The 56,195-nt window shown below is 58.3% G+C and overlaps 2 protein-coding genes across 8 annotated transcripts; one reads left to right on the top strand and one right to left on the bottom strand.

Moving 5' to 3' along the window:
• The first annotated feature begins 12,555 nt into the window (after positions 1 to 12,555).
• On the top strand, positions 12,556 to 20,635 carry RGS19 (regulator of G protein signaling 19). Of its 2 annotated transcripts, none has more exons than XM_075166761.1 (6): positions 12,556 to 12,635; positions 15,724 to 15,866; positions 16,042 to 16,178; positions 18,443 to 18,517; positions 19,469 to 19,703; positions 20,334 to 20,635. In XM_075166761.1, exons 3-6 carry the CDS (start codon positions 16,078 to 16,080, stop codon positions 20,520 to 20,522), a joined length of 600 nt encoding a protein of 199 aa, XP_075022862.1. In that variant the 5' UTR covers positions 12,556 to 12,635; positions 15,724 to 15,866; positions 16,042 to 16,077; the 3' UTR covers positions 20,523 to 20,635. The 2 variants fall into 2 exon arrangements, with proteins under 2 accessions (XP_075022862.1, XP_075022861.1); XM_075166760.1 differs by lacking the exon at positions 12,556 to 12,635 and adding an exon at positions 12,706 to 12,850.
• Positions 20,636 to 24,224: 3,589 nt separating this feature from the next.
• Positions 24,225 to 41,629, bottom strand: TCEA2 (transcription elongation factor A2). Of its 6 annotated transcripts, none has more exons than XM_075166758.1 (12): positions 41,398 to 41,628; positions 40,148 to 40,215; positions 39,846 to 40,054; positions 38,623 to 38,685; positions 37,850 to 37,955; positions 36,303 to 36,393; positions 30,178 to 30,311; positions 28,642 to 28,698; positions 27,693 to 27,847; positions 27,221 to 27,367; positions 25,160 to 25,231; positions 24,225 to 24,539 (listed from the first exon to the last, which is right to left on the bottom strand). In XM_075166758.1, the coding sequence occupies exons 4-12, from the start codon at positions 38,674 to 38,676 to the stop codon at positions 24,531 to 24,533; spliced, it is 825 nt and encodes a 274-aa protein (XP_075022859.1). In that variant the 5' UTR covers positions 38,677 to 38,685; positions 39,846 to 40,054; positions 40,148 to 40,215; positions 41,398 to 41,628; the 3' UTR covers positions 24,225 to 24,530. The 6 variants fall into 6 exon arrangements, with proteins under 6 accessions (XP_075022859.1, XP_075022858.1, XP_075022856.1 ...); XM_075166757.1 differs by having other exon boundaries at positions 40,148 to 40,240; positions 41,398 to 41,585; XM_075166755.1 differs by lacking the exons at positions 39,846 to 40,054; positions 40,148 to 40,215 and having other exon boundaries at positions 41,398 to 41,629.
• Positions 41,630 to 56,195: the final 14,566 nt, after the last annotated feature.

Consider the following 56,195-nt stretch of genomic DNA (forward strand, 5'->3'; position numbering starts at 1 on the left):
AGATACGCAGGTTTGTAGCACACCTGAGAGCTAAGGTAGAGATCAGTACGGGAAATGTGGCTCTGACATTCCCTGGGAAGCTCTGGGGCCTTAAAAGAGCAAAAAGGCTATAAAGGGTGCCCAGGTTATTTCTCAAAAGGGAATAAATTAGCTGTGATGGGACTGCACAGCCCAAACCAGGCATTCTGCAAGGACAGCTCTGTGTCTGAGACACACAGGGTGGATTTCTGCCGCAGAGCAGGGCTGGTCTCTGCCTCCTGCACCCACACGTGCCAGCTCTTTGCACGCACGGCCTGCGAGGTGAGCCTCGCCTCGCCGTGTCCTCGGGCTGCCCTCGGCAGACAGCAGATGCATATTCGGAGAGAGGATGAACACGACCTTTACAATCTCTTTGCTTTACAAGCGCTTCCTGCGGGGTGACAGCTGCTTCTCCTGTAACTCCCACTTGGGCTGTAGTAGCTCAAGTACCGTTGCCTCCTCAGAGCTCCAGGCCCAGGTGCATCTTTTTTGGTCAATCCAGTCAAACTACACTCTGCTGCTTGGAAAGCCTTAGAAGGCCCAGGTAGCTGGTGGGAGAGAGAGGCTTTTCTAAAGCAAAACGTCTCAACAGCCTCATACATCTGTTTCGTTACCTGCCAGCCTCTCAAGGAGCGCACAAACTGGAAACACCCTGGGAGGGCTCAGCTCACTCTGCCGCTCCAGCGAGGCTGATACTGCAGAGTGCCTTGAAGATGGGTGTTGAGCAACCGTTGACAGGATTTCTCCATCAAATGGTGCTTTGCAGACCCATCGGGAGCCTTGCTCTATCTCAGTCCTGACACAGGCTGACTCCTCTCAGATATTCATCAAAAGAGCCCTCCTGCTCCCTAGCATCCTGCCTGGAGTTACTGGAGTTCTTCTTGAGGAGGAAAACAAGCTTTGCAGGTGCTTGCTTTGTGCTGTACTCGCAGTTCCCCGCTGCCCAAGCTTTCCAGGCAGAGGTCACCTCCGCTCACCCAGCACCGTCCTAAGGCAACACCGTCAGAAAATTAGAGAAAACGCCCATCGAAAGCCCCGCTCTGTGCTTTCAGGGCACGCGCTCTCCCTTCGGCAATGCCTATCGGGTACCAAACGGACGCGGCATCAGCACCTAACAGGATGGTGCCCCGGCTGCCCAAGAGCTCCTGGGCTGTAGCTGCCCCGCCACACGCGGTGAAGTCCCCGCTCCCTGCCCGGCTCTGCAGAACGCCCTTCTCCCCGCCGGGCGAGCGGCGGGGGCCGAGCCGGGGCGGCGCGGGGGGGGCCCCGCCGAGCCGCTGCCGGCGGAGTCGGGCGGCACCTGCGGGCGGGCCCCGCTACTGCAGGGCCGGGCGCGGGGGCTGGAAACCCGCTGGAGACGGCACAGGCGGGGAAGGGTTTGGGTGGGAGAGCCTGGGGACGCGTTAACAGCCTGGGGCGCAGCCAGGGGGGCTGCTGCGGGGCCGGCAGAGCGCGGGGGCGTGCGGGGAGTCTCCAGGCAGCGCCTCTGCCACCGACTGTCACCATTTAGCACAGAAACGGCTCAAGCGAGGCTGCCGCTTCCTTCTCGGTGCCTCCGAGCGCGGGCAGGACGCTGCCTGCCCTTCCCAGGAGCTCCTGCTCCCGTCCCTGCTTCACAGCCCGGGCTGGCACTGGGGGAAAGCAGCTGTCCAAGCCCAAAGCCGAATCGGAGCAGGGTTCCTGGCTATTTATCGGAGCATTTGGAACTGCTAGAAAAGATGCGTTTCCCTCCCCGCTGTGTGTGTATTTAAAGAGGAGGTGTCTAGGCCGAGCTGTGGCACTGTGAGCACAGACTACTGTGAGTTTGGCTATTCATTGACAGCACTACTTCGCAGGTGATTCGGGAGCTCCAAACATTTTCTCCCAATCCACACTTTATTTTTTAAAAGGCAACTTCTTTTAAACCAAACGTGGTCTTTTCACCATCCGAAGGGACAGACTGGCTCAAGAATCACAAGGAATCACAAGCCCAAATGTTCATGGGGATTTCTAAAAATCCCAAACACACGCTACAAAGCAGTTCCCGAACATGTGGGAGCCTTTCCGGGCATTTGTGAGCTTCCAGCTAAATGAACCGCTAAAGCACATCGGAGGGCTGGCGGCCCAGTCACACGGCAGGAGGGAGCAGCCTGGCAGCCCGTGGCTCCGCACTGGAGCTGCTCCGAAGATTTGGAAAAGTTGCAGTCAGAGGAAGGGCCCTGCTTTGTCCGCAGAGGTCCTTGGGCAGATCCTGCCTGGGCGAGCGCTTTGTAGCTCCCACTGGAGTCAGCTGGATGGGTAAAAAGAGGAAAATCCGGAGTGTTGGACAGAGCAGGTTGAAATGGCGGGAGGCGCAGCGGGTGCCGTGCGCTCCCCCCGCGTCAGGGCAGGGGGTCTCAGCGCGGAGATGCTGCTCGCATGGGGGGGGTCGGGGTTGGTGTTTCCAGCTGAGCAGTCACATGTAGGGGCCTATTTTAAACGCGTTCCCCACATAGCAGAGTGCACGTCTCGAGGATTGAAATAGACGGTGGTTTGATCATTGTCTCTCCCAGGGAAATGGTTTTTAATGAGGTTTTAAATAATAAAGTGGGATAATTTCCCTGGCTGGCAAGATCATGAAATTTTTATGTCTCCTTTTTCTCCCAAAGTTTTATCACCCTTTATTTTTAGCGACGTATAATCCCCCCTTTTGAAAAAAAAAAAAACACAAACAGAGAAACCACCGATTTAGGGAAAGCCACTCCTCGGCAGGGACTCTTAGCAGGGAAGCAGTCCCGGCTCCACGGGCAGCCCTGCCCCACGCTCCAGGGACGGGCGAGGACCCCGCAGGGACAGAGGGGACCTCCAGTGCTGGTGCAGGGTGCCAGTATGGGGTACTGGGTGCTGATGGAGGGTGCCAGTATTGGGTGCAGGGTGCTGATACAATGTGCTGATGCATGGTGCCAGTATTGGGTACGTGGTGCTGGTGCAGGGTGCCAGTACTGGGTGCAAAGTCCTGGTACTGGGTGCTGGTGCAGGGTGCCAGATTGAGTGCATGGTACTGGTACTGGGTGCATGTAATAGGTGCTGCTGCAGGGTGCCGGTGCTGGGACCCCATACTGGGCACTGGTGCAGGGTGCCAGTATTGGGTGCATGGTGCTGGTGCTGGTGCAGGGTGCCAGTACCGGGTGCATGTTGCTGGTGGTGGGTGTATGTAGCAGGTGCTGCTGCAGGGCGCCGGTGCTGGGTGCCCGTATTAGGTACACGGTGCTGGTGCCTGGTGCTGGTGCAGGGTGCCAGTACTGGGTGCTCGGTGCTGGTGCAGGGTGCCAGTACCGGGTGCATGTTGCTGGTGCCGGGTGCATGTAGTAGGTGCCGGTGCAGGGTGCCGGTGCTGGGCGCCGGGTGTGTGCGTGTCTGTGTGTGTGTTTTGACGTGAGGAAGTGCCAAAGCTGCAATTGCTTTAGGAAGTCAATCGCAGGGGCCGGGGGACGCGTGCGCAGTGCAGCCGCGCCGCTCCGCTCCGCTCCCGCTGCCTCTCCCTCTCCCTCCGGTGCCGAGCCCGGAGGCAGCGCAGAGGCGGCGGTCGGGGGGCAGCGGGGCAGCGGCGGCCGCGGACGGCGCTGCGCGGCGGCGGCGCGGATGCCCGGCCCGTGAGTACCCCGCGCCCCGGCCCGGGGCCGCCGCCGCCCGTGGGATGCCGCGGGGCGTGGGGGGGGGATACGGGGAGGGACACGGGCCCATCGCCCCCTCCCTCGCCCGGTGCCCAGCCCAGCCTCCCTCCCCGCGGGCTGCGGGCTGAGCCCGCTGGCCCGGCCGCCCGGGCGGACCCCGCTTTGCACGCACCCCCCCCCCCCCCGGCTCCCCTCTGCATGCGCCCCCCGCCCCGTGCATCCTCCCTTTCGCACGCTTCCCCCCCCGCCCCCACGCCCCCGGACACGCACCGAGCACCGCGGAGCACCGGGGTTGGTGGAGAGGTCGGGCTGTGTGTCTGTCTGTCTGTGCGTCCGTGTGTCCGGCTGCTGCCTGTCACCAGCCCCATGTGCGAGGGCTGGGGGCGGGGGGGGCAACGGGGGTGCTCCGTGGGGACCGGCCGGCGGGGCGGGGGGACCCCGAGCACCGAGCAGGGCGGGGGCCCTCCCCGCCGCATCACCCCGGGGGAGGGCAGGGCTCCTGCGAGGAGAAGGAGGAGGAGGATGGAGGGGGAAGGAGGGGGGCACCCTCCAGCCGCAGGGCCGGCTGCGCCGGGGCTTGCCCACCCCCGGGGGGGAGGATCTCCCCGGCCCGGGGCTGCCCCGGCCCTCCCTGCGCCCACAGGTGGGTGCCAGGGTGGTGCTGGAGCATCCACGGCTCGGCCAGGCAGGCTCCCCGTGCGGCTCCCCGTGCCCCTGATGCAAAGGGGTGCCATGCCTCGTCGCAGAGAGCGGCAGCGATTGGGGAGCCCTGACCTGGCTGGCCGGGGCAGCGGGGAGCGCCGGGGCTCGGGGAGGTTGGCTGAGGTCAGGGCACCCATGGGCTCCGGTCCCCGCCGGGTCCTCCAGCAGCGGCACGGCCAAAGGGTTGAGCGGGGGGACCTGGCTTGGTGGTGTCCAGGACGCGGCTCTCCCCCGTAGGGACGTGACATCCGACCGTCGCCCAACACGAGCCCATCACGTGGGCAGCGTCGCGGGATGCCGCGACTTGGCGCCGCGTCCCCACGGCCGAGGGATGGAGAGGGCCAGGCGTGGCCGCCGGAGCTGCTCCGCGTGTGGATTGCGGTGCGTCTCTGGGCACGGAGAGGTTCCCCCGGGAAGCTCCCTCTCCCCGCCGCTTCCATGAGGCTGCTCTGGCGCGGATCCATGGCCTTATTTAAGAAACTAAACAAAAAGTGTTAAGTGAGTGGGAGGGATTTCCCTGCTGCGAGGGGAGTTCATTCCCCTCTGGATGCGTCTCCACCATCCCCGTCGATAGAGACGCTCATCCTGTGTCACGCTGGATGAGCGGAGCCGGTGGCGTTTGCTGGCCTGGTGGATATCGTTTTCTTTGGGAAAACGGGTCGCCCCAGTGGGCACATATTTCAGAATAACTCCCAAGGGAGAGCGCCACATCAGATTTCCCTACAAGGATTTTAGCTCCTCCGCGTCAGCCCTTCCCCACAAATGACTCAAGCCACTAATCAAAATACAGTCGTGTTCTTCGGCAATGAAACAAACTCCACCTCATAAGATTATAGTGGAGAAGCAGGAATTTAGTGACATGAATATATCTCAATCGGGGTGTGGGTGCCCATTTTGATATTGTTATTAAAAAAAAGAAGGAACTGAAGGCAGATAATCAGATAATGCAACTCAAACCCAGAGAGGGTAAGGGAGAAAAATACCTTGGTAAAGTAATTAATGCTGAGTCTGCCCAAGGTGCGGGAGCAGCACATCTCTGCCACCTCCCGAAGTGCCTCCTCTCCTGGCTTTGCTTATCTTTGGTCATAATCTCACTTTTAGGCTGGACTTGGGCTACAGCACCTTGAGTTTCCACTGGGCTCATGCAAAGGTGAGCTCAGTGCTCAGGGCTCTTCCCTGTGAGCAACAGGTCCGGAGCGGCAAAGCAGCCGCTGTGTCGCTCCTTGACCTCTGCAGAGCCTGGGCTGAAGCTGCTGTGGCTTTTCCCCTTTTTTTCCAAATTTTTATCCTCTGCATAAAGTTATTTTGGAAAGTCAGCTCAAGAGGAGGCAAGAGCCACGCTCGGTGCTGCCGCCGCTCCTGAGCCATCCCGTGGGGTGCCTTGCCTTTCCTTTCCAGCTCCTCCTGCTCCTCGGGCCGGTCTCTTGCACCAACCCCCCGGCCACGCCTGAGCACCCCAAAAGCGGAGCGGCCGCGGCAGAGCGAGGCCGGCAGGCATCGCCGCCTTCGTGCCGCCGTGCCACGCGCTCTCGGGGTTTGGCGCTTCGGGCTGTTGCCTGGAATAACAGCGGCTTCTGGGTGAGCCGGTGCCCACGGCCTTCGCCGAGACTTCCTATTACTCAGTTCCTTATTTGTTTCTGCACATCTCTCGATGCATTTCCATTACAAAAGCTCTTCAGAGGGGGGTGGATCTAAAGCCAGTTGTTTATATACGTTATTTCATAGCTACCTCTTAATTTGGGGGGGAAGAAAAGATACTGGACATTATCACTGGTTATTTTCGTCCCCCAACGTGTTACAACATGTTTTTCGCCCGTGGGGAGGACAGGATAGGGGAAGAGTGTCCGACATCTTCTGTGGTATAAGAGGGGAAGAAACCGAACTCGCCAGCTTGCGGGGACTCCAGCAGCCCCGTCGCAGACTGGGAAGCTGCTCTGCCGTGGCCATCACCGCCCTCTGCTCCAGCCGGCTCAGGGAATGGGTACCCAGCATCTCCCTTTTCACACCAGCGCCACACAAGTCTCCTCCAGCTCATTTCCATCAGTACTGGGCTTGGCCAGCCCATTTCTTTCCCCAGCTGCTCCGCCACGGGCTGCCCCATGCAGCAGAGGCAGGGTGACCTGCAGAAGGTCCCGAATCCTTACTGCCGTGGCAATGCAACGGTAGCGTTGAGCCGTGGTGCTGTTTGCGGCAAGTAACTCCACTGGCCGGCTCTCCCCACCGCGCCCACGAGTTTCAGGACACCCGTAACTTTTCGCAGGGATTGAACATCTGAAATCCAGCTGTGCATGCTCTGCAGGAGCTGCTGGCTGGCTGCCTCGCTGGGGCCGTGCCGGTCCACGAGCCGTGGGGTGAGTCCCCTGCGCAGCCCCCCGCCTGCCTGGGTGCTGCGTGGGACCTGGGGACACAGGAACTGGTGGCTTTGGGGTAAAACTATAGTGAAGTCAAAATCCTGGCTCTTGCTGGATGCAGAGCACTGTGTAAAACAAGGCAGCAAGTTTTGATTCACCCTTCGCCCTTCTGCGAAAGCGCTCTCTGGGAGCACGGAGAATTTTTCTTTCTGTTATTTTTGGCTGGAAATCCACTGGGTTCCTTCTTCAGGGGGGACCGGTGACAGACACCTCCCGCCTGTGACTTCCCCCCTCCCTGGCCACTGGGGTGGGCACGGAGGGTGATGCTTCTCCGGCTCCGTGGGACCTCAGCCGTCCCGGATGAGTTTACCGGGAGAGGCGGGGAGCGCTCTGCCGCTCACCCGTCCTGCAAAACCTCCTGCCCTTGGCCATTCCGTGGAAGCAGAGATTTAACCGGGGGGAGGGTGGAGCAGCAACAGCAATGAAAATAACAACAAAGTCCTGTGGGGTTCAGCTTTAACATTCATCTTAGACATGGAAAAAAGGGGGTTTCCTGACAGCAGGAAAATGTATGGTAGAGTTTTATAACAAGCTGCCCTTCCAGTTCTCTAACAACTTGGAAACAGCCTCGGTTGACCTTTTGAGGGCTCTTTGCTCAGGCTCTGAAGATCCGCTGGGTTTGGGGGCCCAGCTTTGCCACTCTCCAGACTTGCTCGTCAGCACTTGCCCACTCGGGAGGCAGAAACGCTGCGGAGGCTCCGGGGCAGCAACAGGACGGGCCCAGGGGGAGCGGAGCCCCCGACGTCCCCGCGTGTGGCCGTGGCTCTGGGTGCGTGGGGACGGGCTGTGGGTGCGCTGGCAGCCCACTCCCGGAGATGGATTTACTGCTGGCTTGGTATAGAGCGGGTCAGGGAGCCAGCAAAGGGGTTTGGGGTTAAGGGTTCGGGTTTTCCCATTGCTCCCAGTCCTGCGGGCATGAACCCAACCGGGGCTTAAGTTCTTTCCTCCGACAGAAGGCAAATGCCCAAGCAGCGTTTCAGTGCAAAGGGCAGGAGATGAGCAAACAGGTACATATTGGCATTAGCGTGCAGGAACCCCGGAAAAGGAAGGGAATGCTTCAAGCTAGCCTTCAAAAACAGAAAAAAAAACAAGGAAAGATGCCGCCTGCGAGTCCGGTGCGGGTTTCACCAGGAGGAGAGAGCTTGCAAAGGGGATTTGCGGCTGGGGAGATGTATTGCCATGACAGCGGTGGCAGGCGAGCTCCTGTGTCCTCCGATGGTACAGCCGAGCCCTGCAGCATCCCGGGGGCTCGGCGAAGGGCATCGCTGTGGCCTGCCACATCGGGGTTCTCACTGAGATCCCCAGCCAGGGCCACTACCGCCATCTGAGCCCAGAATGCCTGTGGTGGGCATCCACCCGTGGCCGGGTTCCTGCTGCCCCGGCCGTCTCCCGCAGCCCTGTCTGGCAGCGGCGTGCCCGGCCGGGGTGGGGTGCAGTGGCTGCGGCTGCCTGGCACTGCCCCGGGGCCGGGGGCCGCTCTGTGGGACAGGGGCCACGCAGGGTGACAGCGCTTCCTTCCTCCCCGCGCTGCCAGCTCCTCCCCGGGGATGGCTGAGCTGAACCCCGCCGTCTTTCTTCCCCTTTGGTCAGGTTTTAAATAACTGGCGCGGCCGGTCTCGGAGGACACGAGTTGCTCGCAGAGCTCCCCGTTGCTTGTCGCGGGTGGGGTAGGGCAGAGCATCACTGCTGCCCCGGCGCCGGTGAGGCTGCGGTGACCGCAGCACAGGGGTCACCTATGTCCCTTGGGATGCTCCAGAGCTGGGACAGGGCGTCAGGTCACCAAATCTCTCTCGCTCTGGGTATTTGCCTGTAGGTCGGTCCTGGGGGATTCCTTCCTCAGTCCCTCACTGTTTTAACGTAGGACCACAGTCTGACATGGGAGGAAGTTTTTTTTACTGGTGCAAGTGAAAGCTCGGCTCTGCAAGCTCTGGTCCCGGGACCCGCGGTGGCATTGGATCTGGGGCCAGGGGGACATCCCAGCCCTGGGTGCTCACCGGTGAGGCGTCACATCTGCCTGATGCCAGACCCCGAAAGGCATCCGTCAGGGCTGGCAGCGTGCAGGCAGCGGGGCCCGCAGCTGCCCAGGCGAATAAACTGTGGTGGGCAAACGTCCCCGGGGTGCAGCATTCGGGGGTGGTCCTCCTTGTTCCCAGCCGTCGTGGCGTGGCCCCGGCCCGGCCGGTCGCACCGCTGGTTGAGCCGGCTGCCGGGCTCAGCCCTGCCCTGACCACATCAATGCCGCGCGGGGCCGCGCTTTGGGCAGGGAGCGTGGCTGGAGAGCAGGGCCAGACCTGTCCTCGGCGCGGCCGGACCCACCTCCCGCCCGTGCCGGCACAGGCTCCCAAACCTCCTCCCTGTGCCCGGCCGGCGGCTCCCATGCTGGCTCGGGTCTCCGGATGCAGCCGGCGGGGTTTGGTCTCCTGCTGGGGCTGGGGAGAAAATCGCCCCTGGGCTGCGTGGGGGAGCGCTCGGAGCCGCGGTAAGCGACCCCTTCGATCCAGCGTTTCCCTGTGATGCGGGGCCCCTCCTTTTCATCCCGATCCGGAGTCGATTCTCTGTCTGATTCCTCATTTCCTCGGAAAGGGCAATTCCTCATCTTCTTATCCTTGGTCCTCCTAGCATCCCTATCCCCCAAATCACCACTAATGTCCCCTCCTCTGCCCCGTGGTCCCCAGGGGGACACGGTGCTGCCTGTGCTGGCATGCGCTGGTACGGGGATGAGCGGGCCCTGGGCTGGCAGCACCCCGTGGACAAGGAGCACCCTGCCACCCACCCGGCTCAGCTCTCACCCCCGCCACACCGATGCCTCCCCTTTCCTCTTCCCTCCCATCAGCTGCCGGGCTCCGTCTGTGCGGTTTAGCCCCTGCTGAGTATTGATTACCATGATCTTTCTTCTCCTTTCGCATGGATCATTACCAAATGCTTAATAGGAGTCTGCCTTAACAACGCCACGATACCTCTACTAATAGAAACATAATTGTCAGGGCTTGCCTTATTAAATCCCCCAGCTGATTGTCGCGGGTGCTATTTTTACACTATGAAATAATTAACTCTGTTTCTGTGCAAGAGCCGGGGCCGGAGGGGAGGGGCCGGAGGGGCAGCGCTGCGCCCGTCGTGCCGCCCGGCAGCCCGCGGTGGCCGTCTCGGCCGTGGCGGCTGCGCCGGGGTAGAGCTGTGGGTCGGCTCGCCTCTTTCCAGCGGGTGCTGGAGAGGTTCACGCGGTCCTTTCGGGAGGGCTGGCGGTGGGGTTTGGCTCGGAGGATGCTCAGTGCAGAAACACACCCTGGCTGCAGGCGAGGCGAGGGGCAGGGAGCAGAGGAGATGGCCGGTCCGGAGAAGGACACCAGCATCGTCCTCTTCCCGGCAGGAGAGGTGCCCACGGGGCCGTCGGCCCTCGCGGTGTGAAGGACCAGGGAGGTGTTGGGACACGCTGCAGCATCTCCCAGTTCCCATCACCAGGACCTGCCTTTCCACTCCCAGGGGATGGCAGAAAAATCACTGCCGGGCAGAGGAGCTCCCCCAAAGGCATCCGCTTGCCGCCGCCACCTCCTCTGCCACGTGCACGGGCACATCTGCCGGCGTTATCAGCAACACGCGCTTGGCAGGGACGTGGCCAGGGCACAGCCACGTGAGCCTCGCCACCCCCTCATCCCGGCGGGACCAGGGGAGTCCGACCCAGTGGTGCCCGGGACCCCTGGCACCTCCGTGCCAGTAGCATCGGGGTCAGCCCAGCCCCGTGCCCGCAGAGTGGGGGGGCTTGAGCCTCACCTCTGTAGTCTTTTTCTAATAGATTGCTAAAGGCGGGGGGAAAGCCGGGTCTAAAAATAGCTCCTAAAACTTCCTGTGCCGCTGGCAGGTGGCTGGGGCAGGCTGCGGGGGCGGCGGCAGCTGTGGGGCTCGGCAGCGGCGCCTGCCCGTGGGGTAACCCCGGCAGAGGGGGGCCCGGGGGGTGCCAGCCCCCCACCGCCCGCTGGGGCTGCCTGCGGGGCTGGCCTGTGGCTGGTTGCACTCGGTGGCCCGTTTCAGCCAAATTTGGCAGAGGTCGGAGGTGCTGGGTCCCTCCGGGAGAAAGGCAGGGAGGAGGCGGGGAAGCTGCAGGCGGGGCTGAGCCTTTATTAGACACTGGAGAATCCAGCGGCAGCGTGCAGGCGGCCCGGGCTGCCGGGCTCTGCTTGCACTGAGCCAGCGTGCCCGGTCCCGCAGGTGACGGGCGTTTCGCAGCTCCTCCGAGGCACGGAGAGGGGCCGGATCCGGCGCTGCTCCCCGCCGAGGCATCGCTGGCGTGCGGCCGGGCTCCGCCGTGCCAGCAGCGTGGCCGGGGATGGTCTCCCCGCCAGTACCGGGGGGGTTTGTGCATCGCCCCCGGCCGAGCGATCCCCGGGGGGGTCTGTGATGAGCAGCAAAGCTGCCCTCGTGGTTTTGACCCATAAAATATGAAGGGAAGGTCCCCGCTGGGGCAGAGAGCTCACATTGTGGCTGGAGGCAGCCGGAGAATAAAAATACCCTCGGTGCCCGTGGGTGCCCCAAGGCCAGCGAGCTGGGGGAGCTCGGGGCTCCCCTGTGGGAGCGCGGCCGCATCCCGGCATCCCCTGGCTCTCGGAGCTGGCCCTGCCCGGCAGCGGCAGAGAGAATCCTGGAAATCCGTCTGGAAAATAAATGAGGTTCAGGTGACCCGAGAAACAGAGCGGTGCTGGGCGCTGCGAGGACGGCAGCGTGGCGGGGTGGGCGCCGGCAGAAAAAGGAGCTGCCGAAGCTGAGAGTGACTTTTGGGTGCCGGAGGGGTTTCCATCGGACGGGGTGGGGTTGGGGACAGCGGTGGTGTGACCGTGTTGCCTTCTGGGTGCCGGGGTATGCGGTGTGGGGAAGAGAGGAGGAAACAGCTCGGCCTCCCCGGGGAAGCCGAGAGAAGCGGCTGCGCCAAGCGGGGCGCTGGGCCGGGCTGATAACGGGCACGTGCCGCAGCCGGGTGCCTGGCCCAGCCCCGCGGCCCCGGGGGAGCGTGCAGGGGATGCCAACATCCCCCTCTCCCTCTTTCTCCCCTTTTCTCCCTTTTCCACCTGCGGCGAGTCCCCGCGAGCGAGGGGGCAGCTGCCAGCAGAGACCACAAACCAGTTTCGGTCACTGGTGCGGTGCCAGGGCCGGAGCCCTCTCCGCCCGCAGCGGTGCCGAGGGCAAATTTAATCAAGGAAACGGAGGTTGGGCGTCTGATTTCTCTCTCTCTCCTCTTTCTTTTTTTTTCCTGAAGAGGAAAAAAAACAAACAACTTTGTTTGTGAGTCACTCTTGGCCGAGGGAGCCGGGCTTCGCTCTGCGTGGCAGGCAGGCTGGCACATCCCCGCGTCGCAGGGACGATGCTGCCGGGAGGCACGGCGGCAGGCTCTGACTCAGCCCACCCTCGGGGACCGGCCACCTTCCCTCGCCCTCCTCCTGCCGGTGTCCTCGCCCTGCGGGCAGCGCCGGAGCCCCGGGGACACCTGGGGTGGCAGAAAGCACCGTCCCTTGGAAGCGGCCCTGGCCGGGTGCCGGGCACCACTTCGGAACGTATCCTGCCCATCGCTCCTCAGGGGAGCTGCGCTGGCCGATTCCTTGGCCACGGGGCTGTTCCAGCGCCGGTGTGCCCAGGCTATCTCCGAGATGCCCAGCTGTAGCCGGCACTGCAGCGGGTGCCCGTCCCGGCCGGGGAGCCCTGGCTCGGCTGCTCTCGCGCCTGCGGCGGCTGCCGGATCCATCCGAGGGGTGGGAAGCAGGAGCACGACCCAGCTCGGCCGCCGGCGGGGCTCGCTCTGCCCCGCTCCCACCTCGCCGGGGCGGCCGGCCCCGCGGCGGAACGGCGAGGAGAGCAGCCGGGCCCCGCCGGGGCTTTCCCAAAAAAGGTCTGAACTCTTCGGTTGAGTTTGCCACTTCCCTTACCACTCCCTTTCCTGTGAGAGGATGTGTTCGGCCGCTTTTCTTTTCTCTTTCTCTCTTCTTTTCTCTCCCGCCTCCCTGCCCTCAGACCCGGCGGTCCTGGCGATGCCGCGCACCCCCTGAGCCAGCCGGGGTCACCCTGGCTGGCGCCCGCCGCCACCGCGCGATGGCCAGGCTGCAGGTACGGACGCGCCGCCGGCGGCTCCCCCCGTGTCCCCCCAGGTCCTCCCACCAGCCACGGCACGGGGTCGGGTGGGCACGCCGGGGGCTCGGCGCCGGGGGTGCCCCTGCACCGGGTTGGGCGCTGGTTTGTGCCCCACTTTGCAGAGGCGGGGGTGGCCGGAGGGGGATGCCACGCTGCTCAGGGCATCGTCCCCCGCCAGGGCACTCAGGGAGCGTGCAGTGCACGGAGGGGTGTCATCCCCGTGGCTAGTGTCTGCCATCGCCTTGGCTTTGCCCATGCGGGCACCGCGATGCCACGCTCCTGCTGGAGCTGGCACAGGGTGATTTTGGCAACTGCTTCGCCCGGGGTGAGCAGGGCACAGGGCGCTTCGCGTGCGGCTGCGCGGGACGGGGCTGACCTGGCGTCCCGGCAAGGAGCAGCCCAGTGGAAGGGGAGGTTTCCCTTCGAAAGTGATTTTGGGGAGCGCTCGTCTCGTCTGGTTGCGTGGGGGGTCCCCTCTCTGTTCGGGGAGAGGACGGGGCGGTGCCAGGCTTGGCGGGGACGTCACAGGCGCGTGAGCTGGCACGGCCCGGGGACGCCCAGCACACGGGGACTCCCAGGCCGGGTGCTGCAGCCACCGGGCACTGGGCAGCGACAGCGAGGACTCACGGGGGGTTCGGGGAGCTCACGGGGTTCAGGCGAGGGTGGCTTTTGGGGCGTCTCTTCTCTCTGCTGGGGAAACGTCCCCTTTTTGTCAGCCTTCCTCTTTTCGCAGCCTCGCACGCGCGCCCTCGCCTTCCCTCCGGCGCTCGTAGGCTCTGCCGCCCGCCGGGACTTCCTTACCCGCCAGCCCCGCAGCGGTGCCCGGCCCCGGGGCAGCCGGAAACGGCCCCACGGCACGCGGCCCCCGCCGGCGTGGTGGGGTGGGGAGCTACGGGGGCGTTAAGGGGTGCACAGGGCAGGGAAACCGGCCCTGCAAATCCAGAGCACACCGGCAGTGTCTTCTGGTGCAAAGCCAGAGCACAGCAGCATTGCTTTTCGGTGCCGTGGGCCAGGGGGGTGTTTGCAGCCCCACGCCTCCCTTCTCCTCCGCGTCCCCCTCGGCGCAGCCCACGCAGCTGGGATGGCCCCGCATGGGTGCCTGGGATGGGCAGTGAGCTGATCCTGCCTCCTGGCCGGGTGCTGGGTGCACCCTGCAGGCATGGGGATGGGATGCTCCTTGCTGGGGGATGCCGCTCCGTCCCGCTGCCTCTCCGGGGCGTTTCGGCTCAGCCCCTTGCGGGTCTGCTCTGGCCGAGGTGGAGCACCAGCTGCAGCAGTGAAGTGCTTGGGAGCACCATGGCACACGCTGTCCCCAGGTCCCTGTCCCTTGGCCACCCTCCCTCCGCCTTCTCCGCACACCGGGGCCGCGGCAGAGCCGGGGCGGGCTGGGAGGAGGCAGGGTTTTCCCAGCCTTCAGGTTTTCCTCCTGCTCGCCCCATTCCCACAGCCTCGTCACCGCTTGCTGTAATTAGTGCCGCAGCCCCGCCGGGAGCCGTGCCCGGAGCCCGGCTCCCCCCGCCCCGCCATGGGGCTGCAGCCCCCCAGCAGCGCCGGGCACGGCAGCGTGGCCGTGGCACCGCGGGGCGAGTGGGCTCGGCAGCGGGATGTCACCGTGGGTGGGCAGGGGGAAGAGCGGCCGCCGGGAGTGGAAGACGGTCGGTCTGGGGGAAGCAAAGGAAGGGGAAAGAAGAAGGGGGGTTAAATGGACCTGAGGGCAGCGCGGTGCAAGAGGCAGCGGAGCCTGCTGCTGAGCCGGGTGACAAGGTCACAGCCATCCTGCCAGCACTCGGGGCTATAAATAGGGATAATTGGGAGCGAAACGCAGACTTTCTCCTTTTTCGTTCCTGCGGGAGCGATGGGAGCCAGCGGGAGGGTTTGCAAGGGCCCAGGCGAGGAGCTCACGGAAAGCGCTGCTGGGCGATGGCCATGCTGGGGACGGGGGGGCTGCACCCACGGGGGCAGCCATGGGCTCGGGGGGGGCTCTGGGGACAGCCCAGTCCCCAGCTGGGACCCGCACCCCGGCTCCGTCCTCCTCCTGAGTCCGCGGCAGGACTCAGACCCGAGGTGATGAGACCTGGGGCAGCTCGAGACAGGGATGCTGGGGCTGAGGCGGCCGGGGGCTCTCCCTGCCCGCAGCCCCCCACTCCCGTTCCTTCCTTCTGGCAGAGGAAGGACCGTGATTGCTGCCCGCCGCCCTCGGCGGGGCACAGGGGGGCAGAGCCGGCCGTGACCACATCCTCGCTGTGCGGAGCCCCGGCACCGCTCCTGCCCAGGAGCATCCCTGCTCCAGGCGGGGCCGGTGGGGCAGGCAGGCAGGCAGGGACAGGCAGGCCTGCCCGCGCGGGGGGACCGTCCTGCAGCAGTGGTGCAGAGCGCTGGGCTCGGCCAACACTTGGCACGGGGCAAGTTTTGGTTTAGTGCCGGGAGCTGTGAAAAAGCTCCCCCCCCACACCCCATTTCCTTCCACTCACATGATGCCGTGGAGCGGCTCCGACTTCCCCATCCCAGGCCCAAACACGCCGGGGGGGTCCGGCCGCGCTTCCCCACGGCACGGGGCACGGCCAGGGGCACGCGAGGCCGGTGCTGAGCCCCACGCCCTGCCCGGCCCCGACAAAGCGTGGGAGGGGGTCCCAGGCGAAGCGTGGGGCTGGCAGAGCATCTGCCCGTGTTTCCCCTCCTCCTTTCCTTCTCACTTCCTTTTCTTGCACCCTTTCTGTTTGCCCGCCGTGCCCCAGCCCGCTGCCTGAGAAGGGCTTTCCCCGGCGTGGAGCAGCCCCCCTCGGAGCTGCTCGAAGGCGGGGGGTCCCTCTGCGAAGGTAACGCGGTGCCGCTCCTCTCCCTCCCCGCAGGCTCCGTCCAGGAGGCGGCAGGGACGTTAGCCGGGGGGTGTCGGCGGCACGGCTCACCCGCGCGCTGGGAGGAGCGGAGAGCAGCAGAAGAGCCCCCGAAGCACGACCCAACCCCGTCCACCGTGTATGAGGCTGGGACGCAGGTGAGGTGGTGACCATCTCGGGGCTGGCTGGTGGCCGGGACGGCAAGTGGGAGCCAAAACTAAATCCCAGCAAGTCACTGCGTGGGGGTCCCTCCTTTACCTCCGGGTGCTTGCACATGGTGGGAGGTAATCACCGGCAGCTCGCTCACCCGCTCCCTGCCCTCCTCCCTTTCAGTACGCAGGACCCGCGTCCGCAGAGACACCCCTTCCGATGTCCCGGCATGAGACTTCTCCGACAACGGTGCAACCCGCCAGCAACCACCGCCCCAACGCCTGCTGCTTCTGCTGGTGCTGCTGCTGCAGTTGCTCATGGTACGTCCCACCGCCCGCCCCGGCCCGAGGCTCCCGCCCGCCTCCTCGTCCGCTCTCCGAGGGTCCCGTAAGGAGGGGAGATGGGAGGGTCGCCCAGGTGTTGCTGGTCCTCCGTGCTTCGTGCGGCACCAAGCACTTGGACACGGCTGCTGCCCAAGCAGGCGCCTGGGTTCGAGGGAGAGGGGCTCCTGCGGCAGCCCCCACCCCTGGGTGCTCCGCAGCCCTTCGGTGCAGATCCCGGCACCCACGCAGCACCACGAGCCTCTGGGCTGCTTCTGTGCTTGCGTTGGGTTGGGGTTCAAAAGCCGAATGGTGCCGCGGTTAGCAACGGGCAGATGGGCATCAGTGGTGCCGCGACGCGTTGCTCTCCTCTGCACGGAGCCTAGCGAGCTCGCGAGCCCGAGCCGAGCCCCGGTGCACCGTGACTCCTGCCTGACGGCCAAATCTTTTAAAATATATGGAGCAGAAAGCGGCACCGGGAAACCCCCCCCGGCGCTGGGCTAACGGCTCTCCTGGGGCTGGACGTCCCCGGCCGGGCTGCGCGGGGGAAGCTGTGGGCAGCACCGGTGGCACAGCCCGGTGCTCGGCCGAGCTGCCCAACCTCCGCCTCCCCAACCCGCCCTCCCCGGGCACCCCGCTGCGCCCGGGCAGGGCGACGAGGCCGGGCAGCAGGACCCCTGGGTGCAGCGCTGTGCAGGCAGGAGGATTTTGCTGCCTGTTTCCGGCAGGTCAGGGCAGGAGGAGAGCTGGGTTTCCCTGCCCAGCGTCACGGCTGCCTTCTCACAGCTGCAGTGCCCTGCCCGAGGTGGATGGCCCTCATCCGAGGGAGCCCTCCCGGGCAGCTCTGCCTTGGAGCAGTGGGTGCAGAGTCCGGCCCTGGCCGCCCAGCACTGCCCAAAGCCAAGGACGTAACCAGCCGCTTGCCTGTGGCTGCATCTCCCGTCCTCTCCGAGGATCCCCAGTTCCGTATTCTCTGGAGAACGCAGTTTGAAGAGCCCATCTGTTCTTCTCCATCCTCAGCATCAGCCCACTCTGAGGTTGCTGATGGCTTTGGGCTTTGCAGCAGCTTTGGGCTTTATGGCCACCGGCAGCGCTGAGCTTGGAGGAGCAACAAACCCTGGAGCTGAGCCCTGTGCAAAGCCACGGTGCATCCCTGGCACTGATGCATCAGCCCCGTGCAAACCCCCGCTGTGTCCTTGGGGCCCCGTCTCGCTGATCCCCTCTCGTTTCCTCGCATTTGCAAGGCAGCGAGTGGGGTGAGCGGCTCTCCTCGCAGCCTGCCCAACAGCTCCCTCCCGGGCGCTGCCCCGGGCTCGTGGCATTTGGCTGTGGCAGGGTGACCCTTCCCTCTGTCCCTCCTCTGTCTCTGCAAGGGATGGGACAGAAATCCCTCCTGTACCCTGGAGCAAGCAGTGCCAACCATTTTGGGGCTCCGGGGTGCCGGGCAGTGAGCCCCGGGGGCGGCGTGGGCAGGGACGTGCCCGTAGCTTCGCCCACCCCAGCCGCCCGCGCTGCCGGGGAGAAGTTTGCACATTTAATGGTGTGCGAGCGGCGAGGGACGGTGTTGCAAGCAGGAAGCGCTGCGGTCGGCCTCGAGGGCCGAAGGGAAGTTGGCTGGAGGCTGCTCTCCCCTGGTGCCGCCGGCACCCCCGGGGGCGAGGGACGGGGGGACAGGGGACGCGGCACCCCCGAGCCCCGGCACCTCCATTCCGCGCTCAGGTGGGGTGCAGGGTCCGGCCCTTCGCGTTTCTCCACCTACCCCGGCACCGGCGTCCTGGGCAAGCTGGGGCCGTCACCGGCCGGAGACGGTGATAACCGGGTGCGGGGTCCGAGCGCACCGCGGTGCTGAGCTCCGGCGGCCGCAGCCCTGGGCCCTGCAGCCTATTTATTTATTTATTGGTGTTTAATCGTGGCGGTTCACAACGGCTTTGCCGTGGGCTGAGCCGGCACTGACCTCTGCCGGCTGCTGCTGCCCGGCCCTGCGGCCGCTCCGGCTCGGCCCTGGCACACGTCCCGGGCGCTGGAGCGGGGCCGGGGCCGGAGCGCAGGAAACACCCTTGCACGATGACGGCAAAGTTGCACAAGGGAGCCGGGGTGCCACCGGGGCAGCGGGTGCCGGCGCGGGCTGGGTGCCCAGGGAGGAGTTGGTTGGGGGGGTGCTGGTGCCCGCGGAGGAGATTCGGTGGCCATGGCCAGTCAGGGGGTCAAGATGGGGGTTGGGTGCGTCCCCAACGCCCCTGACTACCTTTCTGTCTCCCTGTTAGGAACGAGGACCGGGAGCGAGCGTGGAGGGCGTCCCGGGAGACCAAACTGGAGACCATCCCAAACTGTGAAGCGTGGTGAGTGCAGGGGCAGCGCTGCGGGGGGGGTGAGCCAGGGGGACCGGCACGGCACGGCACAGCACGGCACGGCACCCACTGCCACCCTCCGTGGCACCCAGCCCTGCATCCTGCCCGCTGGTGCACCCAGGATCAGGGTGCCAGGACTCAGGGGTTCCTGGTGCTGCTTCCAGCAGCACGTCCCTGGTTCCCTCTGAGAAACGGGGAGCCCGGAGCCACAGGCTGCAGCCCCCTGCGATTCTGGCCCTTGGGCCCCTTGCAAAGGGAAACTGAGGCACACAAGGACTTCGGCAGCTTTCAGGCCATGTCCCAGAGCTTCCTCCCGCAGGCACCCTGCTCTGGGGATGCCTTGCACCGAGCACCCGCTCCCTGCGGGACAGGTACGACCCCCTGCCTGCAGCCCAGCTGTGGGTGCTCTCTGCAGCACCTGGTGCAGCAGGGTTAGAGGTCAGACATGCTAATTAGCCACTGATAATGATTGCTCCTGCCTGCTTTAGCAGGTAATGAGTGTTTCCTGGGGAGCAGCCTCCCTCGCTCCCTCCCCAGCCGTCAGGGATGATGGACCGGTCCGTCCCTCCCCGGCCGGGGCAGCTCAGAGCTGCTGCTCTGCAAGGGAAGGGCTTTTGCTCCCTTTTGGGTTCGTGCAAAGCCAGCACCAAAATACGTCTCAGCTTGGAAAATTCAGCTGAAAGCAAGGCCACGCTCCAGCCCGGCCAAGCGGAGCCGGGACAGACCCCGTGAGTGACCTCCGAAAGCTTCCGTAATAACCAGAGCCCACGCAGGAACAGCCTCGGCGTGAGCACGGGGGATGCGTTCGGGCACGGTCCCTCCGGGACGGGACCGGGGATGAGCACGGCCGAGCCACGTGGGGAGGGACACGGCGGGGAGCCCGCAGCCCTCCCCGGCTGGCTGTAACGCTGTCCCCTTGCCTTCCCCGCCGGGACCCGGCAGCACCAAACCCACGCCGGAGGAGGTGCGGGGCTGGGCACAGTCCTTCGACAAGCTGATGAAGAGCCCGGCGGGTCGCAACGTCTTCCGGGAGTTCTTGCGGACTGAGTACAGCGAGGAGAACATGCTCTTCTGGCTAGCGTGCGAGGAGCTCAAAAACGAGTGCAACAAGCACACCATCGACGAGAAGGCCAGGATGATCTACGAGGACTACATCTCCATCCTCTCGCCCAAGGAGGTACGGGGCAGAGCCCCTCCTGCGGCTCTCGGGGGGTGGCTCAGGCTAAAATGGGGCTGGGGGGGTGTTTTTTAGGGAAAGGGCTCTGTCCCGGCTGCTGCTGCAACCCTGCGGCAATTTGGGGATGGGGTGGGTGGGTGGGGATGAGTTTGGCAGGATAACGGGCTTGCTTTATGCTTGTGGATGGCGGTGGGGAGGGCACCCCCGGCCCCCCAAAACCCCTGGGACGCAGCCGGCAGCGGGACCACGGGCCGGGTTGTGCTGCAGGGCCGAAACCTCACGAGGGCACCAACGGGCTGAGATGCTGCGTCCCAGCTCACAGCATCCCCAGAGTGGGGGCACCCAGGGAGGGAGCACCCCGACCCACCTCCCCGTGCCCAGCAAGGGGACACGGGGAGGACCCAGAGACCTCCCGGCTCCTCCCTGAAACTCTCTCCAAAACTCCCTGGCTCCAGTGCAAATACACTCCGGGGTGGAGCACAGCGCGGTCTCCCCACGGCTGCCCAGGTGCCACATCGATACCCAATTTCCCACGAGAGCTTGCACAGGGGTGCAGGGGTGGGTGCCGGGGCTGGGGGCTTGTCACTGGGGGGTCCTTCAACCCCCCCCGTTTCTCTCCCTGCCGCCCAGGTGAGCCTGGACTCGCGGGTGCGGGAGGTCATCAACCGGAAGATGCAGGAGCCGTCCTCGCACACCTTCGACGACGCGCAGCTCCAGATCTACACGCTCATGCACAGAGACTCCTACCCTCGCTTCCTGAACTCTGCCATATACAAATCGCTGCTCCAGAGCGTCTCCCGCTCCTCCTCGGAGTCCTAAGGGCGCCTGCCAGTCACGGGGACGCCAGCGGGGACACGGCGGCCGGGGGGGGCCTCGGTGCCTCCTCCCCTCTGCCGCCCTCCCTGCCAGCCCCCCAAGTTTTTAGCTTTTTACCTATGAACCATCACCCCGGTTTCTGGGCCACCTTCCAGGACTGTCCCCGGGGCTGGTGCCACTGCGGCAGCACAGCCCGGGCCGGCTCGTACTACTGAACCCCTGCCCCGTCCCCGCCGCTGGCCGGAGCGAGCCGGGGAAGCTCGCGGGAGCGCGGGAGAGCACCCGGGGCCCGGCTCCCCCTCCCCGGCTCCACCCGCACCCCGTTTTGAAGAGGTCACTTTATCCCCTAATCGTCACACGTGGGGACACAGCACGTCCCCATTTCCCACCTGAGACCCAGTTGGGGACTGGGTTGGGGTTTTTTTTTGGGGTGGGGGGGAGGTCAATTGTTGTTGGTTTCTTTTTTTTTTTTTTTAACTTTTTATTTTAAATGCTTTTTTTTTGTTGGCTTTTACTGGGGGACTTGAGGGGCGGGGGGGGGGTTTGACAAGCGTCTCTGTACATATAAAAACTTGTCAGGTTTACATTGCTCCGACTGTTTGCAGTGGCCTGCGGGGCGGGGGGCAGCGCTGCAGCCCCCGTTTGCATTCCCGGCGGATTTGATCCCCGTGCCGGGGCCAGATGGAGGCAGAGGGCAGGCAGCACCCGGGGGCCATGGCCCCCCATCTCCAAAGCTGCCTAAGGGGCGCTGGAGGGGCCAGACGGGACCCCAGCAGCGGTGGTGCCATGAGGAGGCACTTGGAGGGTGGGCAGGGGTTGCCCAGCAGCTGCCCCCTCTGCCAGCCCCCGTTCCGGAGTGCCCGGTCCCCATCGCACGGCACCGGTCCAGCCCTGGGGCACCACATCCTTGTCACTCCAAACTCAGAGCATCCTGCATCCTCCGTTCACAGACCTCAGTGAAGGGAAAAACGCTTGTGGGCCGTGCAGGTATTATTTGCCCTCCTGAGAAACCCCCAGGCTCCGGGACCCCTGAAAGCGCCGGCTCCCGGCTGGCCCACGCCTGCCCCGCGAGCGGGGAGAAGCCCAGGGGTCTGCCCGCGTCCCTCGGGAGCAGCCTGGCACCAAGCAGCGCCCAGGCCGGGCTCCACGCAGGATGGGAGATGTCGCAGGGAAGATATATACTATCTGTGTATTTTGGTATGGCACGAGGAATGGTTTACTGGAGCCCCTGCGCCCAGAATTCTGCCAGCAGCCCCTGCCCTCCACGCTGAAACGAAGCCAACGCTGGGATCCCGTCGCCCACCTCGGCCCTGCTGCAGAAGACCAACGCTAGTCTTTGCTTTTCCTGACCCAGAACAGCCTGTGGTTTCCTATTTATCTACCCCTTTCCCTCCTTCTCTCTCCATCCCTTTCAAAGAAAAAAGAAGGAGCACTGGTTCTTTTTACTGAAAATATTTTTTAAACAAACAAAAAAAATTCTCTTGGCTTTTTTTTTTTTGCTTGTTTCCTTCCTAGTGGCATGACTGCGTGGAAACTCATGTCAGTAAATTTAGTTTTGTTTGCCAAGCTGGAAATACAGTTCAAGAAAATGTATTTTTGAGAGAGACCAGAGAGAGTTCATTTGTTCAGGAATGTCGGTATTGTTATTATTTGGTTGTTATTGGCAGGTTTTCCCTCACGAGTGCCGAGCCTGCACCGCTACAGCCCCGCCGCATCTCCACCCCGTGCTGGGGCGGTTTTAGTGCTTGGTTTGCTCTGTGAGTAAAGGAAATATCTCATGTGGCCTTAGCTCGAGGTTTGGGAGCTGAGCATCCCTGAAGCCACTCAGGAGCACGGCAGGCGGGTCAGTGCCTCTCTGCCACCAGTTAATCTAGTCTCTTGCTCCCAATCCCAGCACTTTTAAACACCTTATAAGTGAATCTTTACTTCTGAGAAACCTCCTTACCCAGTGGCTTTCCCCTCACTAGCTCTCCTTGGTGTTATTCCAGAAAATGGCACAAGAAATGGCCCTGAGACATGGTACTTCCCCCTTGGTTTGAGGGGCTCCTTCTGCCTGGGACTCTCCATACCCAATTCAGGATTGTCAGCAAGCTGTACCCACGCTCAACTCCTTTCAGTAATACAAGAAGAAAGGCAACAGCAACTGGTAATTAGCTGGCTCCTGTTCACAGTGCACGAGCCAGAGGGCCTTGGCCAGCTTTGGTTTCAGATCCTGAAGCTGTTTTTAAGCATTACCGCGAGGACACTGTTCCCTCCCAAGCCTGGCTTGAATAATCCCATTCGCCACAAGACTCGTGAGGCTTAAACGAGTTGTCAGCATCTTTGAATCTTTTCCTTCTTGGGAGACTTGGCTGCACCCTGTAAAGTGAAAGCCCTGAGCGAAGGATCCTGTTGGGATCCCTGCCTCCAGAGGAGCACAGCCCTCAAAGGGGCTGCGAGCACGTTTTCCATTGCTTTCATGTGGCTGCTCGCTCCTCTCTAAACATCTCCAAGGTCTCTGTTGAATGTCTGTCTGGCATGCTGAAAAGCCAGTGGAAATACTTGTTTTTCACTCTGGAACAGGGGAGCGATACCACAAGAGATGGGACTGCAAATGCTCCTGCACTGCTTGTCAGCACAAGAGCTGCAGTGAGGAGCCTCAAGCTCAGAGGCCTTACTGGGGTCCCCTGAATGCTGCATCACCCCAGTTAAAGGCTAGGAAGAGAAGAGGGATTTTAAGTGAGGCTGAAAGCTGTTGTGAGGACAGACAGAATTTCCCCACCAGGTTCTAGTTACCTCCCGGAAAGAGCCTGATCCTGCAGGTCCCCCTCACAGGGTCATGTCTGCAGACGTGGCACCTGAAGCTTGCTTTGCTCTAGCTCTGAGCTCACTTCAAACCCCATCGCTTCCAGAGCCAAGTGCTAACAACTCCCACCAGTATCTGTAATCCCTACCTCTTCCAGGTCCAAGCCTCTGGAGAATTTCCTCTATTTGCAGCATTTCCCCCTCTTCCTGAGCCTCTCCAGCCAGTCCCTCTGAAAATTCAGGCTGCCTGTCAGCCATCGAGCTTAGAGCAGAGCATACACAAGCAGGAAAGTGCCAGGGACTCCCTTTTGACACTCCCACCGGCCAGTGGGATCCCTCCACCTCCTTTATTGATGGCTTCTCCCTGTACCAAGATTAACCTCACCTTCCTCCCTGTCCTGCTCCCCCAAATCAGCCATTTGGGTTGTTTTTTTTGTGGCTGGTGTCACCCTGCTTTCAGTCTGTTACAACCTGGGCAGCACGTTCTCATCTTGCAGCAGCCTATGCTGTTGGCTTTAAAGGCCTGAGATGACAAGGTGTGCATCACTGTGCAAAATCAAATGAGTGCTGTCAAGATGGAAAGCAGCATCTGATCTGTGCCCCAAAAGCTGTGTTCCATCAACGGGTCTCCTCAGTCAGGAGAGGAAGACCAGTACTGCCCACGCAGCCACCCCAGAACTTGGCCCAGTGTTTTCGGTTTCACAAGTTGACTAGGAACAAGCCTTCATGCGCTGAGGGTGTACCTACAAGCCACGCACTGAGGGTGTACCTACAAGCCACGCACTGAGGGTGTACCTACAAGCGGCTTCTCGCTTTCTGGTGGTCCAGGCAGTGTTCAGTCCTCATCCATCTGGACACTGACCATCTGTCAAGCTCCCACGCAGTTCCACGCCGCAAAAGCAAAGTGCTGCACACACACAGTTCAAATAAAAGTCAGAAACTGACAAAAATGTTTAATATTAGTTTTGAAGAAAAAGTGACCATACTCGCTTAGATGAGAAAATAACGACTAAGTGTGTTTAGTGAGCTCTCCTGCCAACCTGTCAGCCCACAGCCGTGGCTCTCCCCTGAGGCCCAAGCGGAGAGGCAGGCCCCCCCGCAGCCGCTCTCTCAGCGCGTGACAATGCAAACTCACTTGGGACACAATACACAATTGCCGTGGGAGCTGGCGTATGGAGGTTGCGCTCTGATCTGCGTTTGGCTGCCGCTCTCGGGCCATGGCACATATCAGCAGAACTGCAAGAGAAGGGAGTTTAAACCCCGATTAGAAAACCTCACTGCCAAGGAGAGTTGCGGGTCATGCGCGTGCTGCCTAGAAGAAGATAGGGATCCAGGTGATGGTCTTGTTTCTGAAGCTGGCAAGGGCTTGGGGATTCTGCAGAGGCAGGGCTCAGCCCCTGGAGTAGGGGCCAAACAGAGCTCCCGTTTGAATCTCTCGGCTGTGGCTCTTTGGCACTTGGTAGTGGTGCCATTTCTGCTCGCCATTGACAGGGAGATTTCTGCTGACCCCCGAGCTCTGTGCGCAGTATAAAAGAGCAGTTTTAAAATCCTGAATGTCATCACCACCATCTCTCAGGGGGCAGAGGGAGCATGGAAAGCACTGTGAAGCTGGTCATGGCAGAAGAGGGGATGTGAGGAGGGAGGCAGGGAATGCGAAAGTGAGACTTGACCCCAGCTGGTCTGCAGAGATGGGATGAACCCAGGAGCTCGTGCCTCTGTGCTGGGAGGAAGGATCACTTGCTAGAGCCAGTCAGCGTTTGGCAAGCACCTCTGAGGGCAGCAGCTAAGCGTCTGCAGCATCGTGGGTGCAGCTACCCTAACACCCCTCAGTGCCAGTAATATCCTTGGTGTGCTACCTTCCAGCGATTCCCACACTCGTTGCACACGACGAAGGTGGTCATGGGCTCATCGGAGCTGCGGGTCTGCACCTGGGGGAGGACACAAGGGAAATGAGCGCCAAGCATCACACGTGGCCCCGTGGGGGGTCACGGGGAGCCCCCTGTCCCTCTGGCCACCAGGGATTCATGCTGGGGTCACACTGTCAGAAATCAACGAGACACCGAGGCTTGGAAGGGCAAAAGGAGCTTCCCTGTAAAATGAGTCTGGTTATTGTTTTACACGCAGATCTACACCTCTATAGACCTACACTTCTCATGACCCCTCTCTCTAGCCTGACGCTACCAGAGTGACGTGTTTTGGGGCGGCAGATTCCCCTCCTCACCCCCTCTGCTGCCCATTCCTTGCGGTGGCTCTGGAGTGGACATACCCACAGCCAGTCCCTCCCCGTCCTGTCCCCGGGGAAGGGATGCAGCCGGCAGTGAGACGACAGAACCCCCAGCCCATCAAGCACGTGCTCCACAGCAACACATAAAAAAAGCACTCAAGCCATTCCCATTTACAGACCAGTCCTACGTCCTGGCCTCACAGGAACATGCTTTGGGTTACCAGGTTCTGCACATTTCCAGTCTGTTTTGTATCTGAGCCATTAAGGAACTCTGATATTTAACCCAGATGTGACTGCTGCCTCTGACTGGCTCTTGCCAGAAACACATACTTTGCTAAAAATCAGATTTTCATGGCATTTGAATACCACACAGCAGATCTACGCTGAAAATACTGGCATTCCCTGCACAAGTCAGACAGCAGAACTATGTCATGGGGTAATTACGGTGATCTACATGTGTAATTACCCAATATGCAAGAGTCGCAGTATTTGCATGATGTAAATTAAGCATGTTTTGCAAGCATGCTGGATAGCTAAATTCTGTAATTCTCACCTGACATGACTGCCTGGTTTTGAACACTTTCATAAATGTCAGTTCATCTACTTGGAACTTACAACATCTCAGTCACCAAGTAGTAATTTCACTGGAAAACTAATAAAAATACAGAAAACCTTCTGATATTTCTATTTAGAAGACACTGTCAGCACCTGCCGCAATTCCAGGCACTCAGACTCCAGTCCACTACAGGTGGAGAGAGAGTCCCACCTTCTGCTGAGGGGAGCGGGACAGCCCAGTGCTTCCAGCTGACTTACTGGGACGCGCTCGCAGAGCGAGGCCTCTCGCCCGAGCCAGCCTGCGGGATGCAAGACTGCTGCTGAGCCAAAGGAAAATCCCCGGTCAGCTGCCTGGCTCTCATCTGCATTTGCACGTCATGTCCAAGCATACGAAGGAGTTTCGCTCGGCACTTGCACACACAGTTTGTGCGCACCCACTCAGTAGCAATCGCGTGGTTGCTGGTGCATTTTTGGGTATCTGCACATTCTAAAACACTGACTCACAGCAAAGGCACATTTATCTCCAGATGCCTGGCGCAAACATGGGAACTAAAAAGCACTGGTAACACACAAGGCTTCCAGCAGCTGTCCACTGAGGAGAAAAATCCCCTCTGCCTGCTCGCATCACTGCTTTGTTATTCTTGGTGTTTCACGTTGCTTGATTTTAAATAAGCTGGGATTTGTCCAGCTGCAGCTTAACTACATTCTTAATTTGCACTTTTAATACCATCAACGTGCCTGCCTCGGTTTCTGCAGTCTCTCTCCTCTACACTACCCACTCCTTTCTTGTCTAATCTCCACATTCCCAGCACCTGCTTTCAATGTGCAGCTCTCCCGAGCTGCGCAGCAAGCAGCACTGCTGTACTTTTGAAAGCTTCCTTGGTGCTGCACAACCCCTGCTCTTGTACAAATGAGCTGAAAAAAGTTACACAAGCTCCAAGGAAACATGTGCAAAATCATTGTGCAAAAGCAGTACATTTTAGAGAGCCTCGAGCGCACAAAAGCTTCTCTCCACCAGCGGCAAAATTTGTGCCATGCTGCAGTACCTGTCACGAAGCACTAAGAGCTCGTGACCGTGACAGATCATGTCCCGTGCAGGGGTCAATGGTGTGGAGGCTGTAGGAGCAGGAAGATTAACCTGGGTGTAGGTGCAGTTCTTCTTCTTGCATTTCCCACAGGTGAAAAGGTCAGTCTGCGTCCCTCCCGTCTTGGCCATCTGATGCTCCCGGATTGCTTCTTTCGTCATGGCTTTCCTGATCTCTTTCAGCTCGTTACTGGCCATTTCCTTTCAAAAAAAGCAATAAAATCACATCTGTCCAGTTTTACCACCACACCCACTACAGTGGAAAGAGTCAAGAGGACAGGGTGGCCTAACAGATAGGTATTAAGACAGAAAGCCTTTCATTCCTGTTTCTGGTTCATACCTAGGCCCCCGTAGTGATCTGAAGGCCCAACAGACTACTCGCCCACTGCTAGCTCGCTCCCCACGCGCTCCAGCAGCGGCTGCTGAGAAATCTGCAACCCTGGCAGCAGACCAGCCCCTTGCTTCAAGCTAAACCACAGGATACACCCCCTGTAAGAAGCAAACCCTGCTCCTCAGGCTCCCTCACCTCCGAGGTCATCACCGCGATCTGCTCGGGGGTAATCGCCCCACACAGCACATTCTTTTTCAGCTCAGGATTTTTGGAGTCCTTCAGATTTGAGATACGGCTCCTCACTCGGTTTTTGTATTTCATGTCGGTGTTCTTGACATCTTGGTATATGCGTACATGGCAGTCAAGGAGTCTGCAATCAACCCAGAGGCCTCCATGCGGTTTCTACACCACTTGTGAACAGCAGGGAATGTTACTCGCTGCCAGGACACAGATGAGGGTGCTGGGACCCAACAGCAGTGTCTGCTCTGGGAGGTTAATGCTGGATTTTAGAGCAGGCTTATACAATCCCAGAGTTCAGGGGCTTTCAGTTCTGGCTTTTTCACTGTGCCAGAAATAATCTTTATTTTCAGTTATGCTCAGGTTCTTCAACCTCCTCCTTCTCTCAGCAAAGTAGCCACAAAACCCTCCACTAAGAGAGCCCAACTACACCTCCTACCCCACAGCCCCCAAACCAAGCCAACTCCTGCCTTATCTCAAATCGACATGCAACTTGATCCTCATTGCTCCATCCTTCCCATTGCTTTTGTCTATGTCAGCACCCTCTCCTCAACAGGGAGGCACAGGGAAGTTGCACGTATTTGGAAGCAGAGCCGAGAGCAGGAAATAGCATAAATAGCATTTTTATGGGAAGGACAAACTGGGGATTACAGTCCATCGTGGTGCGAACAGGAAGGAAATAACCACGACCATCACACCAGCAAGGGGTCTGAGCTCCCAACACCACACCAGTAGTTCATTAGTGACCCAGGACTCAGCCAAGCAGAGCTGGAACCAGACTCAGACAGGCAGAGGTGCAGCAGAACATTTATGCAAAGAAAGCCTGTCCCATTTTTCCTCTGAGCACATTAATTTCATGACCTGGAGGCATGCAGGCCCTTGAGGAAGCCCCGTACAGTAAGGATATATTCTTCAATCTGGGCTGCTATGTGCTCACAGTCAGCGCCGATGGCAATATAGTCATCTGCAAGACAAGAGAAACACGAGGTCAATGACTTCCGACCAGGCAAGGGGTCCCCAGGCTCAGTATTTCTGAGATACAAATATAGAGAATTTGCTATTTTGATTTACATGCTCCTTCCATCAAATAGCATCTTGGCCTTTGCCCTAGCTACCCTCTGACCCTTTTGAAAAGGGCAGTGATGAAAACAGACCAATCCAGCCAGTCTATATCCTCTGCCTCTCTAGGAGATGGACTGCACTAGACAAAGCTAACAAGAACTTGGCCCCCAAAACATACAGCTTTTTAATGTATTCTTGATATAGTTGAAATCAAACATATATAGGCAGGAGTTGAGTCTCATCAGATATCAGTGTCAATGAGAAGCAGCTCTACTCAGACGAACAATCTGGCAGGGCCCGACAGCATGCAGCATCAGAGCCAAGCCTTCATTTCTCTCCTCAGCTGAGGACTCTGTCTGCCCCTCCCCTCTTCTTTCACACACTTCTTGCCAATTAAACAGCATCATATAGAGTGCAATAACTGCTATGAGTTTGGACACTGGGTATGGTAACCAACGCCATAAAGCAGGGAACAGGGATGAGCTTAGCAAAAGACTCAAGGGGACTATTTCTCAGACTTCACATGGAAAGGTTTTTTCTAAGAGATATACTAAGTGTTTAATGCAGCATATATATATATATAAACACATACACACGCACAGGAAGACTAGAAATAAAGTCTTGTGAACTTCATCTGCTGTCTACGTTTCTTGGCACCAAATTAATAAAACTCTGCAGTGCTTAGACCCCAATTTTCCAAAGGGATCTGCAATTTGGACACAAGCATGTGTTCAGCTTGAGGTGTTTAAAATCCGACTTTCAGAGACGCTGAGCGCCTGCAGTTGCCTCTCATTTTAGATGGCACAACCTGAGTGCAAGAGAGACCTATTCCACCCCAGAGGACCATGGTATTTAAGGGGCTCCAATTTGCACGGGCAGGGGAGGCTACGAGCAGATGGTGACTGGCATAAGCACCATTATCTACAAGTTCATGTATTGAGTTACAGCTTCATTTTGCGCCCCAAGGGTACACAGAGATGACAGCTTCACTTTACAGCAATCAGACAAGACTGAGACCTAGAAAAGGAAGCAAATACCTGCACACCTGAAGATGAAACTTCTGGCCAGACCACCCCAGGCTGCAGAGCAGAAGACCCCACGTTCTTAACAGCCATTCCCTGACACATTGCCATGCCTTTGGTTCAAGCCAGGTTTATAGACACTTTACAGCAAGTGTATATAAACGCTGCAACGCCAGCCAGTCTGACAAAGACGTGACCAGTGGCTAGACCGAGCCGATGGCAATAATCCTTTGAGAAGGCTGCTCCAGAAGAGCATATCTAAGAGGAGCTGGCGCTGACATACATGCAGAGGTCCCTGTCAGAATGCACCAGGAGCTGTGAAGCACCTCAGGCAATGCAGGGCTTCCCCCAGCACTTACCATCAGCTTGTAGAGCTGTCGTCAGCATTTCTCTGCATTTGTTGCGGACAGCGTCGCAGGTGACGGGCGCCGGAGGGAAGGTGGTGATTTTGGGGGTGGTCGGAGTCTTCGGAGGCTCCTGCCTTTTGTTGGAGCTAAAAGAGAAACGTCACCTGTCAGAATGCCTCAGTTCGGGTCACTGAGAGCAGGGAAGGGATCTGCATCCTGTTAATCATAACACAAAACCAGTCAGAGGAAAACAGTGCAAAGGCACATGCCCCGAATCAGCATATAGCACAATACCGCAACCAACACCATCAACCCAGACAACTACGAGCTCTCCTGTGGACTCCGCTGGCTGTAAATGGAGGGTTTAATCCAGGAGGCAGGCCTGCCAACCTTCTGTTATTGAACAGGTATCACAACTGCTGCACCACTGGGCGTCAAGTGGAAATATTATGAAGCCGTTGGACACCATCAGTAACTCAGGACTTCCCGAGACCCTCAGCACTCTCTCGGTCTGGTAGCGTAGTGCACAGATGCGCGGTACTTCACTCCTCTCTCACTTTGCAGGACAAAGTCCGTCACTGTTCTCAGCAGAAAGGGAGCAGAAGGCACCAGTAAGGTTAACCTCAGCAGGTGCTGGAGCTGGTTCCTCATCTCACACCCTTTACTACCAAGATGTCAGCAGCAGGAAAGAGAACAGCTAAACAAAAAAGCACTCTAGCTCTCTGTAGCCGACAAGGAGTGCAGCATGCTGCCTTCTGGGGCAGAAATCAGAGAAGCCTACACTAGCCCCTCCAGAAGAAGGAGCTGCCATGCTAAGGAAAAGAAAGAAAATGGCTCCTTCAGCTCCGATATTAAAAACAACAACAACAAAGTGTAACACATAAGAGGATCTTCCTTTTTCCTGTAATCTGGACAAGACTCTTGGATTACTCATCTCACAGAAGAGCAGCCCTACACAACCACACACAGCTTGCACAGGTGCCAGGCCAGCACAGGACTAAAATACTGCTTCACTCACAAAAATAACTTCATTTCCACCTGCAAGCAATCATGGGCACACGCAAGGGAATGCAAACACCTGCCTGCTGTGGCTGACTCAGTCAGGTCATCTGCCAGGGGAGCCGGCTGGAGAGACCGAAGGCGCAGAATCACTGCCCGGACCTGCCTGCACGATCAGCGCATGATGCAGGCAGGCTGAATCACCGCACAGGCTGGGCTTGCACGCACCGCTGCGAGGTCTGCATGCCGGAGACGTAACTTCACTGAGCAGTTCAGCTGGGTGTACACCCACGGTGTTGAGGCTGGCCCATAAAGTCTAACATCTGTGCGTAGAGTTAGTTAGCCCTGCAAACACTGCTGGTAAAAGATTTGGGCTATTATGATTCCCAGATGATTTTATAGAGCTTTTTCCCCCTGCCCTTAAATCTAGGCAGAAGAACAGCAATTTTTTCAGCAGAGATTGCTATGATTTTAGTGTTTGGGCCATAAAATGCACTGTATTTATGGCCAATGCCTGGTAACATTAATGCAGTAAGAGACAAAGGAAAAAAAAAAAGAAACCCTGGTATTTCACCCATGCCATACTGGCAACATCTCCTTTAAGATCCAAGTGGCTTAACAATTGCTGTTAAGCTGGGTCACTACTGCCAGTTCTTTGCCATCAAAAATAAATCTGTTATGAACAGGCACTTCCACTGCACTGTCCTGGAAGGGATTAGTCAGCCCACAGCAAAACAGTGCTAAGCTGGAAGCCTTCTGAATCTGCTGCTGCACAAATGAGCCAGACAACTTCAGGGACTTATCCGGAGAGACCCTGCTGCTGCTAAGTTCAAATCCAGTCTGGCTCTGCAGTGCCTCAAAGCCCGTGGATAATCATTAGGGCTACTGGTTTTCCGCAGTTCAAAACTTTGCCAGGCCCTTTTAAGAAGCATCCACCAGTGCACCTTCAGCAAATTGTTCAGCTCAAACCATAGCGGAAGATTAATTTCTTGCTCAGATGAAATAGATGCACTCTATGAGGGAGATACAGTTTATAGTTTCTCTTTGACCAATAGATGAATAAAACCACTTTTTACCAGCTAGTTTTACTGGTCAGCACTACAGGAGGCTATCAAGGAACAGACTTGTGTCCAAACAGCTCAAAATATTCAATAGGATTTACACTGCACATATTACAAAAAGAAGAAACAACTTAGCTTGCAAATAATCAATTAGACGATGATCTTCTCCCATCTGGGATGTACAAATCACCATCAGGTACTTTTGTGCTTAAGCAGCTATGCACAGATCACAGGCAGCACACATGGGGCGTATATAGCAAAGCATACACGGCTCAGGAATAACTCACCTAAAAATCACAGCTGATCATGCTGCATAAAACAGTTTGGAAAAACGAGACTTCCCAAAGGACAAAGACAAAAAGCCTAGAAAACATACCTACAATAAAAGGAAAGACTGAAGGAATTGGAGTGATTTGCAGCAGGGAAGACTTGGGCAAGACAAGTCCTGAAATACTGGAAAACTTGTTACAAAGGAAGATGGTAGGAAAAATCCTCCACACATGCTAAAGACAAAAGCATGGAGCAATGGTCTTAGCAAGACAGGTTTTGATTGAGAGCAAGTTTCAAATTGTAAAGGCGAGTTATGAATTAGAAGACACTGCCAAGGGCAGCTGTGGAAATGTCTTACCTGAGGTTCTTTAGGGTTGTCAAAGAAGAGCTTAGAGCTGTCAGAGACAGCTTGGGCAGAGGTTGTGCTGTCCTGGGAAGGGGTGGCAGGAGAAGCTTTCCTGAGAGCTCTTCTAGCTTTAACTTTTGTCTCATTTTGCAAGCAACAGTGACGCTAAGGTCTCCCAGAGCAAAACACTGCATGTGAACTCTTAACATTGACCTTCACTACATTCAATACTTAAAGCCAGGTCTTTAAGCTCATATTTGCACAGGTAATACTTGATTTTCAGGAAGGTTCTATCTGCAAATGCGATTAACTTCCATATTTCGATGTTTATTCCCCGGAGGTGGAAAAAACCTAGACAAGATGCATGGTTATCCCACTTCAGTTAGCTGATGAGTAAAGACATTCACCTACATACACATACATGTCATACATGCCCTGAGATGACAACTGATCACTCACGAATTAGATGAAACAGACTTCTCAGCCATTCCAAAGACTGTACAGAAAGTTACTTATTAAGCTTTAGAAGTTAGTTTATAATTAGAATAGTTGGGAAATAGAGCTCAAACACACCTAGAAGACTTATTTCAGGAAATCCTTGTGGTTCACACTGTTCCTGTTAAACAGGAGAAAGAGCTTGTAAATCTCTCCCGGCAACAAAAGTTTATACATAAAAAAGGCTATGCTGGAACAAAATGGTGGCAAAGCAACAGCCAGGGACTGCAAGCAGAACTCAGGGCTGCACTGGAAGAAAATCCCACAGAAGAGCTGAATTCAGGCCACAGATCCAAAACCTCCTAATAAAGGCAGTTTAGAGAATCCTGGAAAAGAAAAAGCTCACGCTGCCAGGGACAGAGAAACATTAGACATAGCCCATTAAAATGTACTACACTAATGGTCTAAAATACTACAGCACAACAGAATATGCTTTGGATTACAGTAATGCAGCATAGAACTTCACAGGTGCCAACTCCACACTGGCTGGCTCAGAGCCTTCAGGTCTCGCAGTGCTAGCTCTCTAGTCACTACAGAGGGATTTCTACATCTGTGCTCCAGAAAGCAAGACAAGTTTCAGGCCAAGAGCTATTCAAGTATTTCTCCCTGACAGAAGAGGAAGGCCCAGCCAAAATCTATCAGACTAAGTGGCTGAAATATCTGAATACAAGCTGATCTCTTTGGTGTCTTGATAGCAGCCTCATCTGAACCAGCTATCACACACTGAGCAACTAGTCCGACTCCCTTCATCACAGCCTGTGCTTCAAAGAACAAAGACTCTTCGCTGCTAATAAATTTTTTTTTTTTTGGTTAAGGCAGATTAGTAGTTTATTTTGCAGCACTGGAGAATAAGCATTCCTGTCTCTGTAAAGACAGCCTGGCTCAAAAGACTGACACAAGGAGCTAGCCACTTCTGCTGGTCTACGCTACACTAATCCATTTGCTTCTGTTTATCCTTCACAACCAAGGGGATGCTTTGCCATTCAGAAGATGGAGGCTGAATACACACAGAAAGCATCAAGGGAAAAAAAACCTGCAGTAGCTGCAGCACATCCTCAAGGCACAGGGGAGGGTTAGCAGCACAAGCCAGAAAGCTCCACTCCACGTATCCCACGATAACCGTCTGACAAAGCAAGGAGACAGTGGGGTTTTGCCTCTCTACCTACAGCCAGGATCCTATTCCGAGTGAAATTACTACAAGCCTCAGCCTTCAAACCAGATGTCCTAGCAGGCCCAGCTAGTTTTGCTCATGAAGTGTCTACTGCCGCTGTGCCCAGGGAATGTCTCACACTTCCTTCTCTCCAGGCTCCGCATTCCCCAAGGTCAATCTTCCAAAGGTTAAAGGGAAGACTTGCTTTGAACTCCAATGCTACTTCCTGGCTTGAGCGGTACCAGCCAAGTCAGTAATACGCGTCCTCTTTCCCCATCAGGAACAGCCAACAAGTACTTCCACACAGGCTTCTGCCCTCACCCTGGAGGGAAATCTGCCTCCCCTTACCAGTAAGGGCATGCACAAAGGCTCTTGCCCGTGACTGACTCAGTTCCTACCCTCACGAGCCCTACAACAGATCCTTCCTGTGTCCACACCCAGGGGAAGGCAGTACCAGTCTGCACTTTAGAGTATAAGGACCATGAAGAGAAGGTATTTGCATCAAGGCTGGTGACACTGCTCAGACCAATTCTCTCAGTTTACAAAGCAACCCCTTCTCTGCTATCACTGACTGCTCTTTGGCCTCCAACCCTCATCTCCTCTCAATGGGACAAAAGGAAACAGCAACTGGGAAGCCTCCATCCTACTGCTTTTACCCCCATACCACTGTCACACACCAGACTGCCACTGGATGTGTCATACACACAGATCTAGACAGCCCAAGCTCCCGTGTTGCGCTACATCACTACAAGACTCAATTACAGCTGTGAAGTCTCCCCAGTACTTTCACTGCAATACTTAGCAAATCCTTTTTCACATGGAAGTGAGATAACCAAAGATGCAAGCCAATTACGGTTATGTAGCTCAGCATCAGCAGCCTTCTCCATCAGCAGCTCTGTGTAGAGCTGCACAGGCTCACACCAAAGTGTCAAGCCTTGGATCTGAGCAAAAAGGAAAAAGGAAAGCAAAGGGTAGAATGACAAAAAAGTGACTAGAGACAGGCTGCAAACATGGAATAGCCTGCAAACCAGCAGGACTATAGCCTTAATACTCTAAACCTTCTGGCAAACTTGGGAAATTGGCTAAATCACTTAAGGGTCAAACCTATGAAGCACCCATCCTCCTGGGACCCGAGGCTGAGAGAAGTCTCTCACCTCTGGAACAAAGCTTTAAATCGCATTTGCCCCCTCCCCTTTGATGACTGCCTCCACTCAGCGGCTTGGCAAGTGCGGTCGCAGGCAGTGGAAACAGGATGTAACATCCGAGGCATGGCAAGGAGCAAGCATGCAGCAGACCTGCCAGATGGGTGGACGTCAACCTAGAGTGAAAAGAGGACTTCTGCTGGGACTTGTCAAGAAAGGGACAAAGAAATGGAAGTTTTACTGTAGTGATGTATGAATCAATCCCATCCATCACTTGAAATTGCAAAGGCCAAAAATAATCTTCATTCCAAGGAGTTCAAAGTTAGAAATAAGCAAAAATATATAAAAACGCAACACAAAAAAGAACAGAGAAATGTTTTACTAATAGAAAAATCAACACATAACCAAGAGTAGAAAATCATGAAATAAGATGTGAATAAAATCAAAAAACTCAAAGCCACTGTATTTTGTAGATGGTTATTTCTGCGTTACAGTTTATTAAAAACACCACACAGATCATCTCTGAAGAAGGCTAGACTCCTGGTGTTTCTCAACAGGAATTTGACTACGCAAAATTCCCAACTCAGAAACTTAAAAATAAAAATTAATGTAAGTTGCCATAAAAAAATTCAAATTCTGTAACAGTATCATCTTTGACTAAAGGGAAATATTACCTTTGGTCTCTTGAGTTACCAGTCTCCTTCGAGGAAGATGTTGGCAAGGACAGGCTTTTCTTTTTCTCATCACTTTTTTCCTCAGAAGCATCTATATTCAAAAGAGAAATGGACGCTAAAAGGTTCAGAACTGGTCTTTATGCTACAACCCTGCATACACTAATCAATGTCTTAACACTACACAGAGTTGGCCTAAGGCAAGTTACTATTCTCCAAAAAGAATCAGGAGAAAGAATGGGCTTCCATGCTTTCCAACAGACCTTTGACTTGCCTCTAAGTCAAAACTAATTCAAACAAAAGCTTTCCCCACCAAACTAGAGAGCAATCACCTTCCCTGCCTAGGAGATAAGCTTCCTCACAAGACATGCCTCGTCACAAAAGTTCCTTTCAGAGACACCCTGGCTGCTGAGTACAGATTAGATCAAGTTCTCTAAAGCACCACTAAAAGCAGCATTTCCAGCCAACACCACCTGAAGGGCCAGCATGGGCTAGTCCTTCTGGGAATACAACTTCTAGTGTTTCCCAAGTGCTGTTGAAAGCCAACAGCACAACCCTGGAGAGGACTTCCATTACACCGTAGAACAAGTTTGACCCAGAGGTAAACTGTCTCAGCTTAGCCAATACACATAACCCTAATGTGGAAGTGACAGTCCCAGTCAGGACCGGAAAACAGTGCTTCTAACACTCATTTAGCCTGGCAAGAAATGGGGAGCCCCGGGGTGCAGGCTAGAGCCAGCCACACATTTCACTTCGCCTCAAACACCACATCGCTCTTCTTTTTACATACAGCTGCCCAAAATGTCTGTTTAAAAAAATAAGGAGTGTTTGAATTTCACATTGGGGTGCTTTGCCACTAGCATAGAGTGGGAGACACAGTCTTGCTAGCAGGTAGAGCTGTCCTTCCAGACTCAGGGCTGCAGATGCCTCATTCTTTTATCATAAAGCTAACTACTAAAACCATATTTGTAATCCCTCCTTCTGTAATTTTGACATTAGTCTCTGCTAGATCAGCATTAAGATTTCTCAGACAGAATTACAAGCTTCTGCTTAGCAGCTTCCATCACCATGAAAGCCTCCCCAGCAGGAAACAGTCCATGTGAATTCGTCTACAAGGTGTTAAAATAAGGTCCTCCTATAATTCATCACCCAAAATGCATTCCAGCATTTCTCTTTCCAAGTCGTTGCACAAGGTTGACAGCACACGCTGTATTAATGCCACATAGCACAGAAGTGGGGGCAGAGGGTTCAGAGTGCAGATATTGTTTCTGCAAATAATGCTGCTAATTATTATATGGACAGGTACATGTTAAGAATAGCCCTGAAGCTTTCAATGCTCTTTCAGGGATGAGCTAGCTAAACAGGAGCTAAATCTAGAGGAATGCATGGTAGGAGAGAAAACTTGAAAGACAGAGGGTGCAACTGTAAAGGCTGATTTGCTAGAATATTCTATTCAGATCAACAGATAAGCTCTCCTGAGAAACCCAGCCTTCCGCTGAAGACAGCTCCTTCACAAGCTGAATCTGACAGGAACATGCTGATTTTCTTACCTAGAAGTTTTTTCCAGGATTTGATGAGGGATTTGGCAAGCGATATCACTTCTTCATCTGTGCTCTGCTTTCTCAGTGCATTTACTGACATCCCAATGCGGGTGGACTGCAAGTGAACATTCAAATGAATCATTCAAGAACAGATTCGTTATTTGTTACTGACTGAAATCAGAAATAAGCATGAAGTCAAAGCAATGATGGAGATATGAAGTATCCAAGGACTTGCAGAATGACTATCTCCTTACAACTTTGGAAGAGCGAGATGACACTCTCCAGCTTACTCAAACCGATCAGAAGCTAGGCATCCAATCACCCACAAATACCTTCTCTACACACCTATAAGTGACACTCAGGCTTAGAGTGAAAAAAATCCAAGATGCATATCTTTATCTCTGAATTGTAATTCTGTTCACACCTCCCCAGTGTCCTGAATATCACCATTACAAAGACTTAAATAACTTCTCCTACGACTGCCTTTTGTGTTTCCTACTTTAATCTGGTCTTTCCTCTTTTTGAAGCCTAAGAAAGGATTGGAGCAGTTACCCACATTTGCCTCATCAGCTGTGCACAAGTTTCAGGCAGCACATGGTGGCCCAGAGCTAGTTAACTGCCAGTCCAAAACCCAGGGTCAGTACTATTTTCTGGATTTAATGTTTATTTTGATGCTTTGAGTGAGGCAAGAAGTGAGAAGAAATCTATTAAGTTTATTTAGACAACATTCTGAATTCATCCAGATGCAGACTTCAGCTTTTTACCCTAATTGTGCAACTCACCTGCAGTAAGTCCAAAGTCATGGGCATACTCTTCAGTTCTTTCAGTAAATCCATTGCACCATCCTGGAGAGAAAAAGAGAAACAGAATGAGTGCCTCAGCTTTTAGTAAAGAAATGCAACAGCTTGGGAATAAATTCAGAAAGTTGAATTCAAAGGGAAAAACACCAACAAGCCTTCACTAAAACATCAGCAAGATTACTGCTGGGATTGCTGTTCCGGACAGACAGTAGATCCTGCAATCTGGAGGCACCTGAGACACTAGAATGGGCAAAACAGAAGAGCACTGGAGCGCTACAGATCTTTGCTGGTGTATGGTACAACTGCAGCTTTAGCTTATTATCCTTACCTGGCAAGCTTAACATTTTTAACACCTGAAAAATACACTCTGAATCACTACTGTCCCTTCACCTCAGCACACTACTTGGCTTGCAGGAGTAATCCTACTATCAAAGTCACTATTTTTGGGGCCCTGATTAATGATATTAACTCAAAAGAACAATTTAGCATCGTTGCAAGAACTTCAGTCACCCACCTAAAGCTCAGAATCACTGTCCAGAGCCAGAGCTAAAAGTAACCTCTTTCTACAGCATGAAGCTTAATGTAGCTGTTTCCTAGTTTTCATATTAATACCCCACTCTGCTCAGGACAAGAGCTGATACCAGGAGCAAAGCTATCAAGCAGTGAAGCTGAAGAGCCGGTCACTTGAAACTCATTATATGAAGTTTCCTTGCATCAGCTCTGCATCCCAGAACCTGAAAAAAAAAAATCTGACTAGGCAATCTGTAGATACCTACTAAAATTGGTAGTCACTCCAAGAAACGGCAGGGATAGAAGCACTCAGCAGCACTCAGCAGATCACAGCCTGGAGTATGCCTGTCTCCATTCAGCGCTCTTTCCTCCCATCCCCCTTCTATCAAACAAGGCCTTCTAGTGTTCACATTTAACAGCTCATTTAAAACGCCAACCACTCCAAGCCCGTTTGCAGCACAAGCCCTACAGACCCTACGATTGTAGAGAAGCGAAGCAGCCTGTACTGACAGACCCTGTCCTCGGATCCCGTCCTCCCTGTGCAGAAGGGCCGTTTCCGATTCATTGCAGGAAGCAATCCAGCTGCCAGTGCCACCCTACAGAACAGATGCTGAGAAAGCCAAATCAAAGCAGAGTCAAAGCTTTCAGCGTGCACGCAAGCAACTCACACCAGCATAAACCACACATTACCGTACCCAGAACGAGCGACTTCCCACTCAGGCAGTTTCACACCTTTCCGTTCCTCCAACAGCCAAACGGACTCCATTAATCCAGCCCTTAACATACAAAATGACCAGGTGATATTCCTGTCTCCGTTATCAGAAATGGAGCCACTTGGCACAATGGCAGCAAATGGGGATCCACGCAAAAACTAGAGCAACAAACAGGTATCCAGGCAACCATCCTGCAGGAAGAGTTCGCAAATTAGCCGATATACAATAAACACGCTACAGTTCAGTATCACATAAAATGCCAACCAAGAGGGAACATTGCATACCGCTCATTTAAGAAGCTGCCGCTTTCTCAATGAAGCTTGGAAGCAAATTCTGCAAAGTTGCTCCTTTCCTATTTCAACAAAGGAGTTGAAAACCTGCCATCAACGGGAACAGATATCACAGGCTGCGGTTTAGCCCAAACACACTTCCCCAGGTTGTTACAACAGCTACACAAGTGCCAGCAATCACCCCTATCCACAGCTGGCAGAGCCGGTCCAGCATCCAAAAGTTCATGTGACAGCTGCACCCAGCATCCCATCACCCACACACCACATTCCCCCAACCCCTTCCCCTCCTCGCCCATCACCTCCCGCTCCCCACAGCCCTCCCCAGCCCCAAAAGCCCTCTCCCCCACGCCAAACACAGATGTACAGCCTTCCTCCGTCACAAACCCTTGTCACCCAGCTTGCTGCCTTAGCACTTGCGTGACACTGTACTCGTACGAGCACTAACCAACATATCCCATTAGGCAGGGAAATACTTGCTGCTGTCCCCCCAGGCAGTCACAACAGTTACAACACCCCCTGCGAGACCCCGGTGTGCAGACAGCCGCAAGGCCAGCCCTCCACACTCCAAAGGCCACTGAGAGTGAGCAGAAGTGGTGCTTGCATGGGATAGGGATGCAGGAGGCAAATACAGAAGCACTGGGGCTTTCCCTGAGGGCACAACAGAGCCCAGGCCAGTGCTGGGGGGATGCGCAAGGATCCCCCTTCCCAAGGGCTCTCACGGGACAGGGGAGGAGGGCTGAGGGTGCTCCCCGGGAGGGGAACACCCCGGCAGGCAGCACTGGGTGAGCCCCAGGGTGCTGAGCTGTGGGGCAGGGGGTGCATGAGGCCTGGGGTGGGGGGCACAGTGTGGAGAGGAGGGGTTCCCACAACACCACAGGGGGGAACATGGAGCCGCCCCCCCCAATAACGGGCAGTGGGATGGAACAGGGTGGATCCCACACCACCGCAACAGATGGGGAAGGGAGAGGGAGACCTCCCACTCCGCTGCAACCAGGTCTGGAGGAGGGAACCCCACCTTGCGGGGGGGGGGGGCTGCATAGAGAGGGAGGCCCCCAAAATGGGGGCTGGGGAAGGAGGAGGCCCCCTCACAACGGGCACTGAGGGAGCAGCGGGGATCCTACAGCACGGCAGCGAGGACGGGGGCCCCGCGGAGAGGGAGGCCCCGGCTGCCAGACCAGAAACCGGGGAAGGGGGAGGCCCCCTCACCCCAACCGGGCTGCGGGGGCCCGGCCGCCGCCACTCACCGCGCTCTTCTTGGCCACCATCTTGTCCAGCCGCCTGGCGATGCGCACGATCTCCTCCTCCCCGCCCATCGCGCCGCTCCCCGCGGCTGCCGGTGCCGGGGGCTGGACGGGGGGGGGGGCTGGCGGCGGCTGCCCGGTGCCCACCACAGCCCCCGGTACCGCAGTCCGGGCGGGTGGCGCGCGGGGCACGACGGGACTTGTAGTCCTCCAGGCGCCCGCCCGCCTCTTCCCGGCGCGCAGCCGAGCGGCGGGACTACAGCTCCCAGCGTGCCCAGTGCCGCCGCGGGGCACTATGGGGGCTGTAGTCCGTCCCCTCCGGAGCCGAAGGCCGCCGCCCTGACGGCCCGGCAACAGGGCGCGGAGGCGCGGCCCCATGGTCGCTCGCTCCCGTGGTCTCCCCCGCGGTGCCGTTTCAGGGTCTCCCCGAGCCAGCAGAGACTACACGCGTGTCCCGATCTGCTGTCGTGGGGCACCGGCGGCTGAGCCAGGCCGCCTCCCCCTCAGCCTGTCACAGCATCCCCCAGGTGGAGGCTGCCCCATCCCTCAGGGATCCCCCTGAGGGCTCACTGAGCTGGGCCCCGGGTGGCTCCCCATCAGGGAGGCCTGAGCACCGCTGCACCCCATAGTCAGCCCAGCCTGGGTGGGAGCAGGCAGTGGGGAACCCTGCCCTTTATAACCTGCCCAGCCCCTGCCACAGGTGGGCCCTGCTTTGCCGCTTCCACCAGCCCCAGGTGAGCCGATCCCGAGGGAGCCGCTGCAGCCCCGGCAGCAGCACCGCCTGAAAGACGACTCGAGTCAGCAGCCCTGTGGTGCTCGGAGCCAGGGAAGCGGCTGCAGCAGCGATCGAGCGCCGCAGGAATATCGCCCATGGCTGCAACCCCATGGCGGGTCGCCCTCAAGGCCGCCGTTAGCCCTACTGCCTGGCTAAACCGAGACGTGGGGCCATGCAGCCGGTCCAGTGCAGCCTTAGGGACATGAGACTAATTAACAGAAGGGTGGAGAGGGGACGGATGGTTTGGGGGTGCCCAGGCCGGAGCGTGGAGCCCCCCTGTAGGTGGCACTCGTACACTGTGCGAGGGCGGCGCGTCCCCCGGGAGCTGCGCAATGTGCAATGTCCGCTCCTGGGACTCGCTGCTGAATATTGTTGCTCTCTCCAGCTGGTTCCTGGCAGGGGGACAACTTCGATGCCTCCTGCACGGCCGGCTTTGCAGCCCTCGCCAAGCACGGATGTTTCAGAGAGGGCCCTGACTGTGCTGGTAAAGAGCAGCCATGTCCTGTCCCGGCGGGGCCACAGATCAAGCGAAAGCATGGCGATGTGCTATGTGTGGCCTCAGGCTGCAGAATTAGGTGTGGGGAACCAGGGCTCCCTGCGCTCAGCTCCAACCCTGCTCTGTCCTGTGGCAACTGAGTCACTGAGGGCAGAGTTTAGCTTCACCAGCACGCAAAGGTGGGGAGTATTGAACAGATCGGTGCTAAACCTCTCCTGGGTGGCTGTCCCCCAAACTGCCTGTTAGGTACCTAAAGCTGCCAGCTTGCTATTTATGGCAGCTCGCACGGAGTTGGACAGACCTCTGGGATCCCCTCGAGCAAGAGCTGCTCCCCAGATGTGCGAGACGCATTTCGATTCATCCCCAAACCAGCAGAGGTGGCTCCAGACCAAACCTGAGCTCCGTACCCTCTCCCTGGCATGACACTTGGAGCTACCTTGAAACTTCTTGGCTTGGCCCCATGTTTGCGAACGCAAGTTCCCTCCAACCCGCCGTCTGGAGCCCCTGCAGCATCTGGAAAACCTCCATCCCTTGGCAGGGTCTGGCCGTGAAGCGAGGGGGTGCCATTTTGGAGAGGCCCACCTCTGCGAGGGAGGAGGAAGCAAGTCCCAACAAGGGGACATTCTGGAGGTCCTTGGAAGCGGGCAGCTGCCTGTCCCGTGTGTGGGGTCGGGTCACGCCGGTCCTTGGCGTCAGAGGCGCGCTCGAGCGGCACTGCTGCCACTGTGAATGTGGTTTGTATCACTGCAACGCGAAGATGGTTCCTGACCACAAGTATGGCCGGGGACGTGTCTCAGATTCCAGAGCGCACAGTCACCGATGCCGAGCGCCGTCACCCCGTCGCTCCCTGCCTCTGAGTGAGAAACCCGTCACCCCGCCAACGCTGGCCTCCCGCCGCGGCAGACCGTTCTCGCCAGGCCCCACGACTGCCTGGTTGGCAGCGGGTCCCCGAGGAACAGAACAGCATGAAATCCTCACGCCTGCAGCCCTATCCCGCTGCCTGCTGGGCAGGAGAGGAAAATGCCCCCTGCCCCTGCGCACCCGCGGGCACGGGGCAGCTCTGCAGCCTAACCCTGCCAGCCTGCGGCTCCGCTCTTCCCAAGGGTTAACAGGACAGGCGTTTGCAGAGCGGGGAGGGTTTCTGGCTGACCTTGGCTGGGAAGCAGCAGTGGCGTCGCTCAGCCCAGCCCCCCGAGCGTGGAGCCGGTGGCCGAAGCGCTCCCCAAGCCTGGGTGGAGGTAGATCCAGAGGAAACTCCACCTCCGCGGGAGCCAACCTGCTATTGCAGGAATTCCCAGAGAAATTCCCGCTTGGGCTGATCTGTCAACGGATCCATGAACTTTCTTTTACCTCTTGTGAAAGCAGCTACTTGAATGTGCTAAAAACAGAGCAGGGGCGAGTCTGTCGCTGGAGCTGGGCTCGGGGGAGAGGTTGGGAGGGGGCTTAGCTGACCCCTGCACACCGAGAGGCACCATGGAAGTCTCTGTACACGGTGCCTTGCTGGCAGCTCCCCTCAGCAGGCAGAGCTGGTGGAGCCAGGAGAAGAGTTTGCTGCAAAATAAAAACCCACAAAATCTCACCTGGTTTTCCCACTACAGTGTTTCCCAAGTGACTCTCAGCTGATTTGGACCCGGCGGATGGGCTGGGTCAAGTCAGATGAGCTTTCCTTGCTTCCAGTATCCCCAGCAGATTCAAGTCACCATCATTCATTTGGAGATTGGCCACCAAACCCCACCCTTTCTCTTGCTCCCAGCCACCGGAGGCTCAATCTGGTCCACTTTTGGAGAAGGCAGAGACGAGAGGCCCTCCTGGGCCCAGCCTTGCCCGCCTACCCACCATGAGACCCCCGGGGAAGCTCTGTCCTGAGACACCCCCTAACTTCAGGTGTGCCCAGGTCTCCAGAATCTCAGCCTTGGAGTCACGGCTCATAGGGACGGGAAGGTTGGCTGTCCCTGGGCGGCATGCTGGGCTCCGAGCCGGTAGCGAGGCACCCCCATCCATGGAATGACAGACAGCAAGTAGCTGCTAGACCCCGAGCTCTGGCCCAGCACCACGAACACCAGCCAGGAGATGGGAGCAGCTGCCGTAGGCTTTGCCAGAGCAGCACTGATTTTGGGGAGGGGTTCTGACACGTCTCCCCTGCTTTTCATCCTCGTGAGCCTGCCTTGGCGGCAGCAGAGGGCTCCTGGCTCTGCTGGGTGGTTCGCTGTTGGCTCTCAGCCATCTCCGCCTGGCACGGCAGCCACCGCAGCGGGGCCCCTGCTGCCTGCACGCATCGCTGGCGAGGATGCCCGCAGCCAGCCACCCTCCTGCACTGATGGTCAAGCCATTCCCAGCACCGACCTCCCTGAGGATGGTTCCTCCCTGAGCCCAGGGAAGCTCAAATCTGGGAGAGGAGGAAGAGAGAGACAGCGGAGCCAATCCCCTAGACATGAGCTTGTGCCAGCCCCAGAATAGAGGCAGGGATCTGCCGTTTGTCCCCCTCCTTGCTGCAATTGTCCGATGTCCTTCGGTTCCTAGCCCTGGCACCAGGGACATTTGACCCTGGAGGTCGAAATGCTCCATCCAAACACTCAAGAAACCTGGCAAATTTGGCCCAAATTGTGGCTTGCATTTCTGTCTTGCAGACCATCTTGTTTTCTCCTCTGAGGAGCCAAGGGACCTCTCCACACCTCGTCTCATGGCACAGGCCCTCCTAACACAACAGAAACCAGCATGGCTCCCAGGAGATATCACAGGCTCCATCTGTGCTGCTCCAGCAGAGCAGCCCACAGAGGCTCCGTGTCCTCTGCTCCCCACAACCTCCCACTGCATCTGTCCCGGAGCTGCTGGTGAGCAGCCCGTGCCTGGGGACACTGCCATCTGGACCTCCTGGGACAAGTCCTGCACCAGGAAGGGCTGGTGGTGGGCAGCAGCCGCAGAGGGGAACGTGGCCAGGACCACCCCGCTTGGTAGCCCAGCCTCTGCCACCCCACAAAACAGGGAGCGTGGAAAGGAGGACACGGAGGAGGTGACGGTTCCCCTGGGCCCTGCTCATTGCGAGTGCCGGGGTGGAGTTTGGACCTCCAGCTTTGCAGATGCTCTTCCGAGACACTTTGGATGTTCCCTAAATCTTCTCCTTCTAACGATTGTAATTATACTGGCTGCTGTTCAAAATAATAATGACAGGGGGAGGAATAAGTGCTAAGCAGCAGCCTGTCACGCTCCATGAGGTGTTCTCGGGGGATGCTGGGCCAGACAAGCGGCTGGCGCAGAGCCGTGCCAGCCAAGTGGGTGCAGGCTGCCGTGCCACACTGGCCACCAACGGGCTCTAGCGTCTGGGCTGGCCCATTGTGCGTGAGAGTGTGTGCAAGCACTCAGGTCTCCTTTTCTCTCCCCCTCTCTGTCTCCTTTTATTCGCCTTCACAAAACATAGGAAGTTCAAGCCATTCATTTTGCTATTTGTGTCTCCCTCCCCACGCCCCGGTTCCCTCCCTTGCCCCCTGCAGCCTCTGGGCTCGCTGCTTGCCCAGCATCCTTGACCCCGAGAAGTCTGGTGTGTATGCATTTCCCTTTTGGCCCATGGAAAGCGCCACTCTGAACTGGTGCCTTGATAAGTCTGCTGTGGGAAGGCAGGGGCTCCTGGGCTCTCACACAGGGCTTTCCCATGTAGCATTTCCTATGCTGTCCCTGCTCGCCAGCGCGATCTCCAGACCAGGGCGGTGGGGAAGCTCTCCGGATGGCGGTGCCCCTCCGTGGCAGCAGGTCTGTCCTCCTCGGGCTCTCGTGACTTGCTCTGTGTCAAAAGCTGCGGCGCGTGGAGGGAGGCTTCCTCCCGAGGAGGAGGAGGGGGATGGTTAGCTTCTCATGAACTGACGTGGCACCTCTCAGCTCACCCACAGCAAAGGATTGCAAAGGGCTTTGACCCCCCAGCCCCCTCCTCTGCAAACAGATATCGTCTCCCACAGAGTTTGGGATTGACGGGACCTGTGTCCTGCCTGCAGAGGAGCCAGCACATGGCAGGGCAGCCAGGGCTGGGACCGAGACCTCAGAGGGGCTGGAGAGAGGGATCGACTGGCAGAGAGGGAGGAAGGAGAGGCTCAGCCATGAGGGCTGGGGCAGCACAGAGGGGCCTTTTCTCAGAAATACCCTCCCCTGAGCTGCCCTGCCAAAGCACAAGGCCCTCGGTGTTTCAGCCATGGGCTGGGGGCCGCGGCAGTCCCTCCGTCACCACCACCACGGGGCACAAGGACGGTGCCCAGGCAGCGGCTGCGTGGACACACACGCACCTCCCGCTGCCCACCAGCGAGGCAGAGGGTGAAATCCAGGCAGCGAACAGGCAGTGTTTGGCCTTCTCCAGCCATGGCTGGAGCGAAAGCTGCTTCGGCACGGCTGCAGGGAGCCGTGTGGGGCAGGTTCACCCCACAGCGAGGGCACCCATGATCTAAAAGCTATCGGAGGTCCTAGGGCCGGGTCTGGATTCATGTTCCTGAGGGGGCTGCTGGGTGAACTGGGAGGACTGGGAGGAAGAGTCTGCATGGCTGAAGCCAGCAGGGTGGGTGGCTGCACGGTGGCATGCCGGAGGGCGAAGGCGGTGTGCTCCCTGCCTCACTGCCTTCATCGCTCCCTTTGAAACCCCCCGGACACCCCCTTGCCCCGTGCTAACCGCACAGTGAGGCTGAGCAGAGCCAGGTCACCGGGGTTTTGCCATGCCCTCTGCTCTCCAGCTCTCCCCGCAGCGATGGGACCACAGATAAGAGCCTTCTCCCGCTTATCGCCGCATCAGCGGTGCTGCAGACGGCTCAGCTGCCCCACCGCCGAGCCCTGATCTCATCAGCACGCCGCACACTTGCAGCTCGAACAATAACCTCCTTCCCTGCCCGACACAATTCCCAGAAATGCACAGCCTCCTGCTAAAGCCTCCCTGGGGGAAAACATGCCAGCCGGCCTGTCGGCACCAGCACAGACATTGCTGCCAGCCGCTGGCAAACGGAGCCTGCTGCGTCCCCGGCGCGGAGGCACCTCTGCGAAAACAAGGGTGTGCTGGGTGGGGTGGAGGGAGCGGAGGGAGAGGCCGAGCTGGAGTTCTTGGGGCCATCCTTTAGCTGGATGTGCTCAGGAAGTCCCTCTCCCTCCGGGCGTTCGTGATGAGGCGCCTTGCCCCATCCCAGCCACCCCATTCGCAGCCCCCCGCTTGGCTGCCGTCACCCCGCCTGCTCCGAATGCCCGCTGGGTTCACAAGGCTGCTCATGGGGCCAGCAGGCAACCGAGCCCCAGCTGCCCGGACTGGGAGAGTAGAGACAGGGCTCGTGCCTCCCCTCGCCCCAGCGGACCCCCAGCCCGGAGAGGTTCTTCTGCATCTCACGGCATCGCTGAGCGCCTCAGTCTGCTGGAGCTTTCCCTCGGCAGATTTGAGTAATCGCTGTTGCCACTTCCAGATGGAATATTTGGACACCCGGGCAGGCACGGCTGGATGCTCAAGGCGGGTATTTACCCTGCCCCAGCTGAGCTGGGAGTGGGAGAGGGCCAGGCCAGCAGCTGGCACGGCCGTCCTTTCTCCAAGGGCTTCCTCCGGGGCTCGCCAGCCTGTCTGCCCCGCACATGTGTCTTGCCAGGGCCAGATGTGCCATCTCGAGAGGTGCAGCGGCAGCCCTGCCTGCGCGGGCAGGGGCACGGCACCACAGCGGTGCCGGAGCGGTGCAGGCTGCAGCCAATGCACGCCACGTTTTCCTCCCTCCAGACCTCGCAGCGATGCAGCAGGCACGCCAAATCCCTATGCAAAATGTGCAACGCTGGCACCATCCCGCAGCCCATGTGGACGCGGAGCAGCACCCGGCATGGTGCAGCGCCGGAATGCCAGCATGGGTGCAAGGTGGCTACGTAAAGCTGCTGGCAGTGCGGGAGGGCCAGCCTCGCGGCGTCCCTGCTGTGGGGTGCATTGTTCACGGAAACACATGGGGAAGGCCGAGGAGGACAGACTCGCTGGCTGCGTCGGGCTTCCTTCCTCCCGGCTGCGACCGCCGCCTGACATCATTGCTCCTGGTGGGAATGGCCGCCCCAGCCCCGCTCGGCCCCTGACAGCAGCCGATAAGTTCCTGACCTCCTGTCCCATCCAGCCCCTCCATGGTGTGGGTGCTCACTGTCCCTCTGCCACCAAGGCACGACAGCTGGCCAAACCCCTGTCCTCTTCCTCACCACCACGGGCACGGCTGAGGCGATGCTCCCCGTCACCTCGCCATCCGCCTCCGAGGGTGCGGGATGGCACCGTGCCCCGGTCCCCGTGCCCCGTCTGCTGACCCTTTCCCTGCCCTCTGTGAGCCGGGTGGCTGGAGACCCTCTGTCGTGCGCTTTGGGTCCTGCATCCCTTAGGCACCCTCTCTGCACCCTCACCGGTGGTCAGGACCTTGCCTGGCTCCCAGGGGCACGGCACGGCACCGGGGCTGGGGCAGGCAGAGCCGCGGGCACGTGGCAGCCCCGCGGGTGCCACCTCAGAGGGGCTGCTGCCCTGAGCAGGATGGTGGCCTCATCTCCCTCCTCCTCCCATCCTGCTCATCCACCCGCACATCCAACCCAGCCCAGGATGGCGTGTTCTCCAAAAATCCCCCGTTTGGATTGACAGGGGCCAGGGAAGGCTGAGGAGGAGGAGTGTGGGGGGATGCGACATGGGTGTTGGAAGGATGCTTCCCCCTGCAAAATGCATGGGTGTGGCACGGCCCCCATGCACCGACCTTCTCCCCACCGTCCTTGTATCTGCCCAAACGACAGCAGGGACTGGTGCAGCGTGTGCCGAATCGCCCATCCACCCTGCCCACACCGGTGTGGGCTTTTCAAATATACAGACTTTGTAGTGAGAGGGTGTAGAGGGATCCCGCCAGCCTCTGGTTGTCACCGCGGCAGCCTCTCTCGCCCTGCAGCCCCCCTCGGTCATGTACAGCCACGAGTTTTTTTCCCTGGGCAACTTCTCACTAGCCGGCAGAGCACGACCTCGGGCTGACGCGCTGCAAACCTGCCTCCTGCCCTTGCCCAAACCCGCTGCCATCAGCACTTTGCTGCAGCTGCTTCCAGCGCTGCTCTCAGAGTTTTTCCTTGCAGCCTAAACCCCTCCCCGGCTCCATCCTTCTGGCTCCAGCCCACTGGGGATGGAAGGTTTCTCCTTCCCGAATACAAATATAACTGTAATCTGCTCAACCCTGCTGTTGATCCCCACTGCATCCTCCTGTCCTGAGCTTTCCTACAGTGCGCCTTTTATACCGGTAATAGCACCAGGCTCCTTCTCCCATCATTGTTGACTCGACAATGAAAACTGTTTGTATTATTGTGTCCCCGAAGCTTTGCCAATAGCACATGTGTCCCGAGCTGATAGCAACAGGCTTGGCAAGGCTGCGGCTCCATCAGATAAGAGCCTTTAACCTTATTTCTCCAGCTCGAGCACACCACCAAGGGCTGTTCTGTCGGGAGCCTTTGCTTTCAGATCCGAGCAAGGCTGAACGGGCCAAGCAAGAGGGGTCGTTGGAGGAGGGCAGAGGTGGAGGTGTTTGGGGCGAGCAGCCTGGGAAACAGCCTTGGCTTGGGTGCGAGAAGAGCCCTGGAGGGAGATGGAAAGATAGAGCCGCTTTCCCAGGCAATTTAAGGGCTAAATGCGCGGCCGTCCCCTGCCTTCCTCGGGGACCCGCTCCACCCCGCTGTGCTCCACCTTGGCCCGGCTCCCGCGCACAGCAGGAGCGAAATGGAGGAGAAACACTGGAACCCGGAGGCCCTCGCACTCTCCCGGCTGGCCTGCGAACAAAGCCTTTCCCTTAAAGCCCTTTGCCGCCGCCTCCCTCCTGCCCCCGGCCCCCTGCGCCCCGCCAGCCGCGGGGATCCCCGGCATCGGCGCAGCCTTCATCCCTGGGGGCCCACGCCATCCTCCTCCTCCCACCCTGCATCCCTGCACCAAACTCCCCCGCGGCCGCTCGCAGCATCCCCAAGCCCCAGCTCCGCTGCTGGGGGATTTTACTGCCGTTTTCCCTGAGCTGCAGCACAAAGGATGCTCTGAAATCAGAAAGTGAAGAAAAAGACGCTGCCTCTGGCAACCTTTTAAATCTCATTTTTAGGCCAATTTAGGGGGGGATGTCACAGTTCTTGCGGTTTTGAGCTGCAAATGCAGCACATTCATGCTCATTTCCCTTACCTTAAAGTCTCCAGTACAGTACCGAAAAGCAAAAGTTGTTCCTCTGCTTGCAGGGAGGGAAAGCTCTCAGGCTCTTTTCTTTATTCTTAGTAATATTATTGTAATTATTATTATTGTTCTCCCTCAGGAAAGAAGCACTCTCAAAATTACCCTGATACATCCTGCCCTTTGCCAGGGAGATCGTTGTCTCTAAAGGGCCCGAGGAGGGGCTGGGTGGTCCCGTGCCCTGCACAGCACATGGGGAAACTGAGGCACAGAGCCACGGCAGCATCTACCCCCCTCTGAGCCAAAACTCCTCTCTTGCACTTGGGTTTTGCACTGAGGGTTTCCCTGTCTATATGAAGGTGAGGTTGCTCTCAGCAACATCCTCATCCTTGCTGCTGGGCGGTGAAAGCCTTGGCGAAGCAGTGAGGTGGCCATGAGACCCCGTGTGCGAGGAGGCAGGCTGCGAGCTTCGGCAAAGGTTCTCGGTGCCAGGGATGGTGCAAAGGGCTCTCCTTCCTCCAGGGACGGTGCAAAGGGCTCCCCTTCCTCCAGGGATGCTGCGAAGGGCTCCTCTTCCTCCAGGGATGCTGCGAAGGGCTCCCCTTCCTCCAGGGATGGTTCAAAGGGCTCCCCTTCCTCCAGGGACGGTGCAAAGGGCTCCCCTTCCTCCAGGGACGGTGCAAAGGGCTCCCCTTCCTCCAGGGATGGTGCAAAGGGCTCCCCTTCCTCCAGGGATGCTGCAAAGGGCTCCCCTTCCTCCAGGGATGGTGCAAAGGGCTCCCCTTCCTCCAGGGACGGTGCAAAGGGCTCCCCTTCCTCCAGGGATGCTGCAAAGGGCTCCCCTTCCTCCAGGGATGGTGCAAAGGGCTCCCCTTCCTCCAAGCCTGGCTGGGGGGATGCTCAGAAAATGGGCGACTGCCTTCTGGGGATCCTGTGAGCAAACTGGCCAGCGTATGGAAAACCCGAGTGGAAAGCGCTGGGTTCAGGGGCTGCAGACGAAGCGGGGAGAGGGGAGAGAGGGGTGCGGCGCAGCCAGCAGCCATCTGCCATCTGCGGCAGGCCGGTGAGGTAATGCCTTGTGCTAAGTTAAAACATGTCGGGAGCCACAGCAGCTCTTGAGAACAGCAAACCTTTCCCAGATGGAGATGTCCTGCACGGCTGCATCAGCCCTCCGGGCAAGGGAGAGGACGCTCCTGCTGCTGGCCGCGGGGCTCGGTGGGTGCAGGGGTGCAGCCAGCCACCCCCTCTCCCCTGCTTGCCTGCTGCTGGAGTTTCATTTTAGGGAGCAGAGAGGCAATAACCAGCTCAGCCCTTGCTGACAAGCTCCTGAGGACTGAGACGCAAAGCTGTGGAGGTGTGATCACTGCGTTGCTTTCCTTAATTCCCCTCCTCTCCCCTGCTTGAAAGTGGCGTCCTCATCTGCGATGTAGCACAAGCCCATTTATCCACGGTCCTTTCAGTCGAATGATGCTCGAAGAGCAAGGGATGAGCAAACGCCCAGTGGGGTGCGGAGGTTGGGAACCCAGAGAGCAGAGCCCTGGCGAGAAAGGTTTCTGCAAAAGGGGGGCTGCACTTTTCCTGGGGGGCACGTCGTCTCCTGGCAGTCCCCAGCGTGGCAGGGCCGTTGCTGTTGGAGGAAAGCGGGGGACACGGTCGCCGAGGCCGTGGGTGAGGGTTCACTGCTCCACGGAGAGGGGCCGTGGTGGAGCTGCATCCAGCCGTGGGGCTCGTGGGCACGCGTGGCTGCAGGGCCACAGACGGGCAGCCCCAACCCACGTCCCCAAAAAAGCCAGGCTCAGAAATCCTCCTAATTGCAGTTTTCCTTTCCCCAGCACCCAAGAGGAGGTCGGGTGGCCCTGAGCAGCGAGCTTGGGCATGCAGAAAGAGCAGGATCCCGGTTCTTGGCTGCATCTCCTGCACAGACACCAGCGAGCCGCATTTTCTGCCAATTCGAGTGATGGAAGCAGCGAATAACCCCGGCGTGCCCAGGCTCCGCACAGCCCAACTGTCGGCCAGCTGCCTGTTCCTGGGAGGACGCGGTGCCACAGGCAGAGCGCATTTTCTTGCTATAATCGAGAAAAGAAATTGTGCCGATCGGAGCAGCTGAATGGCAGCCAAATCTGCTTCTCGGCGGCTTTTCTACACTCGGTATTCATGTATTTGGCATGAGTAGCTCTGCATTGAGGTAATTCATTAATGCTGAACCAAAAATGTGTTTATGGGAGTCTTGAAATAATTGGTAGAAGTGTAAGACTTTCCTTCCTAAAAGCCTGGACTCTCTCTGGGATGGGAATCGAGTATTAAAGCAACGACTGCCGCTGCAATCAGCTGCCGGGGAAGCGACTCCAGCCAGCACGCACACGCGTGCCCCGAGCACGCCCGCCCCGTGCGCCCCGGCGCGCTCAGCCCCCCCTGCGCACCGCACCGTGCCGAGCCGAAGCCTTTCCCCGGCATTAGCCCGGCTGTAAGCACTGTGGGTGGCATTTGCAGCAGCTTCACTCACGCTCGGGGCGTGGGGGCTGCACCCCGGGTTTCAGGGGGAGCGGGTCAGGGAGCAAACACGGGGTGGTGTGGCTGGAAGCGCGGCACCCCGAGCTGGTGGGACCATCACCGGAGAGCCAGGGCTGTGCAAGAAGGGGCCGTGGCAAGGCAAAGGCAGGGGAAGGGGAGGCAGGACAGCCCCGGTGAAGACCAAGGGCTCCGGCCACCGCCCGGGAGGCTGCGGCGGCGGCACCTGCGTGGAGCAAACAGCTTGTTCAGGTTAGCTGTGGGTTTCGCTGCTCGCACAACGGGTACTGCTGTGGTCGTTCCAGTTATAATCCTGTATAAACAAGGCTGATCTCTGGTTATTGAAAAGAGCTGAAAAAGAAAGACAACTTTCTCCGCTTCCTCGGATGCGGTGCCTGATTGCCGGGCTTGGCCGGCGCAGTCCGCACCGCGCTCCCAGCTCAGCCCCGCCGCCGTTGGGGACCTGCTGGCGTGGGTGCCAGCGGGGCAGAGTGGCAGCGAGCACCGGGCCGGCGCAGTCCCAGGGCAGAGAGCCACTGTGGCCCAGGGCACCTTTCCACTGTCCCCAGTGCCCTTCACTTCTCAGATAGAGCTGGAAGCCAAGAAAAAGAGCAAATGAACAGAAAACAGCTGAGCCGGCCGTTCCTGGGGCTGACCACGACTACCTGTCCTCCACCTGCCCTGACTGGGGTGGGAGAGAATCTGGTCCCCGGCTGGGGACACGGGGGACATGTCACGCTTGCACGGGCAGGCGGCTGCTGCCGGGGTGCTCCTAACACAGATGCTGTACCACGTCTGCCGGTGCCCGGCAGCCCCCAGCCCGCTTGTTCGGTGCTTGCCAGCTCCGCCTGACCCACCGAACTATTTGTCCACGAGGAAACCGGGCGCTGAGCTGGGCCCTGGAAAAAGGGAGTCTCCGGCGAAACGTGGAGCATTTCCCAGCAGATGACTTCAGCCTCCCGGCAGGGCTCACACACAGCCCCGGCCCCGAGTCCTTTGCTCTCCAGGAAGCGCCTTTCTTCGGGAAGCCTTTGTTCCAGCAAGGCTGCAGTGGCCCCGGCCCCGGGGGAGCCCGCGGGACCCGCCGGCACAGGAGCACCTCTCGGGGCACCGGGGGAGCCGCCGGCCCGGGCGTCGCGCGGTGGCACCGAGCAGCCCTGCGCGGGTCACCCCGCTCCCCGCGGCCATCCCTGGCAAAGGGCATCTCCTTCGGGATGAAGAAGCGGGTGCGGGTGTAGGTCACATCCATCCCGCCCGGCCGCACCGCTCCGGGTACCTGTGCAGTGTGGCCTAAAGATAATTATTAACTGTAATTAATAAGAAATCTCTTCCTGTGAAATATCGCATTCATCCAATCGGACACACCACGGCACCAGCCCCACACCGGTAATTGCATGGTGATTAATTCATTAGCGGCGTGAACACATCTAGAAGCAAGGCTGGTCCACGTGAGTCAGTGAAGAAGGCGCTGGCCACCGCAGGAAGGTGCAGTGCCCGCACCCAGGCCCGGGGACGGATCCTGCTCCTGCCCCCGCCCCATTGACTGCTCCCCTTGTGCCTTGCACCCTCTGCAAAATGAGAATAAAAAGCAATTTTCCCATCACGGTTCGGGGCTTTGCTGCGGCTGTGCCGCAGTGGCCCTGCCAGCATCCACCTGCCAGCTCTGTAACCTGGATGCAAATTTTGGGCGTAAATCCCTTGGATTTGGTTGCACAGCCCCTAGCCCAGCCTGGGGCTCCTGCACCCACCCGCAACCATCAGCAGCAGAAATAACCATCAGGCTCAGCCAGCAACCCTCGCTTACCTTCTTGCCATCCCCACCACCCCACCTTCAAGCCCCCAAATCCCTGAGACCCCTTGGGATGGTCCAGGTGGTGCCGTATCTATTTTTAGGAGGGTGGGAGCTCGGCGTCGGACCTGGCTGGGAGGAATAACCGGCAGCGAGAGGCGCGGGCTGGAGGCGGGGAGGGAAAATGCCTTTGTGCTGGGGAGCGGAGGCTGCCGTCCCCGCCACGCTTCCTCTGTTAGGTGTGGTGCTGGGCTGCGCGGGATGCTAGGAAGGGAAACCGGGGGCCGGGGGGGGGCGGCGAGCCGCCAGCCCAATAAAACTGGGGGGGGGGGGGAAGAAAAAAAGATTAAAAAAAAAATACAACTCTTAAGGCTGTGTGCCGGGCCGGGGGCCAGCTCACCCGACGCCAGGCCCAGCGCGGAGGGCGCGGGGAGAGGTCACCCAGCCGGCGCGCACGCCGATCTTATCTCTGCCCAGGGGTGTCCAGCGCTTCCTCCCCGCGCGCCGCCACCGATGCGGCCGGTGAGGAGCCGGGACCGGGGGGGTCGCCAGCGCCCCGTGCCACATCCCCATGTGCCTGGGAAAGGAGGGGTTGTGCTGCGGGGGTTTTGTGTGTCCCCGCTCCAGGAAAGCTGAGCCGGGCACAGACCCCGCACACTTCACCCCGCAGCCCGGCTGGGCGTGGGTGCTTTCCTTCTCCGGGGTAGACACCAGCTGTGGGGAGGGGGAGTGAAGCGGTGCGGCATTGCCCACACAGCCAGGTAGCGGAGCCCCCCCATACCCCTCCTGGGCTGGTCCAGGCATTTTTGAGTGCTTTGTACCCAGGCATTTTTGCACCCATGCATTTTTGGGTGTTTTGCATGCTGCTCCATCCCTGCTCACAGCTCTTCTTCCCCTCTCTCCCTGCTTCGCAGCTCTCATTCCTCCTCCTCCAGCAGCCGTACCTTTCCTTTCCCCCTCCGCCACCCTCTCTGGCTCTTCCCCCCATCCCTGCACCGGGATGCGGCACCAACAGCAATGCACTGCAAGGCAGGGTTTGCACTGCTTGCATGCTCCATGGGCAGAGGAGGTTTGCACTGGCTTTGCTCCGTGGGCAGAG

Source organism: Calonectris borealis, chromosome 17 (assembly GCF_964195595.1).
Source record: "Calonectris borealis chromosome 17, bCalBor7.hap1.2, whole genome shotgun sequence".
NCBI lineage: Eukaryota > Metazoa > Chordata > Aves > Procellariiformes > Procellariidae > Calonectris > Calonectris borealis.

Excerpts from the sequence above, each read along its gene's own strand:
- RGS19 (XM_075166761.1), top strand. The coding sequence starts at position 16,078 with ATGTCCCGGCATGAGACTTCTCCGACAACGGTGCAACCCGCCAGCAAC. Across the intron at positions 16,179-18,442 it reads TGCTGCTGCAGTTGCTCATG|GAACGAGGACCGGGAGCGAG; the intron begins GTACGTCCCACC and ends TCTCCCTGTTAG. Across the intron at positions 19,704-20,333 it reads CCATCCTCTCGCCCAAGGAG|GTGAGCCTGGACTCGCGGGT; the intron begins GTACGGGGCAGA and ends CCTGCCGCCCAG.
- TCEA2 (XM_075166754.1), bottom strand. The coding sequence starts at position 41,466 with ATGGGCGGGGAGGAGGAGATCGTGCGCATCGCCAGGCGGCTGGACAAG. Across the intron at positions 28,699-30,177 it reads GACAGCTCTACAAGCTGATG|ATGACTATATTGCCATCGGC; the intron begins GTAAGTGCTGGG and ends CTTGTCTTGCAG. Across the intron at positions 27,368-27,692 it reads TCGCGGTGATGACCTCGGAG|GAAATGGCCAGTAACGAGCT; the intron begins GTGAGGGAGCCT and ends TTTTTTTGAAAG.